At 37.5% G+C, this 59,665-nt stretch overlaps 9 protein-coding genes across 12 annotated transcripts; 3 read left to right on the top strand and 6 right to left on the bottom strand.

Annotated features, from left to right (window-relative positions):
• Positions 1–310: 310 nt before the first annotated feature.
• On the top strand, positions 311–8,723 carry LOC117623270 (thyroid adenoma-associated protein homolog). The gene is made up of 4 exons (XM_034354181.1): positions 311–3,799; positions 4,041–4,312; positions 5,063–5,659; positions 6,123–8,723. The coding sequence occupies exons 1-4, from the start codon at positions 425–427 to the stop codon at positions 8,569–8,571; spliced, it is 6,693 nt and encodes a 2,230-aa protein (XP_034210072.1). The 5' UTR covers positions 311–424; the 3' UTR covers positions 8,572–8,723.
• Positions 8,724–9,039: 316 nt separating this feature from the next.
• On the bottom strand, positions 9,040–12,847 carry LOC117622037 (NAP1-related protein 2-like). Its single transcript, XM_034352545.1, has 10 exons — positions 12,549–12,847; positions 11,589–11,711; positions 11,437–11,487; positions 11,212–11,286; positions 10,928–11,041; positions 10,789–10,850; positions 10,493–10,550; positions 10,160–10,216; positions 9,819–9,863; positions 9,040–9,335 (listed from the first exon to the last, which is right to left on the bottom strand). Exons 1-10 carry the CDS (start codon positions 12,675–12,677, stop codon positions 9,285–9,287), a joined length of 765 nt encoding a protein of 254 aa, XP_034208436.1. The 5' UTR covers positions 12,678–12,847; the 3' UTR covers positions 9,040–9,284.
• Positions 12,848–16,671: 3,824 nt separating this feature from the next.
• Positions 16,672–23,034, top strand: LOC117620787. 3 transcript variants are annotated; one of them, XM_034351013.1, is made up of 13 exons: positions 16,672–16,860; positions 16,948–17,456; positions 17,704–17,770; positions 17,985–18,383; positions 19,176–19,306; positions 19,440–19,548; positions 19,673–19,818; positions 19,962–20,038; positions 20,144–20,261; positions 20,395–20,597; positions 20,748–22,123; positions 22,294–22,535; positions 22,654–23,034. In XM_034351013.1, exons 1-13 carry the CDS (start codon positions 16,852–16,854, stop codon positions 22,694–22,696), a joined length of 3,429 nt encoding a protein of 1,142 aa, XP_034206904.1. In that variant the 5' UTR covers positions 16,672–16,851; the 3' UTR covers positions 22,697–23,034. The 3 variants fall into 3 exon arrangements, with proteins under 3 accessions (XP_034206904.1, XP_034206903.1, XP_034206905.1); XM_034351012.1 differs by having other exon boundaries at positions 22,270–22,535; XM_034351014.1 differs by lacking the exons at positions 16,672–16,860; positions 16,948–17,456 and having other exon boundaries at positions 17,759–17,861; positions 22,270–22,535.
• Positions 23,035–23,166: 132 nt separating this feature from the next.
• On the bottom strand, positions 23,167–26,772 carry LOC117620788 (DExH-box ATP-dependent RNA helicase DExH18, mitochondrial). The gene is made up of 2 exons (XM_034351015.1): positions 24,089–26,772; positions 23,167–23,621 (listed from the first exon to the last, which is right to left on the bottom strand). The coding sequence occupies exons 1-2, from the start codon at positions 26,503–26,505 to the stop codon at positions 23,567–23,569; spliced, it is 2,472 nt and encodes an 823-aa protein (XP_034206906.1). The 5' UTR covers positions 26,506–26,772; the 3' UTR covers positions 23,167–23,566.
• A 498-nt stretch (positions 26,773–27,270) lies between these two features.
• Positions 27,271–28,765, bottom strand: LOC117623267 (protein FEZ-like). The gene is made up of 3 exons (XM_034354179.1): positions 28,585–28,765; positions 28,060–28,364; positions 27,271–27,978 (listed from the first exon to the last, which is right to left on the bottom strand). The coding sequence occupies exons 1-3, from the start codon at positions 28,763–28,765 to the stop codon at positions 27,271–27,273; spliced, it is 1,194 nt and encodes a 397-aa protein (XP_034210070.1).
• Positions 28,766–32,662: 3,897 nt separating this feature from the next.
• On the bottom strand, positions 32,663–36,771 carry LOC117622285 (protease Do-like 8, chloroplastic). 2 transcript variants are annotated; one of them, XM_034352910.1, is made up of 13 exons: positions 36,361–36,771; positions 35,913–36,040; positions 35,407–35,489; positions 35,205–35,303; positions 34,936–35,002; positions 34,462–34,537; positions 34,303–34,369; positions 33,988–34,205; positions 33,808–33,875; positions 33,624–33,703; positions 33,257–33,343; positions 33,036–33,143; positions 32,663–32,942 (listed from the first exon to the last, which is right to left on the bottom strand). In XM_034352910.1, the coding sequence occupies exons 1-13, from the start codon at positions 36,552–36,554 to the stop codon at positions 32,814–32,816; spliced, it is 1,404 nt and encodes a 467-aa protein (XP_034208801.1). In that variant the 5' UTR covers positions 36,555–36,771; the 3' UTR covers positions 32,663–32,813. The 2 variants fall into 2 exon arrangements, with proteins under 2 accessions (XP_034208801.1, XP_034208802.1); XM_034352911.1 differs by having other exon boundaries at positions 35,913–36,037.
• A 501-nt stretch (positions 36,772–37,272) lies between these two features.
• On the bottom strand, positions 37,273–38,972 carry LOC117622701 (60S ribosomal protein L34). Its single transcript, XM_034353461.1, has 4 exons — positions 38,821–38,972; positions 38,601–38,680; positions 37,706–37,815; positions 37,273–37,569 (listed from the first exon to the last, which is right to left on the bottom strand). Exons 1-4 carry the CDS (start codon positions 38,897–38,899, stop codon positions 37,476–37,478), a joined length of 363 nt encoding a protein of 120 aa, XP_034209352.1. The 5' UTR covers positions 38,900–38,972; the 3' UTR covers positions 37,273–37,475.
• A 1,421-nt stretch (positions 38,973–40,393) lies between these two features.
• On the bottom strand, positions 40,394–44,491 carry LOC117623084. The gene is made up of 5 exons (XM_034353939.1): positions 43,716–44,491; positions 42,319–43,628; positions 41,104–41,517; positions 40,765–40,994; positions 40,394–40,668 (listed from the first exon to the last, which is right to left on the bottom strand). The coding sequence occupies exons 1-5, from the start codon at positions 43,883–43,885 to the stop codon at positions 40,417–40,419; spliced, it is 2,376 nt and encodes a 791-aa protein (XP_034209830.1). The 5' UTR covers positions 43,886–44,491; the 3' UTR covers positions 40,394–40,416.
• Positions 44,492–50,965: 6,474 nt separating this feature from the next.
• Positions 50,966–53,083, top strand: LOC117622797 (myb-related protein 306-like). The gene is made up of 3 exons (XM_034353569.1): positions 50,966–51,550; positions 51,809–51,938; positions 52,120–53,083. The coding sequence occupies exons 1-3, from the start codon at positions 51,418–51,420 to the stop codon at positions 52,862–52,864; spliced, it is 1,008 nt and encodes a 335-aa protein (XP_034209460.1). The 5' UTR covers positions 50,966–51,417; the 3' UTR covers positions 52,865–53,083.
• The last annotated feature ends 6,582 nt before the right edge of the window (positions 53,084–59,665 follow it).

Here is a 59,665-nt window from a genome sequence, read left to right as displayed (position 1 = left end):
TCATTTATAAAATTTCGATAAAAAAAATGAATTGAGTCTAATCAAGTCAAGTTCAAGCTAGAAAAAATCGTAAGAGTTGAACTTGAGCACAATTGTACGAGCTTTGTTCAAACTTGAGACGAGTCTGAATTTGAATAATATTATCATAATGGAGCTTCATACTTACTCGGTTTGATTCGGCTCATTTATACACCTAGGTAGCGTTACTTGAGCATGTAAATAAATTCAGAAGAAACACACCAAACACTGCTAAAAACAAACAAACAAACACACCAAACACAGCCTAATTTTTTCAGTTAAAAGAGAGAGAGAGAGAGAGAGAAATTGGCTCCAATCTGACGTTTGCCCTAACTGCTGGTTCTACGTTTCCAACTACTCACCAGCACGCAAGCACACACCCACCTCCAGGTCCAAGTTCACAACCATGTCCTCCAAATGGCGTGCCATACAGCACCGCCATCGTTACACTTACAATACCGTCGTTTTCCCCTCTTCCTACACGGAGTCCCTGAACTCCCTCCCATCACAATTATCCAGCTTAAAATTCTTCTCCCAACTCAAAGAACTAGTCTCTCTGAACTCCACATATGCCCAACTCAACCACACTAAGGGACTCGCTGCAGCATTCGGGGACTTACTCACCAATGGGGACGAAGCTACAGTCGCCCAAGCGGCGCCGTTTTACTTGGAGCTTCTTTTTCTGGAGAATTCATTGCCTTTGCATAAAACCCTTGTCTCTGTTTTGGCCAAGGCTCGTACTTTTCAGGCTTTGATCGGCCGATGCTATCGTAAGCTTTGCGAAGACTATGGTGGTGGCAAAGGGAAGCGATTTTGTGTGTCCCGCTCGGCTTTATCGGTGATGGGTATGCCCAAGTTGGGGTTTTTAGTTGAAATTGTCGAAGAATGCGCGGTTTTGATTGCTTTGGATACAGTTTCTAGCTTGAATGGTCTGGTTTCGGAGACTAAAGGGTCTGCTCGGCCTTCGCCGATTGTTATAGAGCAATGCCAAGAGGCTTTGTCTTGTTTGTACTATTTGCTTCAGCGTTTCCCTTCTAAATTCGAGGAATTTAATAGTTCTAGGAGTGGTTTTGATGCTGGCCATTCGAATGTTTTGGAGATGAGTGTGACTGTCGTTTTAAGCATTTTGAAGTCGTTGGCGTTTTCGAGGGACTGTTATGTGGCTGCTGGGGTGAGCTTTTGTGCAGCTTTGCAAGTGTGTCTCAGTCCTGAAGAGCTGAGCTTGTTTATATTTGAAGGTATATTTCACCCAACTGATTACAGTAGTTTGGATGCTAATTCTGAAAGTGAAAAAAGGAATGCGATAGCCAAAGTTCCTTATAAAGGGGATATATACACTGAAATATGTAATTTATCTGACTTGAGTAGACTTTGCTTGATCAGAGGGATTCTTACAGCGGTTTCAAGAGCTGTGCTTAATTCCCATTTTGATATGTCAAGGGGTTATTCGAATGGTTATGAGGTTCATACAAATGGTGGCAACTGTGTTAAAACCATACTGTATGATGGAATTTTGCCTGAGTTATGCAACTATTGCGAGAACCCTACCGATAGCCATTTTAACTTTCACACTTTAACTGTGTTGCAGATTTGTTTGCAACAAATAAAAACCTCAATGTTAGCTAATCTTACCATCCCATCCGAGCATTATGATCCCATCCCGGTGGAAATGGGAACCCGGATATTGAGAATTGTATGGAATAATTTGGAAGATCCTTTAAGTCAAACAGTCAAACAAGTTCACCTCATTTTTGATCTTTTCCTAGACATTCGATCCACTCTTCGTTGGTCAGAAGGTAGTGAGAGAATAAGGTCATTCTTGCAAAATATTGCTTCAGATCTTCTCCGTCTGGGACCTCGCTGCAAGGGGAGATATGTTCCTTTAGTTTCACTGACCAAAAGATTGGGTGCAAAAACTATGCTGGATATGAGTCCTAACTTGCTGTTTGAGACTGTACATGCATACATTGATGATGATGTGTGCTGTGCTGTCACATCATTTTTGAAGTGTTTACTTGAGGACTTGCGTAATGAGTGTTGGAGTAGTGATGGTGTTGAAGGTGGTTATGTACTTTACAGGGAGAAATGTTTGCCTCCATTTTTGTATGGACTGGCTTCTGGGGTTTCAAAGCTCCGCTCTAATTTGAACACTTATGCTCTGCCAATTTTACTTGAAGTGGATGAGGACAGTATATTTGCTATGCTTTCTTTTATTTCGGTTGGTCCAAGCAAGGGCGAAAATCAACTGTTATATCCGGAGCTCTGTCGTGGAAACATGGAACTGAGAGTTGAACAGAAAGTGGCCATCTTAGTATCATTGCTCAAGGTATCTCGTCTTCTTGCGTTGCTTGAAGGGGACATTGATTGGTGCAATGATTCTGCAGTACATGAGCAATTTGGTGGGCTGGAAACAGATTTCCCTGATCGATATGCTCTTGTTTCTATCAAAGGGATAAAGGTTGAAGTTGTTGTCGAGTGGCTAGTGCTGGCATTGACCCATGTTGATGATTCATTACGTGTGGATGCTGCAGAGACACTTTTCTTGAATCCCAAGACAGCTAGTTTGCCTTCCCATTTAGAACTCATGTTATTGAAGGAAGCAGTGCCATTGAACATGAGGTGTTGCTCTACAGCTTTCCAAATGAAGTGGAGTAGCTTGTTTAGGAAGTTCTTTTCTCGGGTTCGAACAGCCCTGGAGAGACAATTCAAGCAGGGAATTTGGGAACCTCTTGAGCATAACAACAGCAATGAAATGCATCTTTCAAGTAGAAGCAAGCATACTGAAGCTAACAGAGCAAGTGATCTTTTTCATTTCATGAGGTGGTTAAGTTCATTTCTATTTTTTTCATGCTATCCTTCTGCCCCTTATAAGAGAAAAATAATGGCCATGGAGCTCATTCTAATAATGCTTAATGTTTGGTCCATTGTGCCTGCTACCCAAGAAAAAATCGGTTCTTTGTCTTTGGAAGACCGTCTCTATCCCTATAATAAAGGAATCACTTTACCTGATTCAACTTTGTTGTTAGTTGGATCCATAATTGATAGTTGGGACAGGCTCAGAGAGAGTTCTTTTCGCATACTGTTACATTTTCCCACCCCACTTCCTGGAATTTCAGATGAATATATGGTCCAGAACGTGATTTTATGGGCTAAGAAATTAGTTTGCAGTCCACGAGTGAGAGAAACTGATGCTGGAGCTCTGAATTTAAGGCTGATTTTCAGGAAGTATGTCTTACAGCTAGGATGGACAGTCCGAGCTTCAGTTGATGTAGCTTGCCTTCCTTCACAGTCTGGCTTGGAAAACGGAGATTATCAGACTTATAATTCTAGATACCCTGCGATGGAATATATAAGATCACTGATTGATTGGTTGGATGTTTCCATAGTGGAAGGGGAGAGGGATCTTTCTGAAGCATGTCAGAATAGTTTTGTTCATGGGGTATTACTCACACTACGATATGCTTTTGAGGAACTGGACTTCAACTCTGACGTAGTACTGTCTAGTATCTCAGAGATGAGACATTCATTAGAGAAGCTCTTGGAGCTTGTGATGCGAATAACTTCTTTGGCACTCTGGGTGGTTTCTGCAGATGCTTGGCATCTCCCTGAGGACATGGATGGGATGGTTGATGATGATGATTCTTTCTTATCAGAGGTTCCAGATGAGGTGGAAGTGAAAGCATCTCTATTGGAGCATGAAGACAGAAACTCTAAACTTGTGCAGAATAACAGGCGATCAGAACAGAGTGTAATGGTTGGCTGCTGGCTTGCGATGAAAGAGGTACTTGAATTGTTGTTTACTTGTAGTTTGCTACTGAATGCAGCTATATATTTCATTGCTGTGATAATGTTTTTTTCTTCTTAGAAAATGGATTTGTAGTTGAAACTTTATAATTTAACCCTCAAATGCGTAGGATATATGATATTGTATTGTGTAGTATGTACTGTCTAGACCAAGATTTGGTAAATTTTACATTAATGAGGACCATGCATTTAATGGTTAAATCTTCCTTAATTTTCAGGTGAGTCTTCTTTTGGGAACTATCATAAGAAAGATTCCTTTACCAAGTAGCCCTTGCTCAGAATCATTAAATTCAGAAGGCACCTCTTCTTGTGCTTCCGATGTTTCAGTTATGATAGCTTCCAATGCAATGCTTGATCTGAAACAACTTGAAGCAATTGGGAATCACTTTTTGGAAGTCCTGCTGAAGATGAAGCATAATGGTGCAATTGATAAAACGAGGGCTGGATTTACAGCTCTTTGCAACCGCTTACTTTGTTCAAATGATCCTCGGTATGTTTCTGTTTCATTTGAACTTTTTAAAGTCTGTACATTCTAATATCTTATATTATTGTATTGTTTTATTTCAAGGCAACAACTTTAGCATAAGATTCTATGTATCTAATGATTGTTATTTGTTGAATTATGCCACCACCATTCAGAAGATTACTTGTTACAAAATATATGAGGAGACAAAAGAAATAATTCAACCCCATAGTATCTGTACGCTCTTAAGGAGTTAATCAAAGCAATCTAGGTTTAATTTGCAAAGAAAATTTAGTGAGCAATATCCTTTGGTACAAAATGACCGTAAGAGGGAGCATAAATATGAGCACGAAATGACTGCAAACTGTCTTAGACTTATGAAATCCAAGGGTTCGCTGAAAAACTAAGAAGCATGGATATGAGTGCAACACTAGATGAACTTATTAAAAGAATAGAAAAGAAAAGAAACGGCAGCCTTTATGCATATGCTAACACACAGAACTTCTGAAAAGGATTTGGACGTATAGCATGATGTAATCATGACAATCTAATAGGAAGGCTACTTTCCCAGCTAGGTGCTTTAGTTTTAATTGATGGGATACATTCTTAAATTCTTATATGACCAGCTAGGTGCTGTTAATCTCATCCTGTCTATAAGAACTTTACTGTTGTATATGACTGATGTTAACTCTTTCAACTGCATCATAGAGATTGTTACTTGTTATAATACATAGGCACGTGATCGATCCATTTTCTGAGATGGTTTTCCCTGTACAGACTTTGTAAATTAACAGAATCGTGGATGGAGCAACTTATGGACAGAACTGTTGCCAAGGGTCAAACAGTGGATGACTTGTTAAGGAGAAGTGCAGGTATTCCTGCAGCATTTATAGCTCTATTTCTCTCAGAGCCAGAAGGTGCACCTAAGAAACTTCTCCCACGGGCCTTACGGTGGCTCATAGATGTTGCTAAAGCATCATTTATGGATCCAGTTGAAACCAACAGCTCTAATTGCGCCTCGAGTAAAGTATCTTCGATAAAGTCAGACAAAAGTTTTGAGTCTGTGGTGTCGTCAGATATAAATATTAGTGACAAGGTTTCAAAGATCCGTGATGAGGGTGTCATTCCTACTGTACATGCATTCAATGTACTCAAAGCCGCTTTCAATGACACCAACCTGGCTACTGATACTTCAGGTTTTTCTGCCGAGGCTATGATTGTTTCAATTCGCTCCTTTTCTTCTCCCTACTGGGAGGTTCGGAATAGTGCTTGTCTGGCATACACTGCTTTGGTGCGTCGCATGATTGGATTCCTCAATGTCCAGAAACGAGAGTCCACAAGGCGTGCACTAACTGGGGTCGAATTTTTTCATCGGTACGGATTCCTTTGACAAATTAATCAAATAATTTTTTGTCTCTTCCAGTTGGATCCTCCCTTCCATGTTTTTGAAAGTATTAAACTTTACATAATTGATTTAATTTCAAATCCCGAAAAGGGGAATAAGGATAGGCACTTAGGAAACATAATTTTTAGGTTGTTAAATTTGCTTTTGGCACTTGGGAAACATTTTAAAAGGGGAACAAGGAGCGGCATTGATTTGTTATTGCTTTTCTCTAAACGTGAATTGCTGTTGTTGAGAATGACTAATGCATTTTATCTATGATTAAATGGAGAACATGCACAAAAGAACCAGTATGCTTTGTGTACACTATCATTTGGACTTTACTTTCTTTCATTTTGAACTTATTTCTTACTATCATGGGTTCTTGCTGAATGCACTGAGATTATATTAGGCTTTCCTGAATAAACTTTAATCTTAATGCCTTTTTCCATGAAGGTATCCCTTACTGCATCCATTTCTATTCAAGGAACTGAAAGTTGCTACTGAGTTGCTTGGGGATGGGGTATCTGAACAATCTAAATCCAACCTGGAAAATGCTGTGCACCCAAGCTTGTGCCCTGTCTTGATTCTGTTATCCAGGCTGAAGCCCTCAACAATCGCAAGTGAGACTGGAGATGACCTGGATCCTTTTCTGTACATGCCATTCATTAGAAGGTGCTCAACCCAAAGCAATTTAAGAGTCCGTGTTCTTGCATCTAGAGCTTTAACAGCCCTTGTATCAAATGAGAAATTGCCAACTGTTCTCCTCAATATAGTATCTGAGTTGCCTAGAATAGATAACCAAGACACAGTGACTCCTGAGTCGTCCCTATTATTTCACAATACCAAAAGACGACACCAGTGTTCATATAATTGGATTCATGGAGTTCTATTGCAGTTAAGTTCTCTCTTGGATACAAACTGTAGAAATCTGGCTGATTTCTCAAAGAAAGATCAGATTCTAGGTGACTTATTTCAAGATCTTTTACCGCATTCATGGATTGCAAAGCCCAGATGGTGCCCTTGTCCAATCCTCAATGCTTCTTTCTTAAAGCTGCTGGATCACATGCTCAGTATTTCAAGGACATGCCATTTGAGCAAAAATTTCTATGCTTTCCGCAACCTACTTTTGGAGTCATCTACAGAATGCTTAGATGTAGAAGCTTCTGAGGGGCACTCATATTATGATCCAACAATGGCAGAACTCCGCCGACAAGCAGCAGTATCCTATTTCAGTTGTGTGTTTCAGGCATCTGAGAAAATGGCTGAAGAGGCGTTTAAGATGCCTCAGAGGCGTTCTCAGATTAATTCAAGATTTTTGAAGATACCTGAAATGGAAAATGCTTTTGTGGGACTCCAGGAAAGGCTGGTACTCTCTCTGTCAGATTCAGAATATGAAGTTCGACTTGCAACATTGAAGTGGCTGCTGAAATTCCTAACATCAATAGAATCTGGTAGTGAGTCCGATGATTATAGCTGTGAGATTAGGATTATTCAGCACTGGAACAGAACTAACCTCCAAACTACATTGGTTAATCTCTTAGATGTGGAGAAGAACCACAGATGCTCATATTACATTCTGAGGATTCTGTTCACTTGGAATGCACTGCAGTTTCAGAAGCCTAGGGATGAAAAGTGCACTGAAACAATTTACATTGGTGGTATGGAATATGATTCTGTGTTTCTGCTTTGGGACAAGTTGATTTCCTTGTACAAGCTCACAAGACATGCAAAAGCTCGAGAAACACTCATCTGCTGCATGGGAATCTGCGTAAAGAGGTTTGCAGGTTTATTTACAACATCGGTTCTTTCTGATGTAAGGATGAGGAGATTAACCGACAACAGTGAGTCTGATCAGTTAGAAAAGTTGACACAACTTTATAGCACAATTTCCTTTTTCACCAGCGTAATTAAGAAACATAGTGCTTCCTCTGAGCCAGTAAACATGCGCAAGGCGGCAGCAGAGTCTATCATAGCATGTGGTTTGCTAGAGCAAGCTGAGCTTATTGGTTCTACTTTGTCCAATAACCAAATCCCTTCTGAAAATCCGTACTCTTATTTTGAACCCAAAGAAGCTGTTAATATTTACGCTCGTCAAATACTAGATATATGGTTCGCATGCATCCAGCTGTTGGAGGATGAGGATGATGGAATTAGAGAGAGGCTTGCCATGGGTATTCAGGGGTGTTTTACTTGCAAAAGATCTGGAAGCTCCCATAGTGGAGTAGTTCCAACTCAAGTGGAGAAAGTGATAGGATCTTGTTTTGAGCATCTATCTTCCATCTTTGGTCACTGGATCGGGTATTTGGATTGTCTTTTACGCTGGATGCTGAATGCATCGAATTATGAGGTGGCCAAAGGAGATCTTGTTAGACAGGTATTTGATAAGGAAATTGACAATCATCACGAGGAAAAGTTGTTTATCTGTCAAATTTGTTGTTCTCAAATGGAGAAGCTTCCAATTTCAAAATCTTGGGCTGTTGACTTTCTGAACAAACAACAGTTTAGGGACTATTTACATGATTGGAGACTCAGATTTTCCAGCCAGTTGATGTCATTTGCCAAGGACCGCATTGGGCAACTAGGCGGGGCCGATTGGGTTGGTGGAGCGGGCAACCATAAGGATGCATTTCTGCCTGTGTATGTCAATTTGCTTGCCTTTCATGCTGTCTCAAGTTGCATATTCAGTGGGAAAACTGATGATAACATGCATCTGCTCTCTGATGTTGCTGAACTCTCTAGAGCTATAAATCCATTTCTTAGGAACCCTCTGATTTCTAACCTGTATTTGTTGGTAGTTAAATCTCATGAGGATGCTATTGGTTCGACCGGTGATGGCATGATCCCTAAATTGGGAGAGGATGCAATATGGGATGGATTCAATCCCCATTTTCTTCTTAGTTAAGATATAGTTTGTATGATAGCCATGATTCATGTTGTTTACTCATAGGAGGTTTGGGAGAATTTCAAGGGAAGTAACTTTTCGTCTTTTCTTTCCTTTTCACTTTTTTTTCCTGGGAAATAGTATACAGTTCAGCCGAGCATATTGTTACTCTACATGTCAACTTTCTTTATGCATGTTTTTTTGGAGCTTTGAGATTCAATGAAACTATCCATTAGACGAACAAGACTAGAAATTCACACACAAGAAGACCAACGAGAATACTTTTGTTTTGTTCTTGTTGCCTCGGTCAACATGGATAACCTTTTGTGTGTGGTTTTTTGGGTTATTGAAGATCTTAAAAATTAAAATTAAAATTAAAACGGATGTCCCAGAAGGGACAAGAACTTTTTTTTGGGCGATTTTTATTTAAGACTTCAAGCTCTGAATGTTAAAAAAATTAAATAATTGTGGATAAAGTAGACAATAACATGTGAAGTGCGCAATGCAAAATTAATTCATTCTCAATTGATTGGAGCTAAAACTCATTCTATTTGGTAGGTAAACTAACACAGAAGAAAGGTGCAAACCAAAAAGTCTAAAAGATCAACTGAGACTAATTTATATGCAAGAAGTCTGCCAGGCGATAAGCTAATTCCCATGTATCTAGAAAGTTTCATATTTCTACTGCTCCAATCCATGAAAGAGTAACAAAACTGAAGTCAGTCCGAAAGAATTTAGCTATCCCCCTCGTTATCGTCTTCTCCATCATCATTCTCACCATTCTCCTGCACATGCAATTTCAGAAGTTGTCAGGATAGTCATTAAACTCTCTAGGAATATTCAAGGTGATGAACTCTGCTTAGAATGAATATATTTACATAAAAGACTGGGGGAAGGGGATCCCGTTTTTCAGGCCATGAGAGGGCTGATCGACTGGCCTCTTACAACCCACACAATCGGATCAGTGAGACCCCAAAAGCATGAATATATAAAGACAACCATGGCTCCAAAATAAATTGCAGTTGTGGGGATTAATTGGTTCCCATTGAAAATTAGCCAACACTTGGTTTTGTAACATGTTGCATGCCACTATTATGCAAGACCAATAATAGGTAGAGATAAGCAATCAAGTAGAACTCAAACTATCTTCACCGTGCAGCACACTGGTCTAATTGCAACATATATTAGAAAATAATCATTTCTCTTTTCATAAGAGTTAGAAAAGAAGAATAATCAATGCTTTGATGATGGAAATTTATATTAGTTACCATTTCATTATCTTCATCACCTTCAGAATCCTCTTCATCGGCCTCCTGGAACAACAAATTCAAAAGTTACCTTGCCTACCATGGTTAGATTGAAAAGGGAAACTTTAAATAACCTTCATTTTATTTGTTCAGGGTAAATAGACTAGCACTCCCAGCAAGTCTTGGACATAAGACCTCGCCCCCCAACCCAGACATATGATGAGGAGACGAGATGCCATCCCGTGTGTGAGGTATTTAAATGAAAGATATCTTCCCTCAGTCCACTTTTAAATAATAAAAGAAGGGATCTGTTGATAAACATTTAAAAACACAAATAAACAAACGTGAGAAGAAAATATTACATTATTGAAATACTTGAGAGGATTGGGCCATAAGTCGTCCTTAATTATCTCTACCATCTGCAATTTCACAGTAAACGATCAATCAGTAAAGAATTAAGAAGAAAACGAAAGGGGATTTCTAAGCCTGTAAAATTGACTCAGTTAAAAATGATAAAATTATAACTAAAAAACCACACATATGGCGTAACAATTACCATTGATTACTTTTGATGGTTACTTTTGAGATCATCAAACAATTTCCTTTTTAAAAGAAGTACTTTAGATATGCAAAATTAGCATGCATATAAATATACAACCATAACTTAGTGAATAAAGATTCATAAGAACAGTTACCTCTTCATGAAATCCAACCATATCGTCCTGTTCACTTTCATTAAACCAACTGAAGAAGCTGCAATTATTAGAGTACTCATATGTGAGTTAAAGAGCATGAACTACAAAAAGTAAGGGGAACAGGCAAGAAACAAGATCCTCAACGTAATAAAGTACTTATTGGTTCAGTCATACAAAACTGGACTCACACTTTATGCCAAGCGACAAAAGATCCTAATAGCTCATAAACCCTTTAACCCCAGCCTAATTGAACAAAATTAGGTATAAATGAGCAAATAGGATGAAAAGAATTGAACCTCTGCTCAGCATGTGGTCGTTTGTTTCCTTTTTTCTCATCATGAACTCCATTGGCAAAACCCTTCAAACTTACACAACTCAGTAACTTTTATGAAGGGAGAGAAAAAGAAGGCAGAGATGCAAGTGTGTAGTGAATACCATGCCCTCCTTCCATTTGATGGTAGTACCAGTAACCTTAGTTGTCTCATCATCAACGAATGCAAAGGTTTTAGTCAGCTTTGTATCTTGAAAATAAGGATTCTCATTAAAATTCTGAAATAGGGGAATAGGAAAGAAGTATTAGCAAAGAGTAATTCAAACACTATCAGAGCACATGGGCATTATATATTTGAAACAATATCCAAAAACAGCATGCGAAGAGGACAAGCCATATTATATGCATGACTAAGGTAAACTTAAGAAGAAAAGAAGAAGAAGCTTACAAACGTGATAGAGTATCCTAACGTCTTATCATCTTTAAAGTCCTCCACATCAAGAGAATTTAAATACTTGAAGATCTAGGTCAAGAAGAACAGAAAAGCAATAGTATAGTCAAACAACCAGTCAATTCCAGTCAGCTGAAAGAATTAAAAAGACAATAATTTAGGAAAACGAAAAGTTACTCTAAAATAATAATGTTTGGGTTATTAGCAAACTAGTTGTCAGACCTTCTGGTCTTCTGCAGTCAAAATATCACAAAGCACAGGATGGCTCATGAACTGCGTGAAACAACAATGCCCAAGTTATATACATGCACGTATCCTATATTAACCATTAAACATTTCAAAAAAGATGCTGCAAAAAAAGATGTATCACTAACAGAAGTCAGCCAGAAGTCGGGAATGGTTTTTATTATCTCATTCCGTTTCAAATAGACGGGCCTGCGTATCTCATTAAACTTTTGTTCAAGTTCCATCAGTTTGTCACCCTCTTCTTCATTAACCTGTGGGGCACCCAAGCAATTTCAAGCTTCATCAGCATCATATACCAATCAAAAATCTTAAGCAGTATATAATGAACCAAACCTTTCTAAGAGAAACACATAAAAGTGCACAATGCATAAATCGAACATATAGGGGCATATTTAGAAATCCCACGAGTTTTTATTTCCCCCATTAATTTCTTTAGTAACTTTTTATCACAAATCAACCAATATAGAAGGAATGATTTGTAGGAATTTCAGTTATCAACGTTGTCATGACATGACCTACTGGCGTTGCCAACTACATTATTCTGCAAATTGTACATGCTTCTATAATACCCAAATTTACAAAGAGATTTTAACAAATCTGATGAAAAAGGGAACAAATGAAAAGAAAGAAAAAGTTCGTACAACTAACCCAAATAGCCTAAAAGACTCTCACATGAACAAATATTGTCCTTTTCATAATTCCCAAACCTTGAAAACCCCAAAGATCAATTTTTATTTATTTATATAGATAAGCTAAATATGCATATGAATTGCCTTCACCTCTTCTAAAATACCAACAAAAGAAAAGACAAATTCAAATTCGGATATCAACAGCAACCAAACCAGAAAACAGAAGGGAAAGAAAACCAAAAACTCCATTGCAATCACAAAACAATAACTACAAAAACCGACTCTAACCATCCTTATTCAAACAAGCAAACCCCAAAAACGCAACCATATCATATTCCAGATAAAGGCCAAATTCACACATATAAGTTATGATATACACACACTTATGCATATACATTGTCTATACAGATATCTACACACACATACGTAGCACAGATAGAGAGAGACAGGTCACAGAACCTTGTCAAGGTCATCTTGAAACTCCTGCAACTTCTCAATGTTAAGGACAAGCTCAGTATCAATGTGATCAGTCTCGTCCCCCGGAGCTCTCTCAGTGAGCTTCGCCTTCTTCCCCTGGTCCGCCACCATTTTGAAGCAAAGCCTAGTTTTGGAGAAAAGAAAAAGAAAAACCCTAATTTTATGTCGGGAAAGGGAGGGAAAATCAGGCAAGGGTTTTGTAATAATTATTAGTATATATAGTGATAGAGGTCGCCTAGGGGTTTCAAAGAGGAAGAAGGCTTTTTCTTACCGACAAGACTATCAAGCCCCCTTTTTTTAGCGAAAGACTATCAAGCCCGCTGAGTGTGCGTGGGCTTTACTGTCCTTTCACATTCTCACTGTTGTGCTGTGTGGGTGTTAAGTAATTTTCGGCATGCCCATGGTGTTAACTTATGACTCCTCTTTGGTTCATATAACGAATTTGATGGGAAATTACTTCACATGTCTTTTCTTAAAAGATGGCAAATGAAATATTCATTTCTCACGTTTGGTAATGACGGGAAGATAACTAGGAGATTTCCTTTTGCTTCCTTTCCCATGTTTGTTTTGAGTAGGAATGGAAAACAAAGTTTGTATAATTTTTCAATTATATCCATATTAAATCAAATAAAAAAAGAATGCATGTAATGATACATTGTTCATGAGGACAAAATGGTAATGAAAAATGTGCATTGAATGTTGACTCATTTTTCCAAAGTTTTCCATGAGGAGAGAAAACGAAACCCAAGTTGAGAGGAAGGCTTCATTTTTTCCCTTACTTTCCCATGTGCTAGGCAACCATTTCTCATGCCCGAATTTGCCAAACATAGGAAAGTAATTGATTTCTCATTTCAAAGCCTCATTTCCCATAAACCAAACGGTGCCTTAAACTACAACGTGGGTATAATTATTGATATATAAACCTTTAAATAATATATCAAAACAAGTGTTATAATTTATGTGAATTTATTACCTACGTAAATCATAGTTTCTCGTGTTAGTACGCAAGGAAAGATTCTTAAATGCTTGTTGTGTTGCGAGAATTACTCACACCACCTTCACGCCACATACTTTAATTTCTCATGTTATAGCGAGTAAGGAAATATTTTAGGTGTGTCTACCGTATTGTGATGGCTACTTAATAACCTTAATTTCTTGTGTTAGTGAATAAGGAAACATTTTGGGCAAGTATATCTTGTGGGAGAGATTATGGGCCTCACTTTTAGTTAAACCCCATGGATCCGCACAAGACAAGTTCTTTGGGCCTCAATAAAAGCCCAATTATTATAGTTTGGGTCATAGGGCATGGCATGATTCGCATGAACAAATCGTTTGGGTCACGGGTATGACATGATTCGCATGAACAAATATAATACAGGTCCTGGTCTTACTTTTGTTTGTCTCGTTGGGTCTCCTCGGTTTGGCCCCGTTTATTGTCTCTGCATTTGGGCTTGTTTTCAATGATGAATTTGTGTTTTTTTCTTTGTTTTTGTTTTTACGCAATTGTTGAGTGGAAAAACTGGATTTTTTTTTTCTTTTCTTGACAAAGCGATATTTTAAAAGTCTATTTTGAACAACTCAAATGTACAAAAAGGGAAATCAAATTTAAGTGCAATGGGTTGGCTCGCTGCCTTAACTACTTGACCTAAGTTATGTTCACAACTAAAAAATAAATTGCATTAAAAAAGAAATTCGATATCTACAGAACCTTTGTGGCAAATATAAGTAACACATAGCATAATTATAAGCTCATGCATTAATTTGTTATGCGAGGCAAACTGCTTAACTATTATTTAACTAAGCAAAGTAGGCCAGGAGCTTGAGGTGAGCCTGGGCCACCCTGAGCTTGATGTTGCATCCGCTGGATGTTTAACCAGTTTTGTTTGATCACTCTCCTGAGTTTTCCAGGTCCAAACCCTACTGGATCCTTCTCCTCCTCCTCCTCCTCAAGATCGAAGCTGTAATTCCGATGAAGAACATTCTTCATAAACAACTCCTTCAATGCAGAACCCTCTTGCCCTCCATCCTTTGTGGTAGCATGTGAAGGAATTGGCACGGGCTCAAGCCTGACCAAATATTGAGCAAAATAGGTACGTGGCCGATTCGCACCGCTTTCGATTTTAAACACCATCAAAAGCTCCGGTAAGTTACTCAATGCAGCGTGCAATTTCCCATCAATGATTTCCACGTCGCAAAACTCGACCCCTCTAGCGCTGCCTTGATCAATGAGTGTCCATGATTGATCGGACGGTGTACAGAACGCCAGACGGCCTCCCGAGCAAAGGGCAGCCACAAGACAATCCCCGCTTGCTGTTGGTGACGAAGAGGCCACCACTTTCTTGAAGAAGTTTGGTTGGTTGCTGCCATGACACGGGACGGTGGACTGTGACGGGAGCATCACCCGGTCCTCGTATTTTGGGTCGAAGAAGAAGTTCAAACACTTGCGGCTGTTGTGAAGCAAGTGGAACAAAGACCATGGAATGTTTGTGGAATTATTGAAACCATCTGGATGCCAAAATTGATTATCAACCATAATCAACCAACCCTCAATTGACCCAACACAATCAAACCTATTTTTTTTACAAGCGGGATGGCTTGATTTGAAAAACTTTTGGTCACTTGGACTTAGGCAGCGACGTGCATTGAGGGGAGGAAATTGAATTGAGCGAAGCATAAGCTTTAGAGATTGAGGAGCATAATGGTCCATTGCTATATGATCAGAAGCTCGACCCAATATGTTCCTTGCTTGCATCCAAATCCCCCTCCCCATCTTCACTTATTTTCGACCGAAAAAATAAAATAAAATCTTCACTTATGAATCTCTTACGAAACCCATGATTCAGCGGAGAGCTTCCTTGAGCTAGATGATCAGATCAGCTTCAGAGATTCAAAAGGAATTGTGTGTAGTGGGTTTGTTTGTGCTCACTTTTATATAGTTTTGGGGAGTTTCCTAGTGCGAAGTGGATTTTGATTTTCAACTTTTAAATTCCTATTTTCATTGACCCACTTTCCCTTTTTCCTCTCTTTTTTAGTTATTTAATATTAGTGTGTGAAGTGACAAACCGGTCCATGCAATATTTACCGAAACTTCAGTAAATAAAAAGCGATTCCTTGCATATTAGCCGATTTATTTATTTATGTATTATTATTATTTAATTTTTGTTATTGAGAGATGTGATAATATATTAAATTCATACACACAACGCGAATATTAAGATTCGAACTCAAAATCTTATATGAATGAACAATTATTCCAAATTACTACACTAATGGGTACTTTGCAATTATCAATTAGCATATCATATGAGATGAGTGATTATATAGTAGGATCACAAACTCATGTATTTGGCATCCTCATGTTGTTGAAACTTGAAAGGGGTAGAAAAGCTGCTCACATGGCACAAAAGAAAAGAAAAAAGAAGAGTTTACTAATGCATGATTATTGTTTAAATATTAAACTATACCAAATTACAGGATAGAAGAAAACAATAATCCAACGTTTAGAACCAAAGTTAAAGATTTTTTTATTTTTTTATTATATAAGCGATGTTTTAATGGAAAATTTGAACACATAATTTTGGTACGATTATATATCATCATCAGGACCTCAGTACACCATATTATTGAGGCCAAAAATACCCTCAACAAGTAACAACTACTTAAGTAAGTTAAATTCGAAGGTATACATAAGTCAAAATTATCCAAATAAATTATTGACATAAATAAGAAGTGTAGACTATATAGTTTTCATCCTAAATATGAATTTTTTTTGTTTGTCAGGGCCTAAATATGAATTTGGTAAACTGCGAAGAAACTCCGCTGCTGGTCATTTAACTAAAGTTAGCCCAGGGCCTCGAGCTGGGCCCCACTGAGGTTGACGTACCAACCAAGGTGTTTATCCATTTTTGTTTGAGGACTCTCTTGAATTTTTTGTCAAGGCCCTTGATATAGGGGCTTTTGTCTTTTTCTGCCAAAACAAAAAAAGGAAATCAATTATTAAATTTGTTTTTTTGATAATAAATCAAGTTTAATTAACCGTCTGAAGTCCGCCTCTATAAGTAAAGACTGGCCCTACGCTTCCCTCCCATTTTGTCTATCGGTTGCTTCTCAGAAAGAAAAGACCGGACACTGAATCGATTTCATGGAGACGAAGAACCTTTCACTAAAACCGTAAAATTAGGGTTTCTTTAGCAGCTTAAAGCTCGCGGTTTCAGTGACTCTGATAATGTGTGCTGCATTGTGCGAGAAGTTCCGAGCTTGATCCGAGCTCAAACTAGGGATTTCAATGGATCTGGTGCGATATGTGCTATTCATCTTGATTATCTTTCAATTAACCAGCATTTTTATTTGAAAAAGTACTGAAAATCCTAATTAATCGCAGGAAATACAAAGATTCGGAGCCACGGAGCTCTTGATCAACTCGCTTCCCAAATGCACCTATTTCTCTTACAATCGCGATGAAAAGCTCGCTTCGCATGCGGAGGACGATCTCCGAAACGAGACGAGTGAACACTTCGACTTCGTTGAAGCTGAATCGCTCTTGATCAAATCGGTTTTACGAGACAACAAGGATCAACTCGTAACTCACACGATACGACTCGCCGAGGCCTCCACGGTGCCCCCAGACCGAAGCACAGTCTCGAAGCTTCTCCACCTCTGCTGTAACTTCGACTCGCCGGACTGCGCCTCAGCATTGCTCGGCGGGGAGCTTGGAACGACGCCGTTGGTGAACGAGTTCGATGACTCGGGAAAATCGGCGCTTCACACAGCGGCTCTGGCTCACGCGGCCAAGTGCGTCGAGGTCTTGCTCAAGAAACACGCTCGCACGGGCCTGAGGACCAGAGACGGACGAGCACAGCTAGCTCTGGACCTGTCTCTGTCTAGCGCAAGGTAACAGCCAATTAAAACGTTCAAAAAACACGTCGTTTTAGCTTTTTATACCTTAAAAGGTAAAAGATGACCACTTCCCCATAAACACCACTGTAGAAATTGCCTCATATAGAAAATTTGCTTTTGCCTTTTCAGTTCGCTTTTGACTATTTCACATTTTTATTAATTGAAGCTCTTTTTTTTTTTTTTGTTATTTTTCTTTTCTTTACATTAATTTTAATTCATTTTCATCGCCTTGTGATTTCAGGATGGATGTGATTTGGACTCCAGATGAATACACCCTTGAGGATTTGGTCGTCGTTCTCGGCGAAAAGGTTTTTTGTCTTCTTGAATTAACAAGTTATTTGCGAAGCCTGTTTGGTTTCTTAGAAAGCTATTGAAAAATAAAAGAAACTGATGAAAAAGGTGACAGCTTGAAAAGCTCCTTGCTTTTATTTTTCTTCAGCTAGCAGTTAACTCTTTTAAAATCCATTGGATAAAAATTACCAAAATTTCAATTTGATATATTTAATTTTCTTTCCATCTCAGGATTTGACCACCGTGAGACTTCTCAGTGAAAAAACCAAGGAAATCGGTCAGGTGGCCTATGCAAACGCCGTTGAAGGGCGTATAGTTGCTTTAGCGGCTCTGCTTATTGTAGCCGCAGAGAAGATTAGCGAAACGGTATTGGAGTTGCGTGATAACGATTCGGCTTCTAAAGAGAAGGTGACCTTATACGAATGTGTTGTACGGGAAGCTTTGTCCCTGGTCCGTCCAACGACGCGGTTGGCGGCGGCGAAACGCACCTCGACGGCCACCGAGAACGACAACTCCGAGAAAAGGAGGCTTTTGCTTCTCGAGATAGAGTTGCTTCAGCTCTTCGGAGCTGTTGCTGAAAGCGGTTGTACGGACAAGAAGGTGACGTCACCACTCATCCGCGCGGCCCAGGTAAGCCCAGCGTTGTCTTCGTTCTTTTAGTTTTTTAATATAAAAAGAAAAACAGAGTGAAAACATAGCAAACTCTCTCTGTTTTTCTTTTAAATAAAAGAAAGGAAGGAGAATGGGAAGTTGAGCCTCGATTTGACGATCATGAAAAGAACGCATCCATTTTGGGATTTGTAATGGATTACTGAATTGATGACCCCACTAAACATTCTTTTTAAGGTCCCAATTGAAAGAAGTGTAGGGATTGTTTTGAGTCCTCGTTCCCTTCTCATCCAGATGCTGTTTTCTGTGCTCTGGTTGTCAAGTGGTCGGGGTCTGGGCCTTGATCTTGTTTTATGGCCTATGTTGGGTTTGGAACTGGGTCTGCTTTCCCTCGGGCTTCTTTTTCTGGCCTTGTCTTGTGGGCCTCGGTGTTTCTGTTTCCTTGTTTCCTTGTTTAATGAATTGATTCTCCGAAGGAAAACATGACGGACGCACGTGTCACAAACAGAAGATGTAATATAAGAGAATATTGCCTGATATATATCTAGGCTGTACAAATAGTTCAACATGTTCCACCTAATTAGTTTTTTCGCATGCAGAGTGATTACTCCATAGTTGTAACTTATAATAAAATCCCGAAGAAAATATGTCAAAACTCAAGATTGCATTTTTTTTTATAAAAAAATTGTTAATTGAAGTCCCTTTTTTTCAACTATGGAGTGAACAAGTACCATTTTATTGTATGCTTCATATCTGTGTAGTATTGGAGTTTTATTGTGATGTATGATCAGAAACTTGTTAAACTTTGGACAGGTAGGAGATGAAGCCGTCATGCAGCTGCTTCTGCAGACAGATATAGATGTAAATGATGCTGATGCAGAAGGAAATTCTGCTCTTCATTGGACCCTTAAATTGTCGAGATCGTTATGTCCACAGCAGATAAAGTCTCTCTCTCTCTCTCTCTCTCTCTCTCTCTCTCTCTCTCTCTCTCTCTCTCTCTCTCTCTCTCTCGCGCGTACACACATAGATGCACAGATTTAATTACCTTAACAGATTTTTGTTGTGTTCTCGTTCCAGAATTTTATGGCTTCTCATTAAGCATGGTGCACGAGTAAGCCAAAGGAATAAATTAGGATTAACTGCCTTACATATTGCTGCTGGTAATGGTAATTCAGAGGCACTTCAGGTATTGTATGTTTTCTCTTCAGCATAGCTCTCCAATTTTCTTGAAGATCAACTTCCTCCTGGCAAAAAAATATTGATTAGCTTTGAGTTTTCGTGGAAGTCATTAGTATCGAACCAATTGGCAGGTCCTTCTATTGGAAGCCCCAGATGGTACCCAGTATAAGACAGAAATTAAAGAAACCCCGCTGTTCTTTGCTGTTAGGAATGATAGTATGGAATGTGCTGAGCTTCTTTTGAGCTGGGGAGCAAGTAGTGAAATTCTCAATCTGCGGTAAGAAACAATTGAACCCTACTCATCCAGTTCAATGTTAGTATCTTTTTTTTGTAGTTGTCTCTTGGAAGGTGGCCTCAGATTTCTAGCTTTGAATGCTAACATTTATTTCTACACGTCTGCAAAACGGTTAACATTACCAGTAGACAAAGACCTATTGACCTGACAACCTCGCAAGATATGCGTTTCATCTTGCTGAACCCAACCAGTGTTAACCTCAGTAAGTTGAATTTCAAAATGTGTATATAAGGAAATAGCGAAGCAACTGCACCAATCAATGTGATTCTGTACATTTGATTTCACATTCCTAATTTTTTATTTGCAGGCAACAATGCTTTCCCCAGTCAACATAAATGTATTGCTTGTTCACAAGGTGATGAGGCTTTTTCAAGCACCTGCGAAGCACTTCTAACCATGACAGATGAAGACACCACTTCTGAAAGGTAGATCAAGTTTGTGTGATATATGCTTGTGAGTGGGTGTGGGGGTGTGAGCACGCAAGTGCTTGTGCATGTCTACCTATGTCCTTAATCTATTCATATGTTCTCAAGTTTCTATACTTCCTGTGCATTATAGAAAAATTCACTCCAGCACCAAGGTAGAGATTTGCAAATACTTCGTCTCTCCTCGTGGATGTGTGAGAGGAGCTAAGTGCTTTTATGCACATGGTATGGAGGAGCATCAGAAAGTGAAGCAGGAAGCAGTCTGCAATCATTCTCACGATGCTAAAGAACTCAAGCGCATCTTTGTAGGAGGACTTCCTCCTTCAGTGGGATCTGGTTAGTATTATCCACCTCTGAAAGCTTTGACAAAAAAGCCTTTAAGTTGTATTGATTATGAATACTCAAGCATTGATCAGTGATTTAATTTACAGATATATTTAACATTATTTCTCTGGATAAACTTTCTTATGTTACTTTGTGAGGCAGATTCCTTGGGTAAGTTCTTTGAAGAACAATTTGGGCCAGTGGATGATGCCATAGTCATTTTCTCTCAAATAGAAAACAAGATACAATCTCGAGGCTTTGGATTTGTCACATTTAAAAAGGAGAAATCTGTTTCTGCAGCTGTTCAAGCACACTATGTCTCCATGCTAAACAAACCAGTCGAAATAAAAAGTGTGGTACCAAGATTGGCAGCTGAGTCGGAGAAATTGTCACCTCGACAGCAAGGACAAGAGAAGAATTGCCGACCTCAACTTCCACCACAGATGTCGTCCGATGAGATGATTATGGAAGCAAACAAACCTGAACAAGGTTCTTGGCTTGATAAGTTACTCCATGGCCAACCAAAGACAAGTCCCATAAAACCTCGAGCACGTAAAATCTCAAGCCCAGAAGATAAAAGCATGCCTATTTGGCTAAAGGCTTTTAAGAAGTGGTTTCCTGGGTTCTTACAAGATCTGTCAAAGCATCCAAGGAATGGAAAATATGCTCTATCTTCTCTGAAAGGTGATTTCAGGGCTAAATTTGGCTTAGAACTGGATCATGCACCTCTTGGATTCTCCAAGCTGAGTGACTTCATCAAATCTTTCTCCAACTTATGTACCGTTAAGGTTGACCCTGTAGGAAAAAATGGATTTCTCAATCACATGATCCTCCAACCAAAATTCAGGCATCATCACCAACTCTGTCAATGTCATACACTCAGAATGTCTAGCAATTCCTCTGTTTCTACAGCGAGCGATGATGGTGGTAATTCAAAGTGTCTTCAGGACATTTCGACTGATGATGGTGGTGATTCAAAGTGTCTTCAGGACATTTCAACTGATGATGTTGGTGATTCAGAGTGTCTTCAGGACATTTCGACTGATGATGTTGGTGATCCAGAGTGTCTTCAGGACATTTCGACTGATAATGTTGGTGATTCAGAGTGTCTTCAGGACATTTCGACTGATGATGTTGGTGATTCAGAGTGTCTTCAGGACCTTTCAGTTGATGATGGTGGTGATTCAAAGTGTCTTCGGGACCTTCCAATTGATGATGGTGCTGGAAACTTGGGATTAAAGGAAACCAGTAGCTATAGGGAAGAGAAACCCTCCCATGGGCATCATCCTGAAGTGAATTCAGCTAAGGATGCATCACATTGCATCCACCCAAGGGTCCTGCAATTCTTGAAGCCAGATCCTCTGTTCCACGGTAAAAAAGAACTTGATGTGAGCAGTGAAAGAGGACAATGCATAGGAGAGCTTAGAGGAAGCACTAATAATCGGAGAGACCCACAACAGCATCTGGTTTTGGAGACCCTTGCCAGAAAAAGGAACAAATCATTTAGTTACTTCCTTCGTGACTTTGATTTTTACAAGGTGAGAAGTAGCCAGTTGACATATATATCAAATGATTTTAGCGTTAGAGTGTTCATATATACCGTGCATATTATTATAACATTATGGTGATACATCATAAGATATAGTTTCACAATGATGATAGATATAATCATATAACACTACAGTATTATGATGCACCGAGCACGCAGGATTATAAGGAATGCATTTTGGAGGGAAAGTGTTTTGGATGCAACCAGAAGCAGATGTTATGGGCCAATTTTCCATGCCAACACTTGCTGTGGTGCAGCTCCTGTAAAGTACAGGCCATACTGGCTGCTGGTGATTTTGAACACAAATGCGTGGTGTGTGATTTGCAAGTCCACAAAATCATCACACTTCCGCGCCATGATGACTTCCCACCTATTGTTGATCCTGCAGCTTATTTACCAACGTAAGATCCAGCTGATTCGATCCACTTGCTTAAATTCTATATCTCTAAATAAGTATATATATATATATATTGTTTCATTTTTGTTTTCCTAATATTGTTTTTCTCCCTCCCTTTGTAGTCCATTGATGAAGAAGACATCTCCATTAAGTGGTAACAGATGAAGTCAATGCAGTCAAGGTTTTCATGCAGAGAGGAGAAAAGCTGCAAGTGAACCATAGATGATAGTTAAAGATGCATAGTATATGTGGGTGTGGGCAAACTGTATATATGCACCCCAGAAAAGGTCAAAAAGAAAAGAAAAGGCGGGTTGGGCCACGGGGTCTCCCTCCCTCTATACTAAAACTACTTTTGAACTCCGGTTAGAATCCTATAGACTATAAAACTACTTTTGAACTCCAAGTGCTCTTTTGCTGATGTCTCTTTTTGTTGATATTTGGAGGACAGAAATCTGAATATAGAATGAAAATATCAAGTCCTCTCACAGACCTCTTTTTTTCTCCGTGTCTGTCTATGTAGCTCTACTTCTGTCGCCAAAAGAGGCATGTTAATTTACTCGTCATCCCAACTTTTTTCTTTTTCTTTCAAGGCCGCAATTACATTGAGGGCGAGATAGGAGTGAATTACTGTGAAATGATTTAACAATTTTTTTCGTCTTTATTTCTGAATAATAGTTAACTTGCATCATACACCAGGAGGTTTCATACTTGATCCTCAAAGAGCCCGCAACTTTCTATTTGAATACATATTTTCCTACTGTCCAATTGAGTACATAATTTGGGCCAAAACCTATCTGTTCTAAAAGTGAACCACCCCCACCATACTCGAAAATAGGGTTTAGTCAGTACTCTACACAACAAAATGAATCAGGAGCTCGTGAAAGTAGCATGTCTGTTGTTTCTTTGCAACGCATACTGCAAATTTTTGCAAATTCTGTTCACATGACACTCCCAGACGATGGAAAAGTACAGAGTCTACAGTTAATTCCATCTCACGTCGGCCTGGGCATTTGTTCAATCATCAATTCCCCGAACCTAAGCAGCTACTTTCTCTGAGAGCTCATGTTGTACAGACCGGTCTTGCCTTTTCCTGCAAGTCAGAAAAAAAAAAATCGTTAGCACTGATAACGATAAGGCGCTTAATAGGAGCTAGAGAAACAAGTAAAGGATGCAATCCAGAACACAAATAATTTGAAATAACACACCTAATCTCAAATTTCTTCTTCTGTTAGATATATCTGCCTATCCATCTATCCGTCTATTTATTGGTTCTTTAATATATTATTAAGAGTAGCTTTTTTCACACAAACATTAGATTGTGTTATCAGCTGCTATGAATATTGAAAGAACCTAATCTATAAAATTGATGTCCTCGAAATCGATAATATTTAGGCAAATAGTTAGAATCAAATAATCGAAACAAGTGAAATCTTACAAAATAAAAGAAAAATAAAGAACAGACTAAACTAGAGCAGATACAAGAGTACTTATTTGACAATAAACACTACATCAGTTCAGTAAGAAGTCGTGGAAGAAACTTTATTATGAGGAACTTACTTCTCATATACTTTGATGAGCGATCTTGGCCTGTCATAACTATCTCGCTTTTGTTGAAACTTTTGGTTCTCTGCCGCCCTTGATTCTGGTTTCCAGTTAGCATTGGCTAGAGACTTACCCAACAGTTCAGCAATATCTGTTGCCATTGCCTCAGCCTTCTTCCAATATGGAAAAGTTTCCTCCTTGAAGTGGTGGGATAACCACATATACATAGACAACACTTGATGCTTGGTCTCGAGATCCAAGAGCTCCTTATTGTTACGAGCAGACCCCTTTGGTATGCCCATAGCAATATTAACTGGGAGATTCTGACTATATGATGAAGCAAACCTTAGAAGATGGTACATCGCTTTTGGGTCTCTGATATTAACCGGGGCAAAACAGAAGTTAAAACGATCCTCTAGAGATAATTCTGGGACCTTCTGTAACATATTTGCAACCTTCTTTATATGATCATGTCGACACAAGAAGTATGACCCATCCAAACGACAATTTTCACTGAATTTCTCAAGAAGCTGGCAGAATGTAACATTTGGCATTTTGCCTGCAAATAGCTCGACTTGCTCAAAGAAAGGAAAGAGGCCCACTTTCTTAACTTCATCAAAAGGTTGCTTTAGACATTCAATCAAGTAAGCCAGATCATCTAAGTTCAGTGTGGTAGTGAGTCCATCTGGATATATACTTCCTCTCCGACCAGCTCTTCCAGCAATCTGCTTCACTTGAGATCCAGGAACTGCTACAGTTTTGTCACCATTGTACTTGGCCAGGCCATAGAATACAACCCTCCTGATATTAAGATTTAAACCCATTCCCACTGCATCGGTAGCAACAAGCACATCATATTCATTATTTTGATCATTAAACAAATTTGCTTGCTGTCTTCGAGTTTCTGGTGGCAAGGCACCATAAATAACACAACAACGGTGATTGGTGTGTTTTTCAATTGCAATTTTAACCTCAAATACCTCTCTCCTTGAAAAAGCAACCACACAGTCTCCAGACCGAACATTTTTAAGATCTCCCAAGAGCGTTTTGGCTTCAACCACCAACGGCTTAAACCTCTCATAATGGTGCACGAACAACTCATCACCAGTCTCTGAACAGATTTTTCGAACAATGTCCAGAACACTTGGATCTCCACACAAATGTATCTCGTCAGCCTTCAGCCCAAGCAATGCTCGTGTCCATGCAAACCCTCTATATGGGTCTGCCATCATCTGAATTTCATCGATAACAGCAACATCGTACAGTTCATCGGTTGACACCATTTCCACTGTACAAGCAACATGGTTTGAGAATGGGACAAACTTCTTTTCTTGTCCCGTGTGAAGACTACAATAAACCCCATTTCCATTTACTTTGTCAAAGACTTCCATAGCCAATAATCTCAGAGGACTGCAGTAAATACCCTTCTTTGCTTCCATGAAACTTTGCAAAGCATTGTAAGTTTTGCCACTATTGGTTGGACCACAGTGATAAACTATCTTACGCTTCATAGCCCGAGCAAATGGAAACCATGTATGGGGCTTAGTGAGATCTGCTGATTCAATCATACCCCGAAAACGCTTGATCTCATCAGGAAACTCTTCCAAACAATATTCAACAAACACTGGAAACAAAAACTCAACTGCATCATCAGATGGACCAAGGGACACCACATACCTGGCAACATCAGCCGAACACTTCTTGAAGAAAAAGTTCCGAAAATTGTGCACAGCAGTAGGAAAAAATGACCTGCCTATGTATATCGCAAGAGACTGATCGGATGCCCAGCCCGAATTCCCAAAGTACCGGAATATTTCTTGAAGAGTGTCCCAATCAGACCGTCTCTGCTTCGCACCCTTTTCGGCATTGCGAAGCTCACGATACAATTTAGCAGACTCGCGGGATGCAACGTGCACAAAGCTCAAAGGTTTCACTGAACTCACATTGTCATCACCATTTTCCGACTCAACCATCATTGAATCACAAATAAGACCCTCATCATCACCGTCCCTGTCTTCACAATTCGACAAATTGCGAGCACTATCCTCAAGCTCAAACTCAACATTTTTCCCAGCATCCGCATCAAAATCGCATTCAGACTCAACCATTGTTGAACTATAAGCACTATTATCATTCACATCTTCGTCCCCATCTCCCAAAGCAGTTGAAAATGGTTTTGCATCAAGGGTATCGCTGCCCATAAATTTTGGGCTTTGGGGCGGCAATCTAAGACGAACTAGGTCCCTTAAGCTCGTCGAAAACGGACGGTTTGGACCATCGAAAGCGGGACAAAAAGGGAAACTTGGCGATACAGAGCGGTCATATGAACCTGCGGAACTGAGATATTGATTCCACACCAGAACCCTAAACCTAGATATGCTTTTCTTCGAAGCATAAAGTCGAAAGAGAGAGCTTGCAGGGCCTCTAGCCATTTTTAACACTCGGATAAAATCAAAAGCTCATAGATATGATAAATCAATAAGAACCGACAAGTAAAGCTTGAACACGAATGAAAAGCCCAGAAATTTGGGAACAATTTCAAGGAAATAAGCGAGTGTGAATTGAGCGGATTATAGAGAGCTCACCTGAGACAATAAAAAATGACTGAATTTGAGAGCGAGCGAGAACGCAAATTGAGGGGAAAGCGGTGGTGAGGGTTTACCCGAGCAAAAACCCAGAAGCCCCGTTGGGTTTTGACTTTTGACATCTGAGGCTGATTTCTTACTTCAGGTCTGCTTGAGATTTACAGACTCAAATTTTCAAAATTCAGCCCACTAGTGGCATTCATTTGGGCCAAATATGTCTGGGTGGAGCCCAATATACTCTGTTAATTACCAATTTTATATTTTTTAGCTTTATCATCAATCTGTTAATTACCATTTTTTTTTTTTTTTGGCAAAGTTAGAAACCTACACATCCGGGTATGACAGGGCTTTGAACGCAGGATCACTTGGAAGCATACCAAAGACCTGTGCCAATCCAACAAACACCCCAAAATCTTCATGGTAATTATTTCACTTGGTTGGTGCTAGTTATAGCTTGTAGTGTAACTCATTTCCCCAAGTAGTATTACTACACAATAGAAACAAAATATATTTTGCCTAACTTGTATAAATTGGAATGTAGGAAACTGTACAGTGACACACTAAAGAGAGTATGATTTTGATACTAGCTAGAAGAAGATAAAATGAATTCAATCAAGTGTAGCATTTGTTTGTAGAATAGCTAGTGGACATGTCACTTGGACAAGGTGGTGAATCTGATGGCAGAGTAGGCTTCCAAGCATCATCATCTGAACCCAAACTGAAGGGAAATGCAATTGGTCTGATGCTTCCCCACTGGCCATTATTATTATTATTATTATTAGCATGGCTTGTGCTACTACTTAAGTTCTTCCTGATGCCCCCTTCATTTTCTCCTGTTTCCATGTTTCCCTGCATCTGATTCTGTGACAATTTGATCGAAAAGCCGCTGAACTGTTGCTGTTGTGAACCATCAAAGTCTATGCTTCCAGTTGTGTTACTCAAATCACCAATCAAGGCAGGGCTGATGGGTCCTGACATTTCCACTGGAGAGAACATGAAGCCATTGGGAAATTGATCTGCATCAAATATGGAGGGTTTGGATCCTGTGGGATTGATGGGTTTATAAGGGAGAGTGTCGAAGGCAGAGTAGCTGGCATTAGAAGCTTGTTGCAAGTCATTGTTGCTCCAAAACTGGATGGATGATCCTATGTCAGTTGTGCACGACATGTTCTCTGAGCTGAACTGAGTGCAGTGTGCACCTTGATTGAGTAAACCAGATGCTGCTGTAGGTTCCGGGAATGGAGACCCCCAAGAGTGAGAAAGAGCTCTCTGTGCCATGGAGTTTGTCTTCTTGAAAATCCTACAAATTGCCCATGCATCCTGTACAAAATGATGTGTTGAATTAAAACCCAAAACACAGCTTTAAAACAAAGAGAGAGGGAAAAAATAACCAAGACTTACATTTGCCGGAAGGCTTTTATCCAAGAGCTTTTTTGGTGGTGGTGCCGACTCTGAGAGAGAAGGTAACCGAAATTCATGCATCATCCAGTCAGTTTTGATCCCCTTAGCAGCTCTGCCTCTGTAGAACACAAGGGACTTCTTCAAACCTATGCACTTGGAGCCTTCAGAAGAATAAATAGGCCTGTCTGTTCCAGTTGCTTTCCAAAACCCAGCTCCTGTGACTCGATTAGGCCTAGCACTGTTCCTGTATTTCCTGTCTCTTGGGCAGTAGAAGTACCATTCTTTCTCCCCAGTACTTGCCAGCTCTGCTTGCACATATCAAATACAACTTGCAAGTTCAGTAACAAGAACTAAAATATGAAAAATAAATATGAAATCATCATATACATGAAAACGAGAAAAATTTCATGTTGCTGGGTGGCTAGAGTTAAAAATCAGACACAAATCTTTGCAACCAAAACCCAAACATGAAACAGTTTAGAGCCATTTCTGAAGAAAGCATGAATAAGAGACAAGCTATCTTACTTGGAAGATCCCAGGGATCATATTTGTAAATGTCAACTTGCTTAATCAACTCAATGGGGAGATGCCTCTGCTGAATTTTTCTCCTGAGGTAAAACCCAACGAGCTCCTCATCAGTGGGATGAAAACGAAAGCCAGGCAACATCACATCATCAATCTTGTCCATGTCATTCTTCTCATCCATATTTCTCTTCCTTCTCTAAAGGTGGAAAAGACAGTTTGGGATGCTTAAAAGTATTTCGGAAACGAAACCAGACCCTTGAGAAATAATCTCTAAGCTTAAGCTTTGAAGCTGGTCTGGTTCTTTAGAATGAGCTCACAGTAATATTTTGTTCACTGCATCCAAAGCTATCATCTCATGTGCCACCTGAGAAGGGGTCTGGTTCCGAAGCTTCGGCCGCCCTTTCAGGGTGACTATGGAGGAGAGTACGTTTGCACGAAAATCAGTATGACTTGGTAAGCAGAAGCTGAGAGCCTCAAAGTCTTTTAAACAACAGCTACCAAGAAGTGAATGGGATTTTATTGAATTATAAGTTGGTGTGCTTCTTGAACTGCATGAGGGGGTTATTTAAATCCAAATTAAGGATCTCAAAGAGTCTACAAATTCAGCAATTTTTTGGAGTTTTTAAATACCAAGTTGCTTTCACACATGCATCCACAAGTTCAGCTTATAGAAACCACCCTTTTTATCTTCAAACGACCAAATGCAAACTGACAAAACACAGGTTCCTTGTCATAATATTATATTAACCTCTTAAATAATCTTTGCTTGCATTGTTTTTTTGCTAACCATGTACGATGAACCAATTTTCAATACAAAAGGCTCAAAATTAAGAGTCAATCTAAGGCTATCTATGCAAAAAAAAAAAAAAAAAAAAAAAAAAAAAAAAAAATTCCTCTGAGACCCTTCTGAGTTGTGAGGAAAATAGAAATGTTTCTGGCATCCCTGGATCCAAAAATGCCATTTCTGTTCCATTCCCTCATCTGCCACATATGAAAACGTGACGTGTCAGTTGATATTTTAATCTTAAGATATTCCAAAACCAGTGATTAAGTATACTAATTGGGGTAGCTGAAGCATATCAACCTCTTTTATATTGGTCTACTTGGCTTCAACCAGTAGAAAAAGACACCATGCAAAATAAACCACCGGACTAATCTTTAATTACACACTTGGTCACTCACTGATATAACCCAACAATAAGAAGGCAAGAAAGGATGATGGTAAATTGGTAAAATGAACAAACTAATATATTTTACTAAATTACCAGTACATCCAGAAATTACAAGAATATGGTAGCTGCATTTGCTGCAGTGATGACAAGGTTAGACAAACAGTGCGCTGTTTGAGCTAAAATTGTTTTTGGACAGCTCTATTTAGGGTAAATTCAGACTGTTCACCAAACTGTAACAAAGGGCAGTTCAACTACTTGAGTTCATAATTTGACTAGTGATGTCATCTGACCTTTAAAGTTGCTGACATGCAACAAATTATGAACAAACAAAAACAAAAGGTTGAAAAATCATGTCTTCAAAAGCAGAAAAACTTTTGTGAAATGGAGATATTACTGTTTTGCTATCTCGGTCAATCACGTTATATCAAGTGAGTATACAATGATTGACCGAAGATAACACGATATTCCCGTTCCACACAAGTATTTCTCCTTTAAAAGATACAGAGATGCTTAACTGCTACAGGTTTTTTTTGTGTGTAGATTTCTTTATAATTTTTCTGTTTTATTTTTAAAAAAATTTGTGTGTTCAACTTCAAAAGATATGAACCATGTTTAATATTTCAACCTTTTATGTTTGGTTTGATATCCGTTCATATTGAAACAATGAAAAGATCTGCCTTAGTTTTGTCAAGTCTTGCCATTAGTTAATAAGAACTGGTAAGGCACAGGTCAAACCCCTTGATTTCACGAACATTGGAATCCAAAATTCCTAATTCCCACATTTCTTTTGGGTATTGTCACAGCCCAAAAAGAAAAAGAAAAATCTTTTTGGTACTTCCAGACACCAGTTTTGAGATGCTGCATTTCTTCCAAAGAATTGAGACTTGGGTTTCCTCAAAAACTCATGCTAGTCCACTGAGATGCTACAAAGAGATAGCTGCTCATGTCAACAAGAGAGAGCCACTAGCATTAATCTTGTCTCTAAACAAGTTTAATTAAGATAACTAAGTTCACTGTGTTTGGATTTAATAAACTAATTGTCGGTTGCTGAAGTTTGCTAACCATGTTTGCTACATAAATGGCAAGCCATGAAGCATCAATTAATTTATTTAATAGGTGAAGAAAGAACCCTTTTTGGTCAAATTAATAATGCCAAATGGAGACTCAAATTTTAGTGAATTTCCCCAGATACTAGATCCTCGTTTGCAACCCTTGTTGTCTGTTCCTTGACCTTGGATTTTGGAACCCATGCGTGCAACCTAAGTTGAAAGTTGGATCCCCAAGTTTTCTAACCTCTTTCTCTGCAAACATCAACCATCTAAACACAACTATGTTCCCTACGAGTACGAGACAAATCCACCATCAATGTTATTGACTAATATTGCATGGTTTCTGTATTTTAATGCAAATTATAATATTGATTTCTCCTTTTTCTTTTTTTATTATTTAGAAAACGATATTCTAAACTACTGTAATCAGAGATGGACCCAGCATTTTAAAATGGGGTGAGCTAGATTTACCATACTGGACTGTTAGATTTTAGGCTTGACTAAACCCTTAAAGGAGGCTTATGGAATTGATCATAAATATATATAAATTTAATTTGAGAACATATCATTTTTATTTTATTTGTTTAAAAAGCCTATTTTACACTAACAAATGCCAACAACTTTTCATCATATATACTTAAACATTAACACTAAGAATAAGAAAAGAAAAAAACTAACCTAGGCTATAGCCCATGTTGTACATAGCATAGGTCCGTCCCTGACTGTAATGTAAATTAAAGAGGAACAAACTTGACCAACTAGCCTAACTCACATCTGCAAAGTTTGGTTTTTCTTAACCACTTCAAATTCCAAGCTAACTTGAATTATTAATTTAATGCTTTATATTGTGTGTAAATTGTTTAAGCAACACTTCAACCCATGCACACCATTTTCAAATTTGAACAAAGTCTAGAAAGTAGCTAATTAAGTTGTAATGAAATTAGGCTTCTTGTGGGATAAATTTTCGACTCGTTCTTATCTTAACCAATCTTAAACAAGCTGTAATTAATAATTATTCAATTAATATTACTGTGAAAAGAATAATTAAGGTTCTTGTTTTCTAAGATAGGAGTCAATAATAGCAACTCCACACGAATAAATGAGTAATCAAATTGCAATTATTAAGCTTAACTAGAGTTAAAGGGAATTTTATCATCTTATTACAGATTTATGGATCATTATCAACATTCTTAATCACATATATAATATGTTTTTAGAATAATTAATTAAAGATAAATCTGTTTGAAAGCAACATTCTTTCAATATCTGTGACTTAAAATAACCTAAGAATCCTGTCTCGTTGCTTCCCTGCTAAGTTACTGTTCAAACCTTATTATTAATTTGAGAGACAGAGCTCCCTGCAGCAGCAGTCACAATCAGGATTATAAACCAATAATTTGTTTACTTTTTAATGGTATGGTAAAACCAAACCCAAAGTAATTTGCATTGAAAAAATGAGGAGAATTTGTATGCAATTGCCAGATTATTGGAAATTGGTGATGTGAATTTGATTGGGATGTCTAAAGAATCTGACATGGTGTTAGAAACTTGGAAGCAAAATGGAAAAAGACAACACAAAGACAAACCTGGTCTTAATACTAAATTTGATACATGGGATATAAAAATATTCATGGGATTTTCTCACATCAACTAAATTATGCAATTTTGTCTCACATCAAACTAAATTAAAATTGCGTTCGGGAATGAGTTGATAGACCACAAGTTGCTGCAGTGACGTGTATAATTAATCAATAATATTGATATTATATCAAGTGATCGACTTCTTATTTTTTGTTATTGTTGGTTTTATTTATTTATTTTCATCTTACATGAAAATTCCGTTTTCACACCTATTCATACTAATCAACTAATTTTCCCCATTAATGATTTAATTATATACAGTAATTCCTCATTGTACATCAAAATATCGAGCAAAATTAATATTCCTATAATAAAACTGAAGAAAATTATGTGCTGATTGACATGTAAAAAAAATCAGCATGCCCTATCATGAACTCTTTTCTTCTAATGTTATGGGAAGCTCCAAATTTTCGCTGCTCCTCTGGATCTTTAACGTTACTTTATCCCCCACGTTATATTCATCCAACACTCTGTTGAACTCTGCTTTGCTTTTAACCTGATATAAGTTAACATAGCATCAATAAAAGCACCTTCTTTTTTTACAATGCATGGAGAGGAAATTGATAACAGCTAGAGAGGGACAGCTCACAGGTTTGTCGTCAACCGCAACGATGATATCCCCGAGCACTATATTACCAGCAAAGCCTCTTGTGGTGGGAAGTATGCCAGCCTTTGCTGCAACACTATTTGCAGGGACCTGCAGCATTATAAAGTCAATGCAACAATCAAGAAGCAAACTGTCCATGGACAGATGTGAATATGAAGGACAGAGATATTAATTGATATGCAACTTAAAATCAACAAGTATACCTGCAGAACTAGAGCTCCATATCGAACATTGAGTTGATTTGCAACTAGCTCTGGAGCAATCTCCAAATTCAAACCAGCTCGAACAACCTAAAATGGATGAACCAGCAATAATAGAAAAAACATGTAAGGCATCTTCTGGTTAACATAATTAAACACTTCTTAAGTAGTGTGTTTCGAATGATCTATCTTCACAAAGGCACAATTTGTGCTCATCCAACAAAAGTATGAACAGTCAAAGTTCAAAGAACCACCAAGTACATTATATGATAAAACCAAGTAGGGGTTGCTGAAGGTGTTAGATTGAATGATGACTTGTGAAAAGAAGTTAACAATCAGTTGGAAGCTTAAAAATACTTAGCAACTATACTTTTCCAAATTGAATCAACTGAGGCACGATTTTGAGTACAGTTGATGATGGGATGGCAAAGCCTACACCAGCCGATGTCCCTGCCAAACCATTTAAATTTTGAGGTAATCAATTTGCAACTTCCATATTTGTTTTCTCAAATTTCAAATTTGAATATGTGTTAGAGTTCTATGAAATTACTTACCTGTCTGAGTAAATATTGCGGTATTAATTCCAATTAAATTTCCTTTGGAATCTAACAGGGGTCCTCCACTGCCATAGTAAGAACAAGTAAGGAGAAGGTAATGATCAAATTTTCAAAAACTAGGGTGAAGTTGGCACTGGCTGTGAGCTCCTTCATGTCAAAGAGGGATTAAAATCAAACCTGTTCCCAGGATTGATTGCTGCATCTGTTTGAATTCCACCACTAATTGTGACTCCAGCTTGACTGAAAATGTCTCGATTCAATCCACTAATTACCCCGACAGTGAGGGTATGATCAAAACCAAATGGATTTCCAATTGCTAAACACTGCTGCCCAACTCTTAGAGAAGAAGAGTGCCCCACAGAGATAGGCTTCAACAGATCTTCAGACGCTTCTACCTAGCAATTTAGAGATATCAGTACCGAGCTGCTGGTAAATTACTAAGACAGTTCCAATGAACAAAACTATCATCCAAAGTACAAAAACAAACATTGCCTTCAAGACAGCAAGATCCTTTGCACGATCGGCACCAATTAGCTTCCCCTCAAAATTCTTTTGTACCCTTTTGAAAAAATTCAACCAAATGAGAAATATGAGTTCCTGCATTAAGTACGCTGCTTAGCAGTCTATCTATGAATGCTCTGAAAATCTCACCCTTCCAATGCTAGAATGTTAACTCGTGCAACAACCTCCCCAAGACCTGGATTTCTTGAGAGGGCATTACCAATTACTGGAAATAAAAGAACTCAATTGTTAACTTCAAATCTAAGTCCATTGGATAGTCATGAAATGATCTACTATCATAAGTCAAAACAAAAAAATATCTCTGTACAGCCACATTGTAGAACAAGAATATATCATTTTGAAAAGAAAACCTTGAGATTATGAAGCCAAAATTTTCATTCCAAAAGAACTTGCAATTCATAGGCTTGAAATGACAAAGATGCTAAAAGATTTAGTGAAATTTACCAATGAATGTAAAGTATGCAATATGTTCTGGTTAATAACATAAGTAACATCAGTAAGGGGTAGAATCATGGATGATGTATTCATTTACTTGTTTGAGACCTACAACAAAATTCTTTTATATGCACATGTAATTCTTCAAGTTCCTTCATCAGATCCTACCGTGATAATTGGTTACAATGTGACCTTGTCCATCCCAGACTACTCCTGAACCATTTCCTTCCGGAACCTGTTTATATGTATATTAAACATTATTTGCAGTCATACAATACTGCACACTTATAAGCATGACAACGTTTTATAATACTTGGAAGTATGCCACGTGTGATAAGCACAAAAATAAGTTCAAAGGAAAAGTGAACCAAATTGATTAGTCTCCTTCCAGAAACTTAGAGAGAGAGTTATCAAAATTGAATAAAACAGCCACGCACCTCAACCACACCAGTTATATTAAGTTGAGGACGCAATGTCACATCAAAAATGTTAACGACAGAGTATGTGTTCTTCTCAAAGAGTTGGACAATTCTTTCCTGTCAATAACGCATATCAAAATTCAGCCATAAACATCCGAAGAATGGAGCATTAAACCTATAAAAGAACGATTCCTCCTATAAAGGGATACAAAATATGGACCTCAATGGGGAAGAGTGGCCCGGAAGTCAAAACCGGGGGAGTTACTTCTTCAATTGTTACAGTGGGATCCCCTAAAGCTTGAGCTGTAAATCCATAGTAAATTGCATCATCATAAGCGAGTATTTGGCATTTGCAACAAATACAAAAGCTACAATAAATAACATCCCCAAAACTATGAAAAGAAGCTGGTGGATCGACCAATCTGGCGATCAGAGGGTATCGAATCAAGTAGACCCATAATTTACCAAACAAAAGTAAGTGCCATGTTGTTGAACATTGATTATAAGTTTATAACTATGGACCACATAGAGTTACACTAGAGTCCGTCGCACATTAACAAACAAATACTCAGCTTCACCTACATTGGAGATGAGAATCTTGAAAAGCATAATTCAAAATCTACATTCTTAAACTATTTGCAAACTAAAACACCTTATAAGAGATTCTTGACAAACATAACAAGATCATCAAATTTAAGTTGAAGACAAAGCTGAAATCTTGCGAACCTGACAAATACCTTGAAGGATCACAAAGTGGATACATGAATATACTCGCAAACAATGCCCGCCGTGTTGTGAAAGGAGCAGCTTCGCGCACCAATGGATCGAAATCCTTGCTCAGCTCTTGAACGCTACTAAAAGGGTCAAAAGGACAAACATAAATTTTCCAACCAAACAGCAAAAACCCAGAGACTAAAATCATATGATACAACATAAAGATGTACACATAGAAACACATGGGTGCAAAATGACAAATATAACTAAAACTGGGAAACATTAAAAAAAAAAAATGAAAACTTTTTCAATGATACGAACACCCAGTAACACAAAGCACAAGATTTACCATAATGCGTTTGCATGAGGAAACATAAAAGCTCGGCTACACATGAACTTATATAGAAAAATAACTTAAATTGCTAAAATTGAAGAAAATTTGAACAGAGGGGAAAGGAACCTTTGAGTGGAAATGGAGAAGGGAGGAACGGCGCCGTCTGAGGAATGAGTGGGCCTGTTTGATTGAGAGTGAGAGCTGGCAGAGGAGACTCCATCAAAGCAAAGCTGTCTTCGACCTATCAAACGGTTCTTGGGAGTGCCCAACCCCAATGCATTAGATTGCACAGGACAAGAATTGCATGCTAACACTTGCATTGTTTACACTGCTGAAAAAATTGATTGAACAGCTCAAAATTCAAATGGGATAAAGAAAAGACCAAAAAAGGCCAGTGGAAGCCTCTGTGTCTGAGACTTGGAAGTTCGAAGTTGGGAAGAGGCAGTAAATGTAATAGCAGGAGGGAGGGAGGAAGATAAGGGTGGGTTGGGTTGGGACTGAGACTCACTGGTCACCACTGACATGGTACGATTACCATTGTACCCTCCTCCCTCTGATTCTAAAATGCTCAAATCGTTTTAGTTTTAACTGCTTTGCTTTGTCAAAAAGTACATAAAAGAAATTTGTGAAGGCAGTGTACTTCGGTTTTTATCATCTTTCGTTCTGCAAACAATGAGGAATTAAACTTTGCAGATTCTTAAGAGTCGCTTGTTTGTCTCTCATCATTTCCTTCTGTTTCATGAAGGATGCTGCGTGCTTTTTCTTCATTTCGTTAACACTTGACCCAAAAAGGTTCGGAGGAGTTTTTGGAGAACCTCCGGCTCTGGCTTTATAGAATGAGACTTTGTTAATTACAAATTAGTATTAGTTGTATTGGCATGGGCATTTTGGGTATGTTAAATTATCTTGGTTGCGAAACTCAGACCGACAGGTGAAAAACAGAGCACGACCGAGAGTTATTGTGCCAAATGCAAATAAATAATGAACCCCCAAGCTTTGCCCATGAAGATGAAAATCAAAACGCATAAGAATATCACATAGCAAGAAACAGGCAATTGATTTGTCATTGATATGAAATTCCCAAGTGACCAAAGTAGCAAAATAACAATAAAAGCATTCCCAATCTGCTCCAAATTCATTAATCAACAAAATCTAACATCAAAATCTCGCTCAAGCATATCGTCTTATAGTTCAAAAGGCTAATGATCCATCACTCTGCCTCATTAGGCTATTGGCCTCATTTAGTTCTTGCCGGCCTGCTTTTCCTTGGCCTTTTGGATCTTCAGAACCTTTTTCACGATCTTTTGCTCTTCCACCAAGAAAGCTCGAATGATTCTACATCAAATTGAAAAATAAAAACTCAATGTCATGCCTCAATTACTAATTTACATGTATATAAGAACTATACAATAATAATAGTAATTAAAAAAACTGCAGGAGCCCAGATCGAGAATTATTTCAACTCATTTACCTCTCTCTAACAGCACCTCCAGATAATACACCACCGTAAGCCCGATTCACAGTCCTGCGGTTCCTGGATAATCTAGATCTCTTGTACTCTGCAGGTCTCAAGTGAGGAATCTGCAAAAGAACCAAAATTGTTAACCGAAATTCATACAATAAAAAATAGTCATTTACTGGTCAAACTTGCCAATGAACTTCGATATAAATGTACTAGTCTAGAAAGTAGGAGCAACATAACAGCAAATAAATACAACCCACAACAAGAAAATTGCAAATATCATACAAAGCAAGATAAACTATAAATGAACAAATATAGAACCTATTTGTCAAAATTCCAACTCATTTTCTTGTTCGGATTATACATTAAAAGTAGTTATATTTCAAATGATTTCTACAGAGATGGAACAACATATACAAAGCCTACCCCATTAGAACAATACTAAGCCAGATTCAATGCTTTCATCAAGAGTAAGAGCACATGTAAGAGCCTGGCTCATTAATTACTATCACTACACCAATAGCCCCTCCGGGGAGCAAGAGATACTGTACACAAAGGTAATGCATATATAACGTATGTGTTTCTAGGAATTTTAAATTCAAAACCTGGATCCAAAAGAAAGGGTGTGTCACAAATGTACCAGAATCAGACCTATTATGAAACCCTACATTTGGAGTACATGATCCAGTACTACTCCAATGTCGCCCATCATCGATAAATTACATCTATTCTTAAAGCAATTAATCACCAAAACAACAACATTATACACAATTTCAACGACCCAAAGCAATCACCCATCAACCAAATACAACCACACATTCTTATATTCTAACCATAAATCTAACCTAATAACTCAGTCAAACATATGCAAATATTGAACAATCACAAGAAAGAGGAGACATACCCCTTGGATTCTCTTCCCAGTAACAGGGCATTTTGGACCGCTGGCTCTCTTCTTGGTGGTCTGATAAACCAACTTACCCCCTAATATTCACAACCCATAAAATCAAGTCAGCTAACGCAACCAAAACGACGTCTTAAAAAACCAGAAAAACTTATTGAACTTTCATTCAGATTTCAGCAGAAAAATGGTCAATGCTAACGATGAAAAGAAACATACATACCGGGGGTTTTGACGATGCGGTGCTGGTTGGATTTGGTGGCGTAGCTGTGACGCGTTCGGTATGTGAGCCGCTGCACCATTTTCGAGTGCTCGTTAAGCTCAGCTACCTCTGGGTTTTAGTGCGACGGACGACAACAAAAGGGTTGCTAAAAGAAGAAGAGCGACTTTAAATAGGGTTCTGAAGGCTATGAAGCCCTAGATCTAACGGTTGTGGAGAGCTTTTGGTATTGGACGGTGAGGATTTATGTGAAGATAAGTTAAAATGTGGACGGGCCCAAAAGCAAACAAAACCCACTTGGAAGGGAAGGGCCTGAGCCTAGCCAACTCCACGCTGGTCGATAACGACGACACAGCCCATTGGGCACTCTGGTGTAGACCAAAACAGCATCCAATTTCTTCCTAATTTTTTGTTAGGAACAATATTCTATTTAAATCAAATCTAAACTACGGAAAATGGGGGATTTAAACTCGGGTGTATAGTGAGGAGCACATTCATCCACTCTAGCTAATTTCGCTAAGCCTATATTTGCAATTTCTTCCTTATTTAACTTGAGCAAAGAGTTGGCAATTATAATGTATGGGAAAAGAAATAATGATAATGAATAATTGCTAACTCTTTTTTGAGAAAATAAATCATTATTTATTTTCCCCTACATTCACGAGAATTTGTTTTTCTATTAATGGGAAAATAAAAACGAAGCACCTAATAATATATCTTCACAAACTAAGACCTACGAGATTGCCCCTTTTATTATGGGGTGACAAAGAGATTGTATCATTCGATTGTTTTTTTCATGCTTTTTGGGAGGTATGAAGAACGCTGCAACTTTGGTATAGATGGTTTGTTCGTCAATTTGAAAGCCTAAGCAGCATGGATTGGTAAAGATTTAGATACTAAATTCGAGTTTCAATGTGTACAACCAACTAGTTATTATTTTATGATATTTCTATTCATGTTATTGGAAGAAAAATTAAATTCTAAAGTTCTCTAAAGTGCGATATTCTAAACTATATTAATGTACGAGTAGAGGATTCGAACTAAAGTGCAAAAAGACAAGCACACACAACCTTATCCAATAACCCACATTTGCCATGCACCTTAATTTGGAATTTGCAAAAGAAGAACCAAACCCACCAAGGTTAATTACTCAATTACTTAACAAAATAACCGCATTAAATTTGTCGTTAACTGCTTACCCACCCAGCACACAAAATTTCCACGGAATTTATTTTGCCCGAGGAAAGGGACACGAAGGTGAAAGAAATGATAGCATCATTGAAGTTTTGACCAAAACCAAAATGTTAATGACATCATACCTTACCAACAAACACAGCAAGGAAAGACGTGTGGGGACCTTAATCTTCACATTGCACCTCCATATATATATATATAAAACATTAATTTGGGATATTTACTTATTTATCAAGACTATGAAAATCATTGTGTTTTCCTTTTTATATATTTAATTTTTTGATCAAATTTTGGTGGGCCGTATATAATTATGATTCATTATGCCTGGGATCAAAATATACAGTGAGGAAAACTAATATTACTTGTTTGGTTAGACCAAAAAGAAAAGGAAAAGGCTAATTATTACTAGCATGGAAATAGCAAGAAGGAAGGATCTACACGAATCTTTCTGTTCACAAAATGTATCTTGCTTAACTTATTGTGACACCACACTAGTTGCTCTGTTGTTATACTGGACATGTTTAAAACCCTTGAAACTAATTTCATTTCAACTTGAGAGAAGAAGTACAGGTGATCTGTGCCTTCGTCTTCATGCTTTCGGAATCTCTTTAGTATGCAGTTCCCACCCCTCAACGTGTCTTTAAGCTTCCTCTCCTTCTGCATTCATAAGCAAAACACATTCAAATTTTCGGAAATAAAACATACGCGCAAGAGAGTTTAACAAGACAACATTTTTGTAGCCATAAAACGTACCTTGAGAAGATCTGTTTGGACCTCCGTTAAAAGCTTTAAATCAGAGTCTTGAAGTTCTTCTTGTCTTGTTTTTCGACAGGCAATAGTACTATTAGCATTTTTATCGGCTCGAATGAATCGCCAAATGATCCTTATTGATTCTTCCAGTATTTCCACCAGAATGTCACTTGTAATTGCATAAGCATCTTTGCCTTTCCTTCTTGCTTTCTTTTTCTCCTTTAAATTGTCCCCTGCATGGTACACCGTTTGAATTAGTATCTCTAAATAAATCTTCAACTTCCATAAACTAAATATATATTTTTTTTTTTTAAAAAGCATTTGATATAAAGTAATTGTTACCTCTGATCACTGGAACTTGAAGAAGATTGCGCATGACACATCGATTCTTGACATAATTTTCGACCCTTGGCCCTTGGAAACGTTCATTCTCTACAAATCTCTGCATGAGCACTTGAAACTGTTGGAATTCGTCAGCAACTTCATTGAACGAACGTATTCCATATGGATCAGATTCCCATAGCTCAAAGGCCTTCTCATACTGCCATTGAAGGAACTCCCAAGAAAGGCACAGCTGCCCAACATAAACCACTTCTAAATCACCATGCAATTCTCTAATGAACTTGACCATTGGGTCAGAATCAGAATCAGAATTAGAGTCTTTTTTGCGTTTGCATCTCCAAAAGGATGAGACTGTTGGAGCTGAGGATTTGCATCTTGAAAACGATTGTAGTGAGTCCTTAGACTGCAAAAAACCTATACATTGGATTGTCATAAAATATATCAGAAATGGGATCATGTGAATTAAAAATTACAATAAGATTATAAAAAATACAGAGCAGATGTATTTGGCCACCTATGCATTTTAGAATTAACCCAAAAGTCAATTTAATTAACAATTACATAGTAACTTTTCATGCACATGAATTTCCGCAGCTTGTCTTCACTAAAGAAACCAACAAAGAAATGGTGGAGCACTAAAGCAATCCATAATTACACTGGTGGAGCTACTAAGTTAAGCATGATTATGGTGTTGAACATTATGGACAAAAGATTTGAACCTTTAACTTTTGCACTTGACCATAAATTAAGGAGAATGGGGTGGCTCTATGTACTGCGTGCACAGCCGCTAACATGTACTTGGTACTTTAGACAATATTTAAACAGGTACACATGCAAAGGAGCCTTTTGTAAGTGCTGACATTTGAGAGACATGAAAGGTATGCTCTAATTAGTTCATGTATGTATACTTTTATGTAATAATCACTCTTGATGCTTGGGAAGTGAGCAGGCTCATGTTTCTTCCATGATCAACTAAACAGATTCAGTGGGTCCTAAGTAGGTTGAGTTAATCATGCCCATGAATTGAATGGATTACAAGAGTTAGAAAATCTTTTTTGAACTATGCTTAAGCTTTTTCGACAAACATGAAAGGAAAAATGAAAAAAAAAAAAAAAAAAAACTGGGGAAGAAAACACGAACAGCAATGGTTTGAATTGAAACTAGGAAGAAATCAAAACTGAATGAAATTAAGAAGCTTGGTAAAGAGTGACTGACCTATTGCATATAACTTCTGGTAATTCAGAATATCGAATTTTCGCATTCGCTCTCTGTAACTCTTGTAGAATTTGTGAAGCTCTCCCATTTTATCACCATGATGGACTTTTTCATCAATCTTCCATGGCTTCAAATCATCCATATTTGGGGACTCAGATTCTTCAAGAATGGTAGGCAGACCAGTAGCTCTGACTTTCTTGAGCTCCAGTTTCAACTGTTCTATCAAGTGCTGGTGTTCCCACAATGTTTCTAATGTGTTTGAATCCTCAGAATCATTAGTTGACGAATTTTGACCATTGGGTTTTTCAGAATTTTCTGAACCATCCTTTGGCTTTTCATCTTTGCTACTGCCTCCTTCAGGATGGGAGCTGCTGGGGCTGTGATGATCATTCCCAGGCAACTCTTCTAGTTCTCGAAGTTGTTCCATTATATCTTCATCTTCTTCATCAAAACCATCAGGCTCATAACCAATATCCAAATTCTCAAAGTCAATGCCTTCTAAAGCACCAAGTTCATCTCCTTCCCCAAAATCTGTTTCTGACAGAAACCCATAACTAGGGGAGCCAACAGCTTGACTTCTAGCTGAGAACACATGGCTTGAACCAATAGAATCAGTGTCAGAATCTGAACCAACAAATTGCTTTTCTGACAAAAAGTTAACTTCATGAGAATCAACTTTCTCACCAGCAGAATCGTTTTCTTGACTCCCCAGTTGCTCTTCATCCGAATGATGATCTTCCATGACTGATTTCTTCTCTGACTCCTCCTCCTTGCTTTCTCCATCTGCAGAATGTTGAGGACTTTCTTCATGAACAGCTACTTCAAGGGAATTGGAAACGCCTATTGAATTACCAGCATGTACTTCTTTGACAGTAAAGCTTGCAACTTTTGCTTCTTCCACGAAGCAACTAAGAGTCTCTGCAGCTTTGAATTCATATTTGCTGCTGCTTTTGACTTGTGGTTCTTCTTTGAATTGGCTAAGCTTCTCAGGTATGAACACATACTCTTCGTTTTCTGCTGGAGAAGCGATATCCAAGATAGGAGAATCACCATTAGCATTCCCTTTATTGCTTCTGCCTAATATTTCTTTAGTCTGGTACTCAAATTTAAATACAAACTTTGGCTCCGGCGTCTCTCTATCATCAATATCATTGAAGTCTGAATCATCCTCACCCTCCCAAATCTCAGAATCAGCTTTCATGGGCGTAGCTTCGGGCTCAATACGGCTCGGTACTATTTGATTGCTTTCTCCCGAAAGAGGGCTAGAGCAACAGGAATTGTTCATCAGAGAGCTCTCGTCTTTATTGAAACTGCAAGGGGAAGGAAAACAAATAAAGTTAAAGTTACTGAATTTCAAGAAAATCTAAATTATAAAACCCAACTGGGAATTTGAATACCTGAGGAAGATTTTGCTGAAAAATCTGAACAAAGTAAGCAAAAGGGCAGAGACAGAGAGCGTGAAAGAGGCAGGAAAAAGAGCCATCTTTCTCTGAAAAACCCAACCAGCAGAACCCATATTCACGAAATCAAAGTGGGTATTTAGCGCATACTTGTTTAGGGCACCCATGAGTGGAATCCATCAATCTTTTTATTTCAGTTTGAAGCAAAAAAAAAACAGAGCAGTGTTCATGCACACTCTGATTTCCACGTTGAATCTTTCAAGCAAGAATGGACTTACCACCTGTAAAATTATCAAAATTCTTAGTGTTGAAAAGGGCTGCATGGAATGGGATCAGAGGAAGTTGAAATCTGACCAAATTAGGGAGATTTAAAAGGGATTGCAAGCAAAAGTTTAGGGGGAGAAAAGAACATGTCAGCGACTTGGGTTGAGCTAATCTATGGTTGCTTAGAGCCTTGGAATTCTGAGGACCGTTATGTGAGCGATTGATGGTATTTACAAGATTATATCGGGTGGGGGGTCTGTTTTGCCTTCTCTTTCCTACACACAGTGGGAGAAACACAGAATTGGGTGAAATTGAAAGCTTACGTTTTTTTTTTATAATGGGTTTTGTTTCAAGCTTGTTGGCAATGGGAAAACAATGTGGTTTGTGTTTAGATTTGCTTGTCAATTCCTATATGGAATAGGAGAATCTTTTAGATTTGTGAAAGAACAACTTGAAAAATAGAAACGCAAGACACCCAATTGCTAGTTTCCACTTTCAAGTTTTTATAAGTCGGTTTAGAGACCAACCAAAAATAAAGAAATTTATAAGTCAGTGAAAACGGGCAAATACGCACTAAAGAACTTGCTAGTAATGTTATTTCCCATTTTGTTAGAGAAACCAAGAAAACGAAAGGAAGAGTCGAAGAAAGAGAAGGAAAGGCTAGTTTTTTCCTCCTTCTTCTTCTTCTTCTTCTATGTTTTTTTCCTTCTTCTTCTTCTTCTTCTTCTATGTTTTTTTCCTTTCGATTTTGTAATTGATTTAGAAAAATAAGTGCATGTTTGGGAGTGCTTTTGGGAGGTGTAAAAACGCTTTCTGACAACCAAAAGCACTTCTGACTACGTTTGGCAAAAAAGTTTAAAAGTACTTTTGAATCATATAAGTGCTTTCTAGAGAAGCATTTTCTATGTACTTCTTCATGAAGCACTTGGATTTTTTTTATAAAAATTTCAATATATTTATAACAAAAGCGCTTTTGCTATAAGTGTTTATGAGCAAAAGTGCGGCAGAAACCTCTGTGGAACATTAATTAGAAATATTAACAAATTAAAGTTTTGAGGTTTCTAATTAATAAGGTGAGCAGTGACAGTGAGGAAAAAAGTAACACAAATGAGCAAAACAAGTTAATTTGCGTATAAATTAAGTTAAAATATATGGTACAAGCAAGCAATCTACATCAACCAAAACAGAGATATAAGAAAAGCCACACACACAGCTCATTTGTTGGCTTTGTAATATTATACGTCTGTATATCAGTGTATCTATCTTTAGTTCAAGTTTCTTTATATTATATATCATGAAAATTTCAAAATTCATACAAATATGATTAATAATATAGACACTGATATTGGAAAAAGATGCCAATTAATAATAATATGTAGGATTATGGTCCAAATTCTAGTCCTTCTCCTTTTCATCCACCCAAGATGAAATGATTAAGAGCCGATAAAACCAGTATAAGTTTTCTCTACGCTCGAGAAAACTTGAATTCCTTTTCCCCCATTTTCAATATTTGATTGAACCAAGGCAATTCCTCTTTAAATGAATATTGATTAGTGTGTAATCACATTTAAACCAAGTATAAGACAATTTCAGATACTTTTTCGATTTCGATTCGAGAGTTCAAGTTAAAATGCTCGAGTTTAGGGTTTTGATAATTTATCATTTTATATGATAACATGTGTATATATTAACGATTATAATAGATAGATTAGTACGATTTGTGTTGAGACCGTGTGAAGTATATAAAAATAAAAAATTAACAAACCCAAAATAACTAAATTAGATCACGCGAAGAAAATAACAAAACCGAGAATTTGACAGATTAGCAGATGCAATATAATTACAATATGTTATGTATAGCCGCACTCCAAATAGCGTGTGGGGCAATGGCAATGGCAATGCTATTTGGTATTTTGTGTCACACGCATTACAGTTCTTCATGTAATGAATTAGGCATGACAAACACAAAGTCAAAAAACGAATTTAAGCTCTACATATATTATTCATATAGTAGAGGTTTCTTGAGGGCCATATTTTCTTACCTTCCCATTGCAGAAAATTCCTTCTTTCCTTTTAAAACTCATCATCGTCAGCAGCAGCACGAGAAGTGGGATGGATGGAGACGCAAAAGAAATACGTTGTGCCTCGTTTTCTAGTGGAAGAAGAAGACGACGACCCCTCCAAATACTCTTGACCTTTTTTTTAATGAAGTTTCTAACGTTTTCGAGAAGCAAACAAAAGCCAACTAGTCAAAATAATCCTTCTTCTAGAGACTAGATCGATCCCTCCCTAACACAACAACATACGGCATTAGCTCCATTGACTCGTGAGAGTCGTATTTCTGAGATGTTTCATGGTGGTGGTGGTCTAGAATAAGATTGTCGTACGTATCTTGTGCTCAAATTATATACGGAAAAAAATCATTTTTAATCTTGTGCATTTTCTACAATGCCAAATTAAGAATTTTTTAAATGAGCAAATGGGTACCATCGTAATTTTCTGTTTGAAAATTCAACTCCAATACCAAACCAAATCTAGGATATCTTATGCTTGTTACCAAATATGTCAATTTGGTGTGTTGTGTTTTCCCATCCATTATCAGATAACAAATATCATGGAGGCAAACAAGAGAAATACATTTTCCTTTTTTGTAATGAAATCTTTTAAAAGGCAACCCAACGGCCCATATAGTCTTACGGACCAAAATTAACTATTCCCTGCATATACCCTTCGGCCCATATTATAAGATCGAACCCAAGTGATACTGTTCTCAGATTGGGCTCATATGGGCTGCTTAAAGCAACCCATCGACCAAAGAAAAATAAAATGAGCCCATTGCACAAAACGAATGTCTAAATTAGCTTATTTTGAGAAAAAAAAATTGGTATAAATAACTTTTCACTAATAAAAAGTTCATTTTGAAAAGAAGATAGATTGAAGAACGGTTCTTCATTAGGTTAGGAAGCACTTCTACTCATAAATATTTTTCGTAAAAGTTCCCTTATTATAAAGATGTTGAAATTTTCATAAGAAATCCAAGTGCTTAGAAAACTACTTGGGAGTACTTCATGTATGCTTGTATGACCCAGAAGCACTTCTAAACTTTTTTGTCAAATGATGTTAGAAGCGCTTTTGATTGACATAAAACGTTTTTGATCAAAAAACACTTTTATCTTTTTCCAAAGCACTCCCAAACAGACCAAGTACATGAGTTTTATGGTTAATATAAATGAAAATTAATTTCTTCATCAAAGGACATGAGTATTCTTGTTAGTATAAATAAAAACTAATTTCTCCATCGAAATACTGACATATTCACAATAAGACTAGTGCATACAATTGTCCCTACCTCTATCATAACACATGAAATTGGTCAAATGTTTTTAACATGGTTGATATAAAGACAATGTGATGGACAAGGTGTTTGACAAAGGACAATGTATGATACAACGTGGCAGCTTCTTCTTTTTTCAAAAGGAAAATTCATGAATCTGCCGCTGATATAACTAATGCATCATCGAGATTCCCATACCCATAAGTCGTGCCTTATTCTATATATTCACACATTACAGTCGGCAATGCATATACCAATTTGGAATTGCAGAGTTCAGTCGACTTGAATTATCTACTCTTATACCAATCATAGCTGGGGAAGTTGATGAGCACAACATCAAGTTCAATGTACATATATTAATTGAAAGTTGGAGCTCATATATATCCACCAAAATATCATATAACTATATAATATATATATATAAGCCAAGTCATCTTCATCTTTATTTTCTGACGTGTGAGATGTTCAACAGGTTTTTTTTATAAAAAAAATTCATACAACTAAATTGGCTTATATATATATATATATAATTCTGGGAAAGAATTATGCACATGATCTTTTTCAGTACTCACTACTTGGACACTTCCGATCATGGAATGGAGTATGGGCATTTTATCGAAAAAATAAATATCAAAGTATGGACATATGTTCCAGTCAACGTGTGCTTGTAGAACCAGCTTCTTTAGTCAACAAAATAAAATTATAATTAGGTCCCAAAAAAAAAACAAGTGGAAATGAAGAGGAAACCACTACTAGATGGGCAGTGGGCGCGCACTATATGGGCCTATAAAATCTTTGGAATTTTTAATGAATTTTTTTTATAGTATGAACGATAGTCTAAATTAGAGATGAGAAAGATTTCTTACACATACACAACTATAATGTCATAAGGTTTCGAACCTGAGATCTTTGATATGCAAGTCAAGGCCCTAACCATGAAGAAGCGTGGCCTACCCAAACAGATCGATCTTGCTCCTTTAACCCAAACTGAGCCAAGTAGTGTGCCAATCTATTACCTTGTTTGGGTTGGAAGATCACATATCCCCCACATTCGGCTCCATTCGAAAGTGTATGGGAAGTTACATAAGCTCCTTGTATCATAATAAATTACAACAAACATTCATGCTACATCAACCGAATATAAATACTATAATATACTATATACACATCATCAATTGTTTTTATTATTTACGTACAATTATATGGTGCGGTGCAGCAAAAAATATATGGCCAGCTGATGCATGATACGATGTGATATTGACACTATCATATAAATGGATCGTTTTGTGAATTGTGTAGACCGCATGCAGGCTTTTGAAAACACATGCATTTGTGTAGATTGTACACTAAAATATTGTTTACGCAGAGTGCCAAATCAGAAAGAACAAAAAAATTGAGGAGGAAGAAGAAGAAGGAATCTATGATTATGATTATGCATATTAAAGGCCACATGGAAATTGCAGTGTGACAGAATTGGTGACGCAATTTAAAATTTGGCATCATATTATTTTAGAATTTACACATCCAAATAAACACGCACAAGAGAGAGATCTGCCATCTGCTAGAGCCTTGCCTCGTGGCTCGTGGGTCCAAATCAGCTTCAATTTACTAATTTACTACTTTCATTTTCATGAGACAGAAGTCTAGAATCAAATGTACTCATATTCAAGGTAAAAGTTAGCTTTTAGGAGAAAATCTAATTGCTGCTCTCTCAGGAAAATTCTAAAGAAAAACCCCTAGCCGTCGACCTCATCTTCCTACTGCATTTCGCTTTCCTCTTCTTCTCTTTATTTTCTCTATGAATTTTTTATTTTTTATTTTGTGATGTAAAAGTAATCGCCATAAATCGTTGTGATCGTCATAATATAGTTGTCGTCCTTTGAGTCTAATATTATATTAGAATTTACACATCCAAATAAACAAGCACACAGAGAGATCTGCCAATCTTCATCTGCTAGAGCCTTGCCTCTTGGGTCCAAATCAGCAATGTACTCATATTCAAGGTTGAAAGTTCAACTTCAAACTTAAAAATTATGACGGTGCTTTCAATTTGCAAGATGAATCAGATAAGAACATAATTACACTTTCAAGTAGACTTTTACTGGGTTGCTTTGAATTTACTATTTCAATGAGATAAGGGTAGAAAATTTACTATCGCATTTACTACATTGACCTTTTGACCCATATATGTGAATTCACCCATGTGAGTGGTTCCCACAATTGTAAAAGATGTAAGGCAGTCCTGGACTTGGAATTAAACAAGTTCACAATTCTGGACTTGGAATTGTACAGTGATAATATGATTCTTCATTGCCCGACCAAGCTTAACTATACCCTTTATTTCAAGGTATAGGGACCAGTGGGACAATTAATTAGCCGGTTGAATTAGTGTAAAGCCAGGCTTTCACTCTCTAAATTCACTATCATTTTACTTGTTGATTGATGATATATAAATGACAGGTCCTACCTTCATTGATGGTCCTAGTTAAGTTAAGCGTCCACAAGTGGCTATATAGTGAGAAATTGTTGTGTAGCAATACACCCATAACAAGACTACATCACTACTAATTAGGCATTTAACTCATCACAAATACATATCATCGTCGCTATTTATATGAGTTGAATATGAGATCTCTTCCAATCAAATAAAGACAAATATCACCATATCAAAAGTTAGTTGGTGATGTTAATCGATTGAGTGTTTCCTCTCAAATGATAAGGAATTTGATTAATTTTTATGATAATCTCTTTACCAAGGATATAATAGACATCTCACAAGTGATTTCCATGAATGGTGGGCATGGTTGACTTTGACTTTGATCACTACCTCGCTATCCATGCAGAGCAGCCGACATGCATGATGCATGACAAAACAAGTCTCATGTCCATCACCATAATGTCACCCTTTTGGATTTTTGGCTTCTCAAGCAATTAAGCTCCTGTAGTATACAACAAATTAATCAGATACTGTAATCAACCCCCTTATCACTAAAAAGTCATTAAAAATAAATAAAAAAATATTAAGTAACAAAAATAAAAGCATCTCCAACCGTAGTAGCAAACTAAACTTTTTAATTTGAAGTTTATTAGCTTACGTGACAATTTGAGAAACTTTGTTTGCTACTTTAATATTTTGTGCCCCAACAAACTCTTTAATTCAATTAGTGCAATGTTACAGAGAAGAATGAAAAATGTGAAAAATGTCTATGTATTTATTGTTTAAAAAGAAAAAATGCATGTTTTTAATATTTTCAAAGTAGGTTTTATTTTTTCAAAGTAAAATTAAATGTTTTGAAGAGCTAATATCAACTTACCAGTCCTGAAAAAAGAGAAAGAGATTGCAGTTTTGATGACTGAGTTTGACAAAATTATTGAAAAGAGTTTTGATGAGACTGTTGCAGATGCTCTAAGGTCTGTTAGTTAGTTAAAAAAGGGTACTTTAATTTGATGACAGAGAGTTAAAAACTTTAGTTGGAAGAAATTACTAAAGAGGGGGTGTTTGGTTTTTTATTCTTTACTTTTGAGTAGAAGTAGAGTCAGCTGAAAGCACATTATTCATGGGTCATGACATGTTGGGTTTAAGAGCACATTAAAGAGCAAAATTAAGGGGCGGGGTTTTCCTCAGTTGAGCCACATTCAATGCCACGCGGTTTTGCGAGGCAGAAAGAGGAGAGAGAGAGAGAGAGAGAGAGAGAGGGAGAGGGTTTTGGCACTACAGCTGACTTTGGCATGCATTGGCAGCCCTTGGAGGAGGGAGTAAATGCTCTTGCTGTCACCTTTTGACTCTTTGGCTACCCTTCTGTTGATCTTTTAGGTCAGCGTCCTCTCTCCCCTGCCTATGCTTGCCTGCTAGCCCTCTCTCTTTATCTTTTTGTCTATTTATGCAGACCAAAAGTTAGCATTTTTCCAACTTCCTAGAAAGAAAGAAAGAAAGAAAAACATAGTTCAAGGATTCTGAGGATATAGCAAGGAAGACCTCTTTGTTTTGTTTGGTTTTGTTTGATTTTGTTTGTTTGTTTGTTGAGCACAAGAAGATACTTGGGAGACTTGTGGTGGTGAGTGAGTGTGGTTAGAGAAATAAAGAAAGAAAAACACGGTGAAATGGGCAGGCCTCCTTGCTGTGATAAAGAAGGGGTCAAGAAAGGACCTTGGACTCCTGAAGAAGATATCATTTTGGTCTCTTACATTCAAGAACATGGTCCTGGGAATTGGAGGGCTGTTCCTACCAATACAGGTTTATTTTCTTTCTTTTCTGTTTCTTCTGTTGCTTTTGTTTGAGTAAAAATATACTTGGTTTTCACCTGATGGGTCACTTTTGTTATGGCTTCTGTATAATTTTGAGATGAAAAGGCAGGATATTTTCATTTTGGCTTTGCATTTAGATTATTAAAAGCACAGCCATTTTGGTATTTTGTTAGTGAAGCATTAGGGTGCGGTGATCTACTATTTGAGCCTTCAACTAATACATCTTTGTTCTGTTTTGGTGTTCCAGGGCTGCATAGATGCAGTAAAAGTTGCAGGCTGAGATGGACTAATTACCTTAGGCCTGGGATCAAACGTGGTAACTTTACTGACCATGAGGAGAAGATGATCATCCACCTTCAAGCTCTTTTGGGCAATAGGTAAACCTAACAAACACCCCTTTTGCTAAGAAAAGTCTCATATATTTTTAGTGTAATGTGTAATAGCTATTGAAGTTATAGGATCTGAAAAATGCCAAAAAAAAAATTTTTGGGAGGCCTGCCTGCAGGGTAGGTTTGGTTTCTGTAAATCTAATTTATGGCTTCATTGATTGTGATGCAGATGGGCTGCAATAGCTTCATACCTCCCACAGAGAACTGACAATGACATTAAAAACTACTGGAACACCCACTTGAAGAAGAAGCTAAACAAGCTTCAAGCAGGCACTGAAGGCCACTATAAAGATCAAGGATCAAGCACCAGCTCACAGGCAATATCCAGAGGTCAATGGGAGAGAAGGCTTCAAACTGACATTCACATGGCCAGACAAGCTCTTCGTGATGCCCTGTCCCCTGAAAAGCCAAGCACTTTGAGCTCTGACTTGAAACCAGCTGATGGGTTCCTTATCTCCACCACAAAACCAGCCCAAGATCAATCGACAACCACTTATGCTTCAAGCACTGAGAACATTTCAAGACTGCTCAAAGGTTGGATGAAAAACCCCCCAAAATCATCATCAGCCAGAACCAACTTGGCTAAGACTCAGCATTCATTTACCAACATGGTTTCAGGGTTTGACTGTACATCCAGTGAGGGGGCCACATCTGCAGCAAACACCACCAGTGGCGTTGAATTATCTGATGCATTTGAATCTCTGTTTGGTTTTGAGTCCCTTGACTCTTCAAATTCGGATTTATCTCCGTCTATGTCACCAGAGGCTAGCCTGTTCCAAGATGAAAGCAAGCCGAACCTTAGTAGTGACCAGTTTCTGTCATTGATTGATAAGTGGATATTTGATGAAGATGCTGCTGCTATTCAAGGGAAAGATATGATGACACTAGATCATGAAAATGCTAACTTTTTCTGAGGACTTTCTTGTTTTTGGTCATATTGTCTTATCTACTATTAATCTTTTGCCTACTTTAATTTGGTTTTAGGGTATTGGACTGATTAATTCCACAGTGCCTTAACTAGCAGAGGGTTACATTGTTACAACCCCTCAATGCTAGAACAGGAAATGTAAAAAATTTACCTTACTATCTCAAATGTCTTTGCGGGGCAATGATTAAATTTCTCATTTGCATAATGCTTAAGGTTTTGTTCTTTAAGGCCTTGAAATGTTGTGAGGAAATCATTTGGTATTGGCATTATAGGATATGATAATATATAAATGGTTCTTTTGTTGTGAAGCTAATTTCATTTCTAGCTGAGGCTCATAATAATTTTAGTTGCTTCACCTAATTTGTTATTGAATTACTAACTACACTAATGTGAGAAGAACTTGCATGTTTTACTGGAATAACATTATTTTGTTATACTCATCCAATTACATTCTGCACAAAAGATATACAAGTTTTCCTCGAATGAGAGGCCTCCCTAGTACCAATTGTGCACATATGGCCTTCACTTATTGGGTGTAATGAAAAACGACATGACAAAACTTTATGCATGCCAAATGGAAACCAAGTCAACCATGCAGAAAGCATAATTGAATGTTAACACAGGAGTAAAGTCAACAGCACTGCAGCTTGCTTAATGAAAAGTTAATTGAAGTTTGGTGGAAGCATTCATGAGGGTGTTTATGTCTAGCTAGCCACAACCCTGTGGAAATTTGAAAGCAAACAGTCATATAATTTCTTCTGCTGCTAGCTAGCTAGTCTCTCTATTGCGGTCCAAAAGCAACCATTAAGAAGATGAAACTTGAATCAGTCCTAATTAAGTTAAAGCTAAGATCGATCACAGAAAATTCCCTCAGCTCTTGAAATCATGTAGCAATCAAATAAACAAAGAAATTGATAGGGCAGAATTTCAGTAATGGTAAACTGAATGGGCAGATGAAATTTGCCTTGGAAATGTGGAAATTGGCCATAAAACGAACATGTGAAGCGTTTGATGGCCAACAGAAGAAAAAATAAATAAAACATGTGAAGGGTTTTGATGTTCATGACTACTTGTCTTTACAAGAAGTTGTTGTTGGAGTTAAATCCTGGCCAAGCAAAAGTAAAACCGGACTGTAAAGGCATATAGAACATCCCCATAACAGAAAAGGCATGGCAATTGGCCATGGCAAATGGGATCAAAGATGGTAAGAAGCAAAGGCCCCCAATCAACACCGTCCGAAATACGTATATATCCTGCTGTCCTAGTCGGATAGTGAAAGGTTCAATTATTAATTTAGTTTATATCAGATATGCCATGAGATCTAATGAACATGATAGCCTGCCAAAGTGAACATGAAAGTCAATGATGAAAACGTCCGCTTAGACATCATTCATAATTTAGTGCAATGGAAAAATTTGACGACATTGAAATGATGGATATGAAGCTAACTAGTGTAGTGAGGGAAGACCAAATCTTCAAGCGAAATAAAAAGATTAGCCAAATTTGCAGCAAAAAATAAATTCTACTTGTGACATTGTACCCCACAGCTCAAATATTTTAAGCAACTGCATGTGGTAATGGTACATAGCTTAGCTAGCAGTTTTAATTTGTTCTTTCTATGAGAGAGAGAGAGAGAGAGAGAGAGAGAGAGTTTTATGTAAGTCTTGGCAAGCATGACAAATTAAACCTGTTACATGACAGAAACATGTGCTCCTCATCAGACTAGATGACTTTCCAAACCTACCTTGTATTAACTGTTGCATGCGCATGTGTTGCTGTTGCTGTGTGTGTTTTCTGTACATGCATATGTTTTCTGTACCTTGTATTATCAATACATGCACCAGTAAACAAGTTGATTTGAGGCATGAGGTGAGATTGTGCTAGCTATAGTTTCAATTTAGAAAAGGGAAATTATAAGGTAAAAATAATATCTGCAAAATTTAATGATTGTATCAAAAAGTCCTAAACGGCAGTTCCTTCCTTGTGATGTGCTGTGAACTGTTGTGTGTGGAAAAATCATCACTGGCTATATACGAGATGACTTCCATTGAGATTGAGATTGAGTTGCCATGACATTAATAAAAAATTAAAAGTAACTGGCACACATCAAATCAGTATTTATGTGCTGTTTGCGTCAACTCCCACAATCTTTTATTTCGCCTGCAACTTTTGGTCGACGAGAAAAAAATGAACCAGTGCAGCCGATTATTCTAGAAGAGTGGTTGAAATTTGAAAGGAAAAAAAAAAAACAAAAGAGGGAGAGAAAATAGAGATGTTGCATTGCAGAGAGACTGCCCAGAAGTCAGATCACAGGAGGTCTTTTGCTGTCTCTTTAAATGCCACCACATGAGAGTGTCATAAGTTTTTGTACTTCAAATGAGACATTCACATGCTCAAGAATATATTGCACTAGTTGTTGTGTACATGGAAAATGCTGGCCCTCAAGGAAGGGAAAAGTCTCAAAGACATCGTTTTCACTCAGGCATATATTAAACTGTTCTCTGTCAAATTTCAGAATCATTGGTGACGATAATTTTTGTGACAAGAACAAATGAAGCTCCAATGCAAAATGGCAATGTGTTCTGCTGGGTACGGGGGGAGTGAGACGAGGAAAAACATGATTTGACAATTCACATAGAGTAATGGTGAAATCTCTTCTCCCTGAAGTGTCACAACAAATGGAACAGGTTTTGTAGCACACAAATGAAAATCAAGGCAAGTACTAGCATTCAATTAGGTGCGTGGCGCATTTGAGCCGTTGATCTAAATGGCTCTTATCGTTACACACCAAACCGTGATAGCACTCCTAATAAAAAGTAATAATTTAACATATCAGATTTAACTTCACACAAACCAAATCAAACACCTAGAAGAAAAAAAGAAGAGGGAGATGGTAGATGAGCGGTTGGGAGAGAGAATAACACAACACAATTTCCATCCGGAAACATCAACTTAACCTCGCTTTCATATATACATCGTGACAAAGCTGGCATGAAAAGGAAGTGAAGTACCAATAAGTTGTCACTCAACCTTTGGCTAGCTATGTTTTCTATGTTCACGTGCCTATTTAGTTCAAATCACAAATTTTAAATTTTCCGACAATTAAAGATTCGTGATCTTGCTTTACTATAAAAAAAAAATGAGTCTTCCCTTTTCAACAACATGACTTAGATAACCACACCACCCAATCTAACTTGAATGATTAAGCTCCATCAGCACATTGCATGCACTCCATGTATATAGCTAGTAGGGTGCATATTCTCATCTTAATTTTCTTTTTTCGGTTGAATATTTTCTTTAGTTGAATCCTCGATCGAAGGAATCAGAGAAAAGAAGGAAATGATAGAGATATTGGTCAAGTTCCTTGCTTTTTTCCAGTCGTCTATTGTTATTTTTGTAGAAGTGAATTTCTATTTAGTTAAAGAAAAAACACAGAGAAAAAGAAAAGAAACTTAAACAGCTAAAAAAACTTAAATAAATCACTTGGTTTATGCTAGAACGAAACTCTACATATTCTGTGGTCCAAGCTCACGAGGCACCTTCGTCTTTTCAAACCAAAATTTCTTTGGCATGGGAGGAGGTGAATTGACAAGAGCTAGCTTAATAACTAGCTTCATAAGGCAGCAGCTGTGAACCATAATTTAGTTGCCGAGAGAAAAAACTTTAGGTCAAGTTGCATCAATCAAAATTCAAAACCAACTTTTTTTTGTTCAAGTCTACAAATTTCCATTTTAGTTTGTATTATTGATCAAGTTGATTAGAGAGTTGTGGTCACCTTTCTGCGTGAGTGGCAGTACAATGTGTAAAAAGGAAATACGTGATTAGGAAGCCTAAGATGCTTTATCCTGTAAGGACCCAAAAGGCACAACCACTAGGGGCCTTTTACTATGGCCCTATGGGCATCACAATTTGGGTTGGGTTGGTAAGAGGCAAGAAAAGCTTCTTCTTTCGCTTTCTCAAAGCACAATCATATTTAACAAGTCTCCATCAACCCACAAATTTATCCTTACCAAGCCTTTCTGCTCTCTCTCCCTCTCCTTAGATCGCATTTCTTGTACTTGGATCAAATCAACTGCCAAAGGGAGAGGAGACAAGCTAAAGCAAGAAGTGTATTATATTGCGATATTGCAAGACATTATTCTCTTTCAATTGGGTCATCAAGAGTCAAACTCTGGATCCCAGTTGTTGCAAAATCTTTGAGACAACGGTTAGGGGCAATGCAGTACTTTAGGTAATATTCTCTTAACAAAGAGTCTCCCACATGTTATATACAAAGAGTCTTACATATATGTATCAAATCGTGAATTTAAACTACATATTCAAAAGGATTCACCTTATATCATCAATGTCTTTGTTGTCATACTGCAAAAAATTTGGCATTTTTCCTTTTTAGCAAGTATAACCAATACCTATTTCACGTTAAAAATTGAAATTACCTTATGTGACAATAGAAAACTGTACATATCTCAGTATTTTAAAAATCAATGAGGAGGGGATTTAAACATGAGGAAACATTAATTTGTCCTTCTTATAGTTTCTAAACTAGCAAAATCACAAGACGTCAAAAGAGAAAAGTTGATTGTCCGTTTTTATTGCTCACTTTTATACTGGTGAACTTAGTTCGTTCAATTCCTCTTCTAACGTTAAAATAGAGATAGCACTAGACTAATAGCTAATTGATACTGCAATTCGCCTAAACAGACTTCAGCTAAGCTGTTTAGTAAACTTAGACGTACCCACATTACTTCTCAACAGGGTTTCAATGGTTAAACTTTCGCTGATTAATGTCTCCTTATATCTTCAAGGACATGGGTATTGGAGATGTTCGGTAGACTTGATATTTAGTTGAATTTTGGTACCAAAAAAAAAAATTGTAAAGCTGCATGCAGTTGTGTATCGAACCATCAGCCACCACGTAATAAACAAAAATGGCAAAAAGTTGGCATGGTCTTCCATCGATATCAAATACCAGCATTACCTAACCACATGTCTATCCATGTTAACATGCACGGGGTTTATTTCTAACTTTTTAACCAAAAATTCAACTCACACTTGTGCATGTATAATTGGCACAAAAATTTTATTTAAAAAAAAAAAACACAGAAAAAATCATATGAAGTGATATCGATGTAGGTATTTTAAGTGTAATTAGTTTATAATTACACAGGCAAAATTATATCATATATCTTACAGATAAGTATGATTGAAATCATCATTTGTTTTTGTAATTAATCAAAGTCAACAAGATTAATGTCTGCACTTTTTGTGTGTGTGTTGTGTAAGTTTGTGATTGGATATCTCATATCTGTGACAAAATTTTGGAAAACCATCATCGATCTTGGGTGGCAGTGGCACCAACTATTGACTTCTCTCTGTTTATGTAACATGGACCATAAAACGTTTTATTTTTATTAACTACAAAAGAGTCGATAATTTCACTACTTTTTAGAGAATGAAATGAAAAAAATATACAAGCAAATGCCCAGAATTTCAGTACTTTCTATGATATATTTGGGTGCTTATGTCATTTATAACTACATTATATTTATCACCACATCCGCATGTACCGTGATAGAATGAAATTGAATGACGAGTCAAGTGGCACATGCAAGTAAGTTAGTTGTATGAAGTCCTTTCTTTGATAATTTTCCTCACACGATTTAATGGTATCGGCGCATGAGAATGTAAATGTGAAAATATATCACATTTAGAAAACTTTGTAAGGTACTTATAAGGGGTGGAATCTCAACTTCTTTCATGTTATTAGAGCAAATTTGTCCACGTATGAAAGTCCTACAGCCATACATACTCCACGTCACCTAAAATATGTTGTCCACATGTTAGGCATGAAAATTCATCACACGTGATGGGAGTGTGTGAGAATGTGAAGGTGAAAATGTCCCACATTTAGAAAGCCTTGCAAGATACTTATAAGGAGTTGGACTACTCCTCTCATTGTCAATTAATTTTCGAGTGGAACATCAATTTTCTTCACGGTTGACTATACTAATTTGAGATGTCATTTTCCTTGTTAATTTTTCCTCACACGATTCTTACCAAAGATGCCATCATATAACACAATTAATATATAAATCATCACTGGCATGCAAACATAAGTGGAATTGGGCTGGTGCCAGTGGGATAAAAATTGCCAGTTATCACGGGCATGCCAATTTGGCAATTGCCAATTTCGATGGGAATTTGGTGAATAATCTGATATATAAAAGAGCAAGAAAACAAGAAGATAATTATAATGGTAGAATGTTCCGTACAGGGTTGGCAAGGTGGCCTTTCATTTTCGAGTTTTAGGTTGATGAAGCTAGCTAGACAATTGTTGTTGGCATCGTATCAATGCGCCCCACAAAACCATCCTTTTAGTATCACTTTAGGGTCCACACAGTACATACTATCAGGCCTTAATTACTGCTTAGCTGTTCATTCTATATTAAACCAATCGCGGTTATGGGTGAGAGCAAAAGCTTTCTCATCATATTTAGCATCTAGGGTTTTGCCTTATTTACTCACAGAAACGTAAAAATTCTTTAATTTTTATACTAATTATGAGTTGTGAGGTTGTTGGACGATCAGTTCACAACGACCATGTTTTGAGTTTACCACTAGCTTTTTTTTTCATTTTTTTTCTTTTTAATCAGAACCACTAGCTAGTTAGTAAGTAATGACAACATTAGCAATAATAATACGTACAGTACAACCCCACTTCCTGTCCAGGGAAGAAGTAAATAATAAATTACAAGAAAAATGAAATAATTACCAACTCATAATATTT

The sequence above is a fragment of the Prunus dulcis genome, chromosome 3, assembly GCF_902201215.1.
Source record: "Prunus dulcis chromosome 3, ALMONDv2, whole genome shotgun sequence".
Classification (NCBI taxonomy): Eukaryota; Viridiplantae; Streptophyta; class Magnoliopsida; order Rosales; family Rosaceae; genus Prunus; species Prunus dulcis.
This window is presented reverse-complemented; position numbering and strand designations above follow the sequence as displayed.

What these genes read in the sequence shown, in the direction of transcription:
- LOC117623270 (XM_034354181.1), top strand. Translation starts at nt 425, where the DNA reads ATGTCCTCCAAATGGCGTGCCATACAGCACCGCCATCGTTACACTTAC. An exon ending in GCTGGCTTGCGATGAAAGAG is followed by an intron (nt 3,800 to 4,040) that starts GTACTTGAATTG and finishes CTTAATTTTCAG; the next exon opens with GTGAGTCTTCTTTTGGGAAC. An exon ending in CTTTGTTCAAATGATCCTCG is followed by an intron (nt 4,313 to 5,062) that starts GTATGTTTCTGT and finishes TTCCCTGTACAG; the next exon opens with ACTTTGTAAATTAACAGAAT.
- LOC117622037 (XM_034352545.1), bottom strand. Translation starts at nt 12,677, where the DNA reads ATGGTGGCGGACCAGGGGAAGAAGGCGAAGCTCACTGAGAGAGCTCCG. An exon ending in CGACCACATGCTGAGCAGAG is followed by an intron (nt 10,551 to 10,788) that starts GTTCAATTCTTT and finishes TAATAATTGCAG; the next exon opens with CTTCTTCAGTTGGTTTAATG. An exon ending in TGGTTGGATTTCATGAAGAG is followed by an intron (nt 10,217 to 10,492) that starts GTAACTGTTCTT and finishes GTGAAATTGCAG; the next exon opens with ATGGTAGAGATAATTAAGGA.
- LOC117620787 (XM_034351012.1), top strand. An exon ending in TCGTCGTTCTCGGCGAAAAG is followed by an intron (nt 17,771 to 17,984) that starts GTTTTTTGTCTT and finishes TTTCCATCTCAG; the next exon opens with GATTTGACCACCGTGAGACT. An exon ending in CACTCATCCGCGCGGCCCAG is followed by an intron (nt 18,384 to 19,175) that starts GTAAGCCCAGCG and finishes AACTTTGGACAG; the next exon opens with GTAGGAGATGAAGCCGTCAT.
- LOC117620788 (XM_034351015.1), bottom strand. Translation starts at nt 26,505, where the DNA reads ATGGCTAGAGGCCCTGCAAGCTCTCTCTTTCGACTTTATGCTTCGAAG. An exon ending in CTCATCAAAGTATATGAGAA is followed by an intron (nt 23,622 to 24,088) that starts GTAAGTTCCTCA and finishes TCTGACTTGCAG; the next exon opens with GAAAAGGCAAGACCGGTCTG.
- LOC117623267 (XM_034354179.1), bottom strand. Translation starts at nt 28,765, where the DNA reads ATGGATGAGAAGAATGACATGGACAAGATTGATGATGTGATGTTGCCT. An exon ending in TGATCCCTGGGATCTTCCAA is followed by an intron (nt 28,365 to 28,584) that starts GTAAGATAGCTT and finishes ATGTGCAAGCAG; the next exon opens with AGCTGGCAAGTACTGGGGAG. An exon ending in ATAAAAGCCTTCCGGCAAAT is followed by an intron (nt 27,979 to 28,059) that starts GTAAGTCTTGGT and finishes CATTTTGTACAG; the next exon opens with GATGCATGGGCAATTTGTAG.
- LOC117622285 (XM_034352910.1), bottom strand. Translation starts at nt 36,554, where the DNA reads ATGCAAGTGTTAGCATGCAATTCTTGTCCTGTGCAATCTAATGCATTG. An exon ending in AACATTCTAGCATTGGAAGG is followed by an intron (nt 34,370 to 34,461) that starts GTGAGATTTTCA and finishes TTTTTTCAAAAG; the next exon opens with GGTACAAAAGAATTTTGAGG. An exon ending in TTGCGGTTGACGACAAACCT is followed by an intron (nt 32,943 to 33,035) that starts GTGAGCTGTCCC and finishes AACTTATATCAG; the next exon opens with GTTAAAAGCAAAGCAGAGTT.
- LOC117622701 (XM_034353461.1), bottom strand. Translation starts at nt 38,899, where the DNA reads ATGGTGCAGCGGCTCACATACCGAACGCGTCACAGCTACGCCACCAAA. An exon ending in CTGGGAAGAGAATCCAAGGG is followed by an intron (nt 37,816 to 38,600) that starts GTATGTCTCCTC and finishes GTTCTTTTGCAG; the next exon opens with ATTCCTCACTTGAGACCTGC. An exon ending in GGAGGTGCTGTTAGAGAGAG is followed by an intron (nt 37,570 to 37,705) that starts GTAAATGAGTTG and finishes AATTTGATGTAG; the next exon opens with AATCATTCGAGCTTTCTTGG.
- LOC117623084 (XM_034353939.1), bottom strand. Translation starts at nt 43,885, where the DNA reads ATGGGTGCCCTAAACAAGTATGCGCTAAATACCCACTTTGATTTCGTG. An exon ending in TTCAGCAAAATCTTCCTCAG is followed by an intron (nt 43,629 to 43,715) that starts GTATTCAAATTC and finishes TTCCCCTTGCAG; the next exon opens with TTTCAATAAAGACGAGAGCT. An exon ending in CCAGAAGTTATATGCAATAG is followed by an intron (nt 41,518 to 42,318) that starts GTCAGTCACTCT and finishes TCCAATGTATAG; the next exon opens with GTTTTTTGCAGTCTAAGGAC.
- LOC117622797 (XM_034353569.1), top strand. Translation starts at nt 51,418, where the DNA reads ATGGGCAGGCCTCCTTGCTGTGATAAAGAAGGGGTCAAGAAAGGACCT. An exon ending in GGCTGTTCCTACCAATACAG is followed by an intron (nt 51,551 to 51,808) that starts GTTTATTTTCTT and finishes TTGGTGTTCCAG; the next exon opens with GGCTGCATAGATGCAGTAAA. An exon ending in CAAGCTCTTTTGGGCAATAG is followed by an intron (nt 51,939 to 52,119) that starts GTAAACCTAACA and finishes ATTGTGATGCAG; the next exon opens with ATGGGCTGCAATAGCTTCAT.